The sequence below is a fragment of the Ceratotherium simum genome, chromosome 33, assembly GCF_057802395.1.
Source record: "Ceratotherium simum simum isolate JZ-2026a chromosome 33, ASM5780239v1, whole genome shotgun sequence".
Lineage (NCBI taxonomy): Eukaryota > Metazoa > Chordata > Mammalia > Perissodactyla > Rhinocerotidae > Ceratotherium > Ceratotherium simum.
In genome coordinates, this window is record NC_141932.1 from 18,349,710 (window position 1) to 18,421,798 (window position 72,089).

General features: G+C 40.2%; 1 protein-coding gene and 1 pseudogene across 1 annotated transcript; both read left to right on the top strand.

The window, feature by feature from the left end:
- Positions 1-3,326: 3,326 nt before the first annotated feature.
- LOC101401359 (seminal plasma protein pB1-like) lies at positions 3,327-32,070 on the top strand. The gene is made up of 2 exons (XM_087421930.1): positions 3,327-3,402; positions 31,928-32,070. Exons 1-2 carry the CDS (start codon positions 3,327-3,329, stop codon positions 32,068-32,070), a joined length of 219 nt encoding a protein of 72 aa, XP_087278056.1.
- A 31,579-nt stretch (positions 32,071-63,649) lies between these two features.
- On the top strand, positions 63,650-66,079 carry LOC101401096 (seminal plasma protein pB1-like; annotated as a pseudogene).
- Positions 66,080-72,089: the final 6,010 nt, after the last annotated feature.

The following is a 72,089-nucleotide window of genomic DNA, read 5'->3' on the forward strand; positions in this document are numbered from 1 at the left end:
AGGGATTCTCTAACTACAATAGAATGAGACATCCAAACACACAACACCAGCACAGATAAGATTGACAGCAGTATAGAAATAATCTACATTCATAGCCTGGGGGAGGAGGACTTGGAACACCCCACAGGGCCACCTGGGAGTTGCACTCAGGAGCAGAGTGAATAAGCAGGGGCCGTAGGAAGCAGGCTTTGTGGTAATAAGAGGAGGAGATGTCCCCTGGTTATCTTAGTTCAATGGAGAAATCCAATTGTGAAAATACATGCGGTTGATGCAGGGGAGTAATATGTGTATAGATTATTCCTTGGGGAAATGTCTAGGACTTTCTAATTAGCATCAAGAACATTCAAAAGCTGGAAGAGAAAACCTCAGTGTCCATCTCTCCTGGTTACTGAATAATGATCCAGGCTGTGGGACCCAGTGTAAGAACCCAAGAAACTTCCCTTCACTCTTGTTTTTAAAAAGAGCTTCACTGAAATATAAATTGCATACCATAAAGTCCACTTGTTTGAGGTGTACAAAAACCTTGTGGAGAGAAATTTAAGATCTAAATCAATGGAAAGACATCCCATGTTCATGGATGAGGAGACTTAATGTGGTTAAGTTGACAGTACTCTCCAAATGGGTCTTGTTATTGTCTCTGCCATTTCCTCTCCTCTCCTTCTGGTGCCCTCATTATGCATATGTTACTAGACCTGATGGCATCCATAGGGCTCTGAGGCTCTGTTCACTTTTCTTCATTCTTTTTCTTTGTGTTCTTCAGATTAGATAATTTCTATTGATCTATCATGAAATTTGCTGATTCTTTTGCTAGCTCAAATCTGCTGTAGAGCCCTTCTAGTGAGTTTTTTATTTTTGTTAGTATACTTTTAAATTCCATAATATCTATTTGGTCCTTTTGAAAAAAATAATTTCTAATTCTCTATTGTTATTCTCTATTTGATGGGTCAATGTCATCATACTTTCTTTTCCAGAATGGGTGAATCTGTGGATGGGTCCTTTAAGAGCAGGCTTTTCTATCTCTTATGCTTGATAGTTTTGTGGGCATTCCACCTTGCTTTTAATATCCAGCCAAACAAGGTATTATGGCACTCATCTCAGTTGGGCTGAATTCAAGGCTGCTTATTGTGGCATAGCTCTCCCGCTCAAATCCCTTACTCTTCCAAGAAAATGTTTGTACCTTAAGATTGCTCCAGGCTGTGAGGTGCCATGGTTAGAATGTGGTTTTTCCCTCAGCAGAAAGGTATTTCTGCCTCTACCACCACTGCCAGTGTTGTCCCTTGTTGTGGGGGGTCTTTTTATCCAGTTTCCAGTTCTCTCTCAGAGGAAATTGTCCCACATATAGTTGTAGATTTGTTGTGTCCATGGGAGGAGGTGAGTTCAGAGTCTTCTCATGCTGCCATCTTCCCAGAAATTCACATCATAATTTATTTTGATTCTATAACATGGCTTCTTTTCATTCTTTGGACATATTCATAATATATGTTTTAGAGTCTTTGTCTGGTAGGCCCACCATGTGTACCACTCAGAGACAGCTCCTACTGATTGTTTTTTTCCTGTGTAGAGAACCTTTTTTCCTGTTTCTTTGAATATCTAATAACTTTTTGTCAAACATAGGACATTTTAGATAATAGAGTGTCATCAATCTGGATTTTGATTTGCTCCCCAGCCAAGGGTTATTTACGTTGTTATTTCTTGGTTTAGTCACTTTCCTGGACAAATTCTATGGAGTCTAGTTGCCCTGCTGTGACTTCTGGTATCCCTGAGCAGTTTTATAAGTTCTTGTTTGTCTCTTATACCTGGCTTCTCAAGGGACATCTATGCTACAATGTAGCTTAGTGGTGAGCCAGTGATTGCTCAGAGATACTGTTTAAATATCTTGAATGAGTTCAGCTTCTACCATGTGCTGGATCACCATATGATTTGGATAACACATTTAAAGTTTCTGCAGTGGACAATTATACACTGGGTTTTACTTTTGTAGACACAAAACCTTACATTTAGCCAGAAAGAATTAGAAAACTTGGGTACTCTTTGCTCTGTGCAGCCCTGTACATGAGCACAGACTTCTAGATCCCCAAGGATATGAGGCAGCTTATCGAGTCCTATTTAGACTGTCTTGTTCCCTAGATCTCTGTGTTAAAACATGGCTAATCTGCTGCTCGATTTTTCCCCAACCAGCCCCATAGCCTTGTGTGATGTGGATCACTTTTAAAGTTTGACCCTGCAGATTGCTAGTGGTTTTGACAGTGTCCATGGGTATGTGATTTGTTATGGCTGAAGCAGCGAGGAAGATGAGTTGGTAAATGAGGTCATCTAGGAGAGGTGTGCTGACACTTAGGCCTAGAGAGTTACCTTCAAAAGGTGACATTTTTCAAGGTGAGAGTTGAGATAGTCTACTTTTCAGCACACAGTCTGTGGCTAAGTTTGAGGGGTAGAAGGAGGCATGGAGGACAGACAGAAGGACCCATGGATTCCCACCCATGGTGAGCTGGTGTTCACAGAGGAACCTACTGTATGTAGTCCCCACACCAGCTTACAGTTCTCAGTATACAGAACTCACATTGCACTGTAAGGAAGGGATTGTTATGTGCATTTTGCAAGTGAGAAAACTGAGGCTCAGAGCAAGGGAAGTATTTCATAATTAGTCAAGGAGAGCTCCAGGTCTTTCTACCCACATCTGGAATATGGGCTGTGTTTCCAGTGTTTCTTGAGTTTTGAGCCAGAATAGGGAAGCTGATTAGGGGAGATCAATATGGTTGAGAGTGGCACACGGCAGGAACCTTCCTATCTGAATATGTCCACTAGGCTAGGTGGGTCCAACTGTGGCTTTGCCCCAACTCCCCCTGTGTCCTAGAGGAGTTCTCCCAGCCTCAGTTTCATCCTCCTTCAAATGGAGACTTGCATGGCTGCCTTATCAGGTTGCTTTGAGGCTACAACAGGATGCTGGTTGGGCCTTGTGTTTATGTTGAGTCTGTGGTCAGGAAATGAGGTGGATGCTGTTGAGCACCCATGAGACCAAATGGTCTTTTTCATCTGCCCCTCATCCCCTTTTCTGGTCATGGAATACTGGAAGTGAAAAGGATTTTACAGACATTTTGCCCTCATTTTAAACTACTGAGGCTCAGACATTATACTACTAGCCATTGTCCTGTGCATGCTACTTGAGAGATAAACTTTAACTTCATGCTCTCAGGCTTAGAAATGCACAGGCACTTTTCTGGTGAGGTTGATTCTGATCAGGTTGGAGGGGTGGTGTAAAGTGTAAGCGGGTAGATAAAAAGACAACAGCTGTTGACCTTTTGTCAGTCTCAGGAAGGTGTGCTGTCATGCCACCACATTTGGGAATCTTTCTGATTTGGGCTGGCGCCTGTGTCTTTCTACAACTGGACCATGTGGATGGAGGTGAGGGAGGGAAGATGAGCTGGAATTGGTGTGGAAGAACCTGCACCAGAAATGAGTTGATGTGTAATAGAATAATAAGAAGAGTATTGATGAGAAATATATCTGCCAATTCTTGAGTATGTCTCAAGGACCAGACACTATTAAGGGCTTTACATTGTATTTGATTTTCAAACAAGCCTTTGAAATGTAAACCTAGTCAATCTTACTCGAAAGCCCACAGTGTTATTGGCTATCAATCCTCATGACAGCTGTATCATTCCTAAATATCCATTCCAATGTCCCAGACATGGGCAGCCTATATACAGGGTTAGTTATATTGTTCAAAGGAAGAGTTTCTGTTGTAAATAGGATTTAATGTTTGGAAGAAGAGGAAAAGTGTAGTCTCAGGCAACATCTCATGATTAGTGTGGTGTAATTCATGTGTGTCAGTATGATAGCAGTGTGAAAGGGTAAGATTCTTACTCATCTGTTATGTTTAGCCCTCTAGTATACACTTCCAGAGTGTATCTGTTTAGAACAAGCACGGCCATCAAAATGCGAAAAAAAAATACATTATTGCTAATCCTCATCACTATATTTTATAGTAGATTAATAGAATTTATGCTTAAAAATGTGTTAAGTGGGAAGAGCTCATACTAAGTGTTCTTACCACAATAAAAAAGTTGTAAAATTTTCATGTAAAAAAAAGAAAGAGATTCAGAGCAGTCTGACTGTAGAATGTATTCAGATTGCCTTACTTTTGTTTTCTCTCCTCCTCCCTCCATCTCCTCTGCTCCTCAATTTCTTCTAGTTTGGCAGCTGCTTGAGACCTGGCAGTGTCCTGCAAAGAAACCAGGAAACTGATTTGGAAAATAATGAACCAAAACAACAGTCAAATAAAAGAAACTAACATGTGTGGGGTGGTAAATGTGACTGGGATTCTTCTGGGATATTTTACATGCAGGAGCTAATTTTGCCATCTCAGTAATGGGAGGAGGCAGGTACATATACCCAGGCTCTCTGTGAAGAACAAGGGGCCCTTCCTAGAGGTGTTTACTCATCAAGGACAAGCATAGTGTAGATAGTGGGACAGGAATCTGAACCCAGGTCAGGCTTCAGGGCTGGTGCCATGTGCCAGCATAGATAGGGCCTCATTCCGAGGGATGGCATTCTAATAAGGGAGCCTGTGTAAGAGGCACCAGGTGTGATTGGGTGAGGAGATAGTATTCAAACAGAAATGTGCACATGAATTGCGGAGGGTTGATATTTGTGACCAGTAAATCCAGTGATGAGGCAGAGAGAATTCATCCAGGCCACAGATACCTTGGCCAGGTTCACGTAACCACAAACCCCTCTGGCTTCCTGTAATTTTCATCTTCAATCCATTAAAATGGCTAAGCCAGTGCACACTGAAACTATCTTAGATATGCTATGAATGTGGCACAGATAAAAATCAGGCTTCCATTTGATGTGTGGCAGAATATTAATGACAAGAACAAGAAATTGCCTGTGTTCACAGATATAAAATCTTTTTAAACTTTTGGTGTTGAATCTGGGAAAGCAGAAACTAAAGCTCTCTGCACAACAAGCTTATCCATTGCCTGAAGCTCCAATATCCATGGGAAATGCCTCTGGGTAAATAACATGTCACTGGAAGTTAAAGAGCCTTTCCTAGTCCCTGATGGTAGAGACCACATCATGTTGACCTTGACATCCATGATCCTTAGTAAAGGGCTCTGTACATGACAGACACTTGGTCATGATGAGTTAGCTGGAACAGAGATTTTTCCAGAGTTACTGCAGAGATAATGATAGCCTGAAGAGCTAATGAATAGAATGTCTTTGCTTTTTGCAGATAATAAATGTGTTTTTCCATTCACCTATGGAGGCAAATCATATTTTGATTGCACTAAGGTAGATTCCCTATACTATTGGTGTTCTCTAACTGAAAATTTTTCAGTAAGGTGGAAATATTGTGTTGAGGAAGGTGAGAATGCATCTTTTCCTCACACGAGGAGCAAGTGGCTTCCCAGTTGAAGGGGGTTCTTCCATAATTGCTCCCTATGTGGAAGCCTCAGGCATTACTTCATCTTCCCCAACGAGTTCCATTCATGTCCCTTTCTGTTGATAACATGAAGAAAAATTTTCTGTGAAGCACTTGCTCACCCATTCCTCAGACTCTAGACTATGCCCAGTGTGTCTTTCCCTCTATCTATTGTGGTCAAACAAATGGCAATTGCACAACTGCTGGGAGTGTGCTTGGGATGCTTTGGTGGTCAGTCACTCCTAACTATAAGGTGGATGGAGGTTGTAAATAGTGCTAGTAATAAAGGGTAAGTGTCTGGGGGAGATTGAGAAATGATGGGAGTGATTAGGGAAGATATAGAGCTGGATAAAGAGAGGGAGCAAGGTGGCAGAGAGGCATGAGGAGGCAAGAGGAGACAGGTGGAGGGATGGGATGAGGTAGAAAGGATGCAGGAGAAAGAGTGAGTAGCAGAGGTTTGGAGAGGAGAGACAGAAGAAAAGGGAAAAGGTCAGAAAGAGACCAATAGTCAAAAGGGAAAATGCAGAAGATAGTGAGAAGAGATTTAAGAAAGGAAGAGGAAAAAGAGTTTGCAGGGTAAAGAAATGGAAGGAGGAGGATCTGGAGAGTACTAGTGGGACGAGAAGGTAGGGGTGGAGAAAGTTAGAGAGGGGAAGAGAGAGTATAACATCGTCTTTTGAACAAGTGTGAGAGAGCAGGAGTAGAAATGGGCAAGAGCAGAGAGAGAGGCGAAAGAGGAGAAGAGAAACAGACCTTTGCACTCATGTGACTGTCTTGGAAAATAAATAGAACTCGCTAACATTGACATGAACACCGTGTTAAATTACTGTACAGTGCATCTACCCATGGCCATGGATGCAATCAAGCCTCTGAAACCTAAGTGAAGAAAATCAAGAAATCTCAAGCATGAAGGTGACGCTCTGCATGACAGAGGTGAAATCCTTTGCCTGCAACTCCACCATGTGCCTGCTGTGCATGGGTTCAATCAATAAACCACTTACCCTGCAGGTGTGATCTTGTTTTCCTTTCATGAACAGAACCATTTTTCCAATGGAAGGGTCTCAGCATGCCCAGTTGATCAGAGAGGATCTTCATGTGCTGGCTCTTTCCTCTTCCAGACCCTGGTGGAACATCAACACACATCAGAATTGTGGGCTTGGGGCCAGCCTGGTGGTGTAGTGGTTAAGTTCGTGTGCTCGACTTCTGCGGCCTGGGGTTCATGGGTTTGGATCCCTAGCAGGGATGACGCACCGCTTCTCAAGCCATGCTGTGGCAGCATCTGTATAAAGTAGAGGAAGATGAGCACAGATGTTAGCCCAGGGCCAATCTTCCTCATCAAAAAAGAGGAGGATTGGAAATGGATGTTAGCTCAGGGCTAATCTTCCTCATGCACACACACACACACACACACACACACACACACACAAAAGAATTCTGGGCTTGAGTGAATGGTAGTGTAGTGGTGAGGCCACTGGGGTAAGAGTGGGAGGAGGGTCCCAGACGGTATGGTGGGTTGGTCCCTGTCATAAAGGGTTTGTCTTTCCTGACTTAGGTGCAATTTTATCTCTTCCTGGAGATATTCTCTGACTCCCCAATATGAGAAGCCCTGATCATATCTTTCCAGTTCTTCCACTCTCTACTTGTAATTAAACTGTCCATCTTCCCTGGAGGACTGAAAGCTTTGGGAGGACAAGATGCACTGTGTTCTTTGCCCTGGCATCAACTACTAATTGCAGAACCTGTGCATCCTTGGTCCTCAGACATTTTTTAAAAGACATACTATCCATTTTTTTTTTTTACAAAAAGGAGGTATTATAGAAAAATAATATTTAAGTAAATAGCTGGGCTTGAATGAGACAAATTTAAATTCACATGTGCCAGAAATTAAAAAGGGCCTTGAAGTTAAAGCCTAAGCTTTCTAATGGTGCATGAGAAGTCCAGAGAGATATGTCATAGTGGCTGTAATAGTGGCTTAAAACCAGGTCAATGTAAGGACCAGCTGTCAAGGAGCCTAAAAAGTCTTCTCTTACGGTCCCAGAAACCAGAAACAAATTTCTATTTTTGTCCCTTTGAATGGATTATAGAGATGAATTTATTCAAGAAATATACTAAATATCAGTCATAACAACAAGAGTCTGTGGGACCTGAACTACCCTATGATCTCCACCCAGCCCACCACCCACTCACAGCTCTGTGTGATAAAACTACCATTATTGTAACCACCGGCCCTCTAGGACCATTTCAACTGACCCCGTCTTCTCAATAGAGTAATTAAGAGTTGTTTTCAGGATAAGAGAGTCCCTGCGTCTCCAGTTCAGTCCAGGTGAGACTGCTAACCCATCAACTGGGCCTGTGCAAATACTGATACATGATCCTTTTGATGTCAAAAGCCTGAAAACTCCACCCACACATCATACTAACACCACTATTTTGTGAACACGCATCTTATGAAGAGCTATGAAGCTTGACTATGCTTGCACACATCATCAATTATCTCACTCCTCCTTACCTCCAATCATCTATCTCCAAACTTCAGACCACTTTGCCCTTTTTCCCAAAAATTTTACCCCAAGTCCTGGATTGAGGAGACAGATCTGAGAGCCTATGCTTCCTGTGTCCTTGCAGATCAACGTTGCACTAAAGCTGTTTTCTTTTCACAAAAGCTGATGCCATAATAATTGGCTTTTTTATGCACCACTCTTTGGGTAGGAGAACACAATTGGATAGGAGAACCCAATCTTTGTGCAGGAACAGTATGAGTGAGTGTAGCCAAAACACAGATTCCATCTTCCTTCATCTCCCAGTCAAGGACGATAGTATTGCCAGCCTCTCTTCCCCCTCAGTTCCATGTTGCAGATGGTAATTTTAGTCCCATGTGATGGAGAGGTTAGAGACTCTCTACTCCACCAAGACATCACTCATAGATCCCAGGCTCTGCACAGCATGAGCAGGCTGAGAATAGTGGGATCTCTATCACCCTTGCCCCAGCTTGCTTGCCATGAAGATTTTCCATGCAGGGAGAAGCACGCCAAGAAGGTGAGAGGGTACTGCCCCTGCTCAGCAGTGTCCTGTTTGTAAGGCAAGAGTGACATTCTGAGAGAAGCCCTCCTCTGTCCTTGCCTCCAGCTCCCAAGCTGTGGCTTAGAAATACCAAGAAGCACAGAGAGCTTCAAAGTTCTTCCCACAGAAAATGACTTTATTTGGCACAGAATGGAGGGAAGTTCATGACTAAGGGCACTCTTGTAAACAATGGAGATTTTGGGGGTAAGCACTGAAAAGGAGATTAGTAGCTCCATGCGATCAACAAGCTAAACCCATTCTAGTGAATTAACTGGAGAGAACTAGGGAAAGAGACAGCTAAGAGGAGTCCTCCTGGGGTCAGAAGAAACCTCAAAGATTGGCCTCAGAAGCAATCTCTGCCTGAATTTAATAGGATCTAATTGTGAAGCAATTTATGTTCCAAAGCACTGTTGAAAACAATAGAATAATCAGTCGGCAAACTGGTGCAACCTAAAAGCTGGGTGAGAGAATAGTGGCAGAGAGTTTAACAGAGAGATTGGGGAAGACAGTCAGCCCTGCTAGAATCACTGTCTTTCCAGGGTTAGCGTGTGTATGCCCAAAGAGGTGCCCTGCAGAGGAAATAGACATCACTGAAATAGTCCAGCCAAGTCATTAAACAAGTGAACAAACAACAAGCCCTGGGAAGGTAGTAATCAGTGTCCAGAGTTGGGACGATATATTATATAAAATGTCCAGGTTTCAATTAAAAAAGTGAGGCAGAGCCAGCCCTGATGGCTTAGTGATTAAAGTACAGCGTGCTCTGCTTTGGCAGCCCAGATTCAGTTCCCAGGTGTAGAACCACACCACTTGTCTGTCAGTGGCCATGTTGTGGTGGTGGCTAACAGAAGAACTAGAAGGACCTACAACTAGAATATGAAGTCTGTACTGGGGTTTTGGGGAGAAAAAAAAAGAGAAAGGAAGATTGGCAACAGATGTTAGCCAAGGGTGAATCTTTCCCAGAAAAAAAAACAAACTTGTTTAAAAAAAAAAATGCAGCACATAAGGATATAAGAATGTGTGACTCATACACAAAATTGCAGGGTACAAAATAAATTGGAGAGTCAATTGTATTTGTATATACATCAATGAATAATCCAAAAACAAAATGATGAAAACTATTCCATTTACACTAATATTCAAAGTAATAAAATACCTAGGAAAATTTTCACCAAAGAAGCATAAAAGTTATAAAAATTACAAAATATTATTGAAAGAAATTAAGGAAGGCCTAAATAATAGAAAGATCCCATGTTCATGGATTGGAAGACAAAATATTGTTAAGATGGCAATACTCCTAAATTATCTACAGATGCAATTCAATCCTTATCAAAAATCCAGTTGTCTTCTGTGCAGAAATTGACAAGTTGATCCTAAAATTTGCATGGAAATTCAAGGGACCCTGAATAGCCTAAACAGTGTTAAAGTGAAAGAACCAAATTGCAGGACTCATACTTCCCAATTTCAAAGCTTAGTACAAAGCCAGAGTAATCAAGATGGTGTGGTTCTGACCTTCAGAAAGACCATGGAATAGAACTCAGAGAACAGGACTAAACCTTCATATTTATGGTCAGATGATTTTTGAACAAGTGTGTCAAGGCCATTCAACTAGAGAAAGAATAGACTTTTCAACAAATGGTGCTGGGACAACTGGCCATCCACATGCAAAATGATGAACTTAGGGCCCAGTATTAGATATCCTCAAGGAAGTCCTGCAAAGGGAAACAAAGAGACACTAGGCAGTAACTCAAAGCCATATGGGGAAATAAACATCTCATTATATATAAATACACTGGCAGTTATAAAAGATACTATTATTGTATCAATAATTTGTAACTGCACTCTTTGATTTATACATGATATAAGAGACTGATACATTTAAGGAAAAGAAAAACAATTATTGGTGTAAAAGCTAGTATTCCAGTAACTTTGGGTTGTAACTCCAAATCTTGTTTTCTACCTAATTTTAGAGACTAATTTATTTAAAATAATTATTCATTTTTTTGGCACACAATGTGTAAAGATGAAACTTTGTGACTTCAACAATCTAAAGAGGTGTGGATGGAGCTGCAAAGGAGCAGAGTTTTTGTATTTAAACTTCAATTTGTCATTGAAACAATTTGTTATTGAAGTTTACCTGTATAAATTCAAATTAGCGTCTTAAACCTTTACGATGTTAAATGTAACCCCCATGGTAACCACAAAGAGAATAGCTATAGAAAATATACTACAGGAAATGAAATAGGAATTGAAACATTTCACTACAAAAAAATCAGCTAAACACAATAGAAGACAGTAATACAGGAAACAAGGGACAAAACAACTGTAAGGCATATAGAAAACAAATACCACTATGATAGGTGTAAGTCCCTCCTTATCAGTAATTACTCTGAATGTAAATGGATTAAATTCTCCAATCAAAACACAGAGCAAGGTAGAATGGATAAAAACACAAGATTCAACTGTATGCTGTCTATAAGAGACTTAGTTGAGATCCAAAGACACAAATAGGTTGAAAGGGAAAGGATGGGAAAAGATATTCCATCTTCCATCTTGAGTACTGCAAATAGTACCCAAAAGAAAGCAGGGATGCCTAATAGCAGACAGAATAGATTTTAAATAAAAAAATGTAATAAGAGACAAAGAAGGACATTATTTATTAATAAGTATTTCAATACAGCAACAAGATAGAGCAATTATAAACATTTGTGGACCTAATGACTGACCATCAAAATATATGAAGCAAAATCTGACAGAATTGAAGGGACAGATAGAAAGTAATAGTTGGAGACTTCAATATCCCACTCATGATAATTAATAGAATAAGAAGATGGAAGATAAGTAAGGAAACAGAGGACTTACACAACACAATAAACCACCTACATCTAGGAGATTTATAACAGATCCAGAACACTCTACCCAACAACAACAGAATACACATTCTGTTCAAGTACACATGGGACATTTTCCAGGAAAGAACATATATTAGGTCACAAATGAAGTCTCAATACATTTAAAAAGATAGATATCATATAAAGTATCTTCTCTGATGACAACAGGATGAAGTTAGAAATCAGTAATTCCACCGCTGGGTATTTATCCAAAGAACTTGAAAACACCAGTGCATAAAGATACATGCACCCCTGTGTTCATTGCAGCGTTATGCACAATAGTCAAGACTTGGAAGCAACCTAAGTGCCCCTCAAGGGACGAATGGATAAAGAAGATGTGGTATATATACACAATGGAATGCTACTCAGCCATAAGAAGCATGAAATCCAGCCATTTGTGACAACATGGATGGACACTGAGGGTATTATGCAAAGTGAAATAAGTCAGAGGGAGAAGGTCAAATACCGTATGATTTCCTTCATTAAGTAGTAGATAATAACAACAATAAACAAACACATAGAGACAGAGATTGGATTTGTGGTTACCAGAGGGGATGGGGGGAGGGAGGAGGGAGAAAGGGATAATTCGGCACAGGTGTGTGGTGATGGGTTGTAATTAGTATTTGGGTGGTGAACATGATGTAATCTATGCAGAAATAGAGGTATAATGATGTAGACCTGAAATTTATACAATGTTATAAACAAATGTTACTGCAATAAACAAAAAATTTAAAAAAATAAAAAATAAAAATAAATAAACAAAACAAAACAAAACAAAAAGAAATCAGTAACAAAAGGAAAATTGGAAAATTCCAAAATATGGAAGTTAAACAGCACACTTTAAGACGAGCAACAGATCAAAGAAGAAATTGCAAGGGAAACTAGAAAATTGTTAGAGATGAATGAAAACAAAAACACTACATACCAAAATTTATGGAACACAGCAGACACAGTACTAAGGGGGAAATTTATAGCTGTAAATGCTTAGATTAAAAACAAGAAGAGGTGGCTGCCTGGTGGCGCAGCGGTTAAGTGCACGCACTCTGCTTCAGAGGTGCGGGGTTTGCAGGTTTGGATCCTGGGCATGCACCGACACACCGCTTGTCAAGCCATGCTGTGGCAGCGTCCCATATAAAGTAGAAGAAGATGGGCTCTGGTGTTAGCCTAGGGCCAGTCTTCCACAGCAAACAAGAGGAGGATTAGCATCAGATGTTTGCTCAGGACTAATCTTCCTCATAAAAAATAAAAACAAAATAAAAACAAGAAGAGGCACCGGCCCAGTGGCATAGTGGTTAAGTTCACATGCTCTGCATCAGCAGCCCAGCGTTCAAGAGTTCAGATCCTGGATGCAGCCCTGCACACCACAAATCAAGCCATGCTGTGACAGCATCCCACATACAAAACAGAGGACTTTAGTTCAGGGCCAATCTTCCTTACCAAAAAAAAAAAAAAAGTTAATATTATCAATCAACAATCTAACGTTGAAACTTACGGAACTACAGGAAGAATAACAGAGTAAACTCAAAGCTAACAGAAGGTTGGAAAGAATAAATATTAGATTAGAGATAAATGAAATAGAGAATAGAAAAACAACAGAAAAAATCAGTGACACCAAGTGTTGCTTCTTTGAAAAGATCAGCAAAACTGAGAAACCTTTACTATGTGGACTAAGAAGAAAAGAGAGAAGACTCAAATTACTAAAATCAGAAATGAAAATGGGGACATTATAACTGATTCTTCGGAAATAAAAAGGATTATAAGAGAGTATGTTGAGCAACTGGACACCAATAAATTGAATAATGTAGATGAAATGGACAAGTTCCTAGACACACAAAACCTACCTAGACTAAATCATCAAGAAATAGAAAATCTAAATAGAGCTATAGCTAGTAAGGAGCTTGAAGCAGTAATTAAAAATCTCCCAATAAAGAAAAGCCCTGAACATGATGGCTTCACTGGTGAATTCTATCACATGTTTAAAGAACCAAGACAAGCCCTTCTCAAACTTTTCAGAAACTTGAAGAGTGGAAATATATTTTGACTCATTTAATGAGGCCCAGATTCCCCTCAATACCAAGCCAGACAAAGACACCACAAGAAAAGAAAACTACACATCAATATCCCATATGAACTTTGATTCAAAACTCTTCAACAAAATGCTAGCAAACAGAATTCATCAGCATAATAAAAGGATTATACACCATAACCAACTGGGATCAATTCCTGCAACGCAAGGATGGTGCAACAAAAGGAAACTGATCCATGTAATATACAACATCAACAGAATGAAAGAGAAAAACCATATGATCATCTCAATTGATGCAAAAAAGCATTTGAGAAAATTCAACATTTCATGATTTCATTCAAAATTTGTTGTTAACAAACAACAACTAGAAATAGAAGGATACTACTGCAACATAATAAAAGCTGTATCTGAAAACCCACAGTGATCATCACAGTCACTGTTGAAAGACTGAAAACTTTTCCTCTAAGATCAGGAACAAGGCAAGGATGTCTACTTACACCACTTCTGTTCAATATTGTACAAGGGAAGTTGTAGTCAGACCAGTTAGGCAAGAAAAAGACATAAAAGGCATCCAAATTGGAAAGGAAGAATTAAAATTTTCTCTGTTTAAAGAGATTGGATTGGTGGTTACCAGAGGGGAAGGGGGGAAGGAGGAGGGCGAAAGGGATAATTCAGCACATGTGTGTGGTGATGGGTTGTAATTAGTATTTGGGTGGTAAACATGATGTAATCTATGCAGAAATAGAAGTATAATGATGTACACCTGAAATTTATACAATGTTATAAACCAAGGTTACTGCAATCAACAAAAAATAAACAAAAAATAAAAATCTCCATTTGATGATATGATCTTATATGTAGAAAATCCTCAAGATTCAAAAAAAAAATCTGTTAGAGCTAATAAATGAATTCATCAAAGTAGCAGGATACAAAGTCAATGCACGAAACTCGGTTGCATTTCTATAGATATTCAATGAGCAATCTGAACAGGAAGTTACAAAGCAATTCTCCTTACAATAGCATCAAAAAGAATAAAATACTTAGAAATTAACTTAACCAAGGAGGTGAAAGATCTGTACAATGAAAGCCACAGAACATTGTTGAAAGAAATGAAAGAATGCTCCTGGCATTCCTTGGCGTTCTTTGGATTGTTAGCTACATCACTCCAATCTCCACCTCCATCTTCACATGCCTTTCTTCTGTGTATTTTGTCTTTTTGTGTGCTCTCCTCTCCTTATAAAGAAACTAGTCATTGGATTTAGGGCCTGCTCTAATCCAATATGACCTTCTCTTAACTGATTATATCTGCAGAGACCCTATTTCCAAAGAAGGTCACATTTTGAAGTTCTGGGTGGACATGAATTTTGGGAGGACGCTATTCAACCCACTATAGCTACCTTGAGGAATTGTTGCAAATATTGTACTCATATATGAATCCCTCTAGAACTATAATTTGGACTATTTGAAAAGAAAAAGAGAATGGTTTTCACTGCTGGGGAGTGATATTTCATTATGCAATAAACTTTGGTGATCAGTTGTCTGAGAGGAAAATTTCTTTTTTCTGTTACCTAAGCACTACTGCCGCTCAAAACCTTCCCATTCTTCAAAGCTTGAGAGAGTGTTCATGTCTGACTTTGGTAATGGTGCAAATCACAGGACTTGATGGTGCTTGTTTCAAGGATACAGGGCAAGGTCTGTCGAGAAGCATTTCTCTGAGGCCTGACTGGTGTTAGACAGAAGAGTGGGTGTTTAGGGTTATGGTTGCATGGTGCCATTGCTGAGTGCCAGATCATGAGTGATAGAGGCACCAGTGTGCTCTTAAATCATTTTGTGTGTGTGTGTGTGGGTGTGTGGGTGTGTGTATGTGTGTGATGTGTGGGATACTCTCTAATGTGCCCTCTTGTTTAAGTCTTGCCCAAGAAAATTGTGAGTGTTATTCTAATTGAAAGAAACTACAGAGACATAATGATATGTAGTGCCTGGACCTAGATTATCTGTTAGTTAAAAAACAGAAAAGCTTTGAAAGATATTCTTAGAACAATTGGGGATGATTGAATAAGAACAGATATTCAATGATATTTTGGAAATATTAACGTTTTGTTATTTTAATTTGATGAGTATGATAATTTTGCCCTCTTATTTTTACAATGTTTATTGGAAATGTTTTCTATTACCAAGGGTAGAAAACTAATTGCAAGCAACAGCCCTGTTGTTTCTAAAGTAATGATAGTGAGACACTCGTTTTAATGAAACGTGTATATAGATATGTGAATTTCCAATGACTTTTTATTTTTTTTACTTTTTATTTTTTTTATTGATGTGTTAATAGTTTATAACATTGTGGAATTTTGGGTTGTACATTTTCGTTTGTCCATCACCGTATATCTGTCTCCCTTCACCCCTTTTGTCCGCCCATTACCCCCATTGCCCCTGGTAACCACAATACAGTTTTTTCTGTCCATGTGTTGGTTTGTATTCCACATATGAGTGAGATCATACAGTGTTTGTCTTCTCTTTCTGGCTTATTTCACTTAACATAATACCCTCCAGGCCCATCCATGTTGTTGCAAATGGGACGATTTTGTCTTTTTTATGGCTGATTAGTATTCCATTGTATATATATACCACATCTTCTTGATCCAATCATGAGTCAAGGGACTCTTAGGTTGCTTCCACTTCTTGGCTATAGGGAACAATGCTGCAATGAACATAGGGGTATATAAGCCTCGTTGGATTGTTGATTTCAGGTTTGTTGGATACATTCCCAGTAATGGGATAGCTGGATCATAGGGTATTTCTATTTTTAATTCTTTGAGGAATCTCCATACCGTTTTCCACAGAGGCTGCACCAGTTTGCATTCCCACCAGCTGTGTATGAGGGTTCCTCTTTCTCCACATCCTCTCCAATATTTTTGTCTTGGTGATTATAGCCATTCTAACGGATGTGAGGTGATATCTTAGTGTTGTTTTGATTTGCATTTCCCTGATGATTAGTGATGTTGAACATCTTTTCATGTGCCTATTGGCCATCTGTATATCTTCTTTGGAGAAGTGTCTGTTCATTTTCTCTGCCCATTTTTTGATTGAGTAGTTTGTTTTTTTGTTGTTCAGTTGTGTGAGTTCTTTATATATTATGGAGATTAGCCCCTTGTCAGACATATGTTTTGCAAATATTTTCTCCCAGCTGGTGGGTTGTCTATTCATCTTGATTCTAGTTTCATTTGTCTTGTAGAAGCTCTTTAATCTGATAAGTCCCACTTGCTTATTTTTTCTTTAGTTTCCCTAGTCTGGGTAGGCATGTCATCCAAAAAGATTCCTTTATGACCAATGTCAAAGAGTGTGTTGCCTATATTTTCTTCTATGAGTTTTATAGTTTCAGGTCTCACCTTCAGGTCTTTGATCCATTTTGAGATAATTTTTGTGAATGGTGATAGCAGATGGTCCATTTTAATTCTTTTGCATGTGGCTGCCCAGTTTTCCCAACACCACTTATTGAAGAGACTTTCCTTTCTCCACTGTGTGTTCTTAGCTCCTTTGTGGAAGATTAGCTTTCTGTATATGTGTGGTTTTATTTCTGGGCTTTCAATTCTGTTCCATTGATCTGTGTGTCTGTTTCTGTACCAGTACCATGCTGTTTTGATTACTATTGCTTTGTAGTATGTTTTGAAGTCAGAGATTGTGATGCCTCCAGCTTTGTTCTTTTTTCTTAGGATCGCTTTAGCTCTTCGGGGTCTTTTGTTGCCCCATATGAATTTTAGTATTCTTTTTTCTATTTCCTTGAAGAATGTCATTGGGATTCTGATTGGGATTGCATTGAATCTGTAGATTGTTTTAGGTAATATAGACATTTTAACTATGTTTATTCTTCCAAACCATGTGCATGGGATGTCTTTCCATTTCTTTATGTCATCAGTGATTTCTTTCAATAATGTCTTGTAGTTTTCATTGTGTAGGTCTTTCATCTCCTTGGTAAGATTTATTTGTAGATATTTTATTCGTTTTGATGCGATTGTAAGTGGTATTATCTTTTTGAGCTCTCTTTCTGTTAGTTCGTTATTAGCATACAGAAATGCAACTGATTTTTGTAGATTGATTTTGTACCCTGTGAGTTTGCTGTAGATGTTGATTATTTCTAATAGTTTTCCAATGGATTCTTTAGGGTTTTCTATATGTAAAACCATGTCATCTGCAAATAGTGAAAGTTTCACTTCTTCATTGACTATTTGGATTCCTTTTATTCCTTTTGTTTGCCTAATTGCTCTGGTCAAAACCTCCAGTACCATGTGGAATAACAGTGGTGAGAGTGGGCAGCCCTGCCTCGTTCCTGTTCTCAGAGGAATGGCTTTCAGTCTTTCCCTGTTGAGCATGATGTTGGCTGTGGGTTTGTCATAAATAGTCTTTATTATGTTGAGGTACTTCCCTTCTATATCCATTTTGTTGAGAGTTTTTTTTATCATAAATCGATGTTGTATCTTGTCAAATGCATTCTCTGCATCTATTGAGATGACCATGTGGTTTTTAGTCTTTGTTTTGTTGATGTGGTGTATCACGTTGATTGATTTGCGGATGTTGAACCATCCCTGCGTCCCTGGTATAAATCCCACTTGATCATGCTGTATGATGTTTTCAATGTATTGCTGTATTCGGTTTGTGAATATTTTGTTGAGGATTTTTGCATCTGTGTTCATCAATGATGTTGGCCTGTAATTTTCCTTTTTTGTATTGTCTTTGTCTGGCTTTGGTGTCAGGGTGGTGTTGGCCTCGTAGAATGAGTTAGGAAGTGTTCCATCTTCCTCTATTTTTGGAATAGTTTGAAAAGGATGGGTATTAAATCTTCTTTGAATGTTTGGTAAAATTCACCAGAGAAGCCACCTGGTCCTGGACTTTTATTTTTGGGGAGGTTTTTGATTACTCTTTCAATCTCTTTACTTGTGATTGGTCTATTCAGATTCTCCATTTCTTCTTGGTTCAGTTTTGGGATGTTGTATGAGTCAAAGAATTTATCCATTTCTTCTAGATTGTCCAACTTTTTGACATATAATTTCTCATAGTATTCTCTTATAATCCTTTGTATTTCAGTGGTATCCATTGTAATTTCTCCTCTTTCATTTCTAATTTTATTTACTTGAGGCTTTTCTCTTTTTTCTTAGTAGGTCTGGCTAAGGGTTTGTCAATTTTGTTTATCTTCTCAAAGAACCAACTCTTTGTTTCATTAATCCTTTCTACTGTTTTTTTGGTCTCAATTTCATTTATTTCTGCTCTGATTTTTGTTATTTCTCTCCTTCTGCTGACTTTGGGCTTTGTTTGTTCTTCTTTGTGTAGTTCTGTTAGGTGTAATTTAAGGTGGCTTATTTGGGCTTTTTCTTGTTTGTTAAGGTGGGCTTGTATCGCTATGAGTTTCCCTCTCAAGACTGCTTTTGCTGCATCCCATATGATTTGGTATGGTATATTTTCATTTTCGTTTTTTTCCAGATTTTTTAAATTTCTCCTTTAATTTCATCAACGATCCATTGGGTGTTCAGTAGCATGTTGTATAATCTCCATATTTTTGTCACTTTCCCAGTTTTTTTCCGTGGTTGATTTCCATTTTCATAGCATTGTGGTCTGAAAAGATGCTTGTTATGATTTCAATCTTCTTAAATTTATTGAGGCTTGCTTTGTTTCCCAGCATATGGTCTGTCCTTGAGAATGTTCCATGCGTGCTTGAGAAGAATGTGTAATAAGCTGTTTTTGGATGGAGTGCTCTGTGTATGTCTACTAGGTCCATCTCGTCCAGTTTTTCAAGTCCACTGTTTCTTTATTGACTTTCTGTCTGGATGATCTATCCATTGATGTAAGTGGGGTATTAAGACCCCCTACTATTATTGTTTTATTGTTAATGTCTCCTTTTAGGTTTGTTAATAGTTTCTTTATGTCCTTTGGTTCTCCTATGTTGGGTGCATATATATTTATAATTGATATGCCTTCTTGGTGGAGTGTCCTTTTTATCATTGTATATTTCCCTTCTTTGTCTTTCTTAACCTGTTTTATCTTGAAGTCTACTTTGTTTGATATGAGTATGGCAACACCTGCTTTCTTTTGTTTGCCATTAGCTTGGAGTATTGTCTTCCATCCTTTCACTCTGAGCCTGTGCTTGTCTTTAGAGCTGAGATGTGTTTCCTGGAGGCAGCATATTTTTGGGTCTTGCTTTTTAATCCATCCTGCCACTCTGTATCTTTTGATTGGAAAGTTCAATCCATTTACATTTAGGGTAATTATTGATATATGAGGGCTTAATGTTGCTGTTTTGTCACTTATTTTCCAGTTCTTTTGCATTTCCTTTGTTTCTTGTCCCATTTGTTTTGGACTGCCAATTCAGTTTGGTCGTTCTGTCTTATGACTCTTCTAGTTTTCTCTTTGTTACTCATATGTGATTTTGTTTTGATTATTTGTTTAGTGGTTACCTTGAGGTTTGGGCAAAAAATCTTGTGTATGAGATAGTCCATTATCTGATGGCCTCTTATTTCCTTATACCAAGTCAATTCAATCACTTTCCTCTTCCCCTTCTAGGTCGTTCTTGTTATACCTTATTCTATCTTGTGTTGTGGGTGTGTGTTTACAGTGATGAGGTTATATTTATTTTTGGTGAATTCCTTCCTTTGATCTTTGATTTTGGTATTTAAGTGGTTGCTAACCAATTCCGGTAAAGATCTACTATTTTTCTGACTTTGTCTACCTATTTTTCTCCTTGCTCCAAGCTTTGTATTCCCTTTCTCTTCTTTTTTTCAGGCCTGAGGGTCTTCTTGAGTATTTCTTGTAGTGAGGGTCTCATGGCCATGTACTTCCTTAGCTTTTGTTTATCTGGGAAAGTTACTATTTCTCCATCATATTTGAAGGATACTTTTGCTGGATAGAGTATTCTTGGCTGAAAGTTTTTGTCTTTCAGTATTTTGAATATATCATTCCAGTCTCTCCTAGCCTGTAAAGTTTCTGTTGAGAAATCTGCTGAGAGCCTGATGGGAGTTCCTTTGTACGTTATTTTTTGTTTTTGTCTAGCTGCCCTTAATATTGTTTCTTTGTCATTGACTTTAGCCAGCCTTACCACTATGTGTCGTGGAGTGGGCCTTTGCCTGTTGACGTATTTAGGTGATCTGTTGGTTTTGCTTACTGGTATTTCCTGCTCCTTCCCCAGGTTTGGGAAGTTCTCAGCTATTATTTCCCTGAATAGGCTCTCTGTTCCTCTTTCCCTCTCTTCTCCCTCAGGAATACCTATAATTCTTATGTTACATTTCCTAGTAGAGTCAGATATTTCTCAGAGAATTTCTTCATTTCTTTTTAGTCTTAGTTCTCTCTCCTCTTCCATCTGGAGCATATCTGTATTCCTATCCTCTATAATGCTAATTCTTTCCTCCATATTGTCAGCTCTGTTCTTTAAAGATTCCAGATTCTCCCTTATCTCCTCCATTGTGTTCTTCATATCCATCAGTACTTATTGGTTTTTCTTTATGATTTCAATCTCTTTTGTGAAGAAACTCCTAATCTCGTTGAATTGTTTATCTGTGTTGTCACGTATTTCGTTGAGTGTTTTTATGATAGCTATTTTGAAATCTCTGTCATTTAGGTTATGGATTTCTGTGTCTTCAGGGTTGGTTTCTGGATGCTTGTCATTTTCCTTCTGGTCTGGTGATTTCATGTACCTTTGCATTGTGGTTCCTGTGTTGGCTTTGTTTTTCCTCATCCTGGAAATATCTGGTTGCAATTTCCACCTGCTGCCACCATGTGGGGGTTAAGGGCTGTGTAATCTGAGCCCCCTGCACTCTGCCCCAGCTGCTCGCTGAGATCGGCTGGCCGCTTGGTCTGGTCTGGTCAGCCAAGCTTCAGAGTCTGACATGTGGGGAGGGGGTGCTCTCTCTTTTGCCTGCTATGTCCCTGGCCTGGGGTGCTTCTTGCTCACCCCTCATTATCCGCTCCCCTGGGGTGCTCAGATGTTGATGGTACCCCTGTAGCAGTTCTGAGTCCTCTGTGTGGGAGTTTCCCACTGGCTGAGAGAGCCCAAATAGCTACAGTTTCCCTGCAGAGGGCCACTCCTACCCCCTTTCTGGGATCTGTGCAGACGGCATCGCTGATCTGATGGGGAGGGAGAGGAGTTCTCCTTACCTCTCCCCACTTCCTCCGGGGGCCCCAGCACGTTCCACTCTCAGATGTGTGGTAGTGTGGATCTTTTCAATCATCTTTTTGCTGTCTAGGCATCTATTGCTGGTCTGTGACTGTTCCTTTTGTTGTATCTTATCAGGGGAAGAGTTTAGAGAAAGGCTCACTCCGCCATGACACTGACGTCACTATGACTTTTTATTTTTAACATGTGATAATTGTGTTACTACCCAATGTGTGGCCTTCTACTCACCGCAAGACATGCCAATAGTCAAGAGGCAAGGTGGTAGGAGAAAATGGATTTTTAATTACTTTTCTTGCTAGCAAGAGGGAAGATGGCCCACTCATGTCCAAAAGAACCATCTTAAGGGGTCATGAAATCTTACAGCAGTTATATAGGCCATTGGGTTATTGGGGAGGGGGTTAGGAATGCTGACCTTCTGGTGTTATAGACTGGGAGTGCCACACCAGATCTTTCAGTTTTCACTGATGATGGCTATCAGCATAGATTCTCTGTTCAGGGGTCATCACATTCCTAAGGAACTCAAAAGAGAAGTTATCTTATCGCAGCTGGGAGGTACATGAACAAGCGGGTGTTGTAAAATCTACAGAGCAGTTAGATCTCCTGGAGGGTGCATATTCAGCTGGTCTAGTTTGTCAGAGGTCATTCAAAGTTACAATAGAGTTTTTCTTTTCTACAATATGGCTTCCCTTATGTCAACCTTGTCTTGAGCCGGTATCAATTGTATTGTGGTTACCTAGAAGGTTGTGCTTATTCTTGGAAGAAGCATGTTGAAATGTTTAGCTGTGAAAATTCATGATGTCTGAAACTTACTTTCAAAAGGTTTGACAACAACACAAATGGTGAGGAGGACCTGAGAGGAAGCAAATATGGCAAAGAGTTAACAATTGTTGGATCTGGGTGGAGAGTGTGTGGTTATGTGATGTTCTATTCGTTAAATTTTCAATGTGTATAAAAATTTTCTAATATAAATTTTGGTGAAAGGGCAATATAAAGGAGGTCATTAAAATTTAAGGGGATGGATACATGTCATTATACATTCGTCCAAATCCATAGAAGGTACAACAGCAGGAGTGAGCTCTTATGTAAACTATGGACTTTGGGTGATAATGATGTGTCAATGTAGACTCATCTGTTGTAAGAAATGTTTCACTCTGGTGCAAGATGTTGTTAATGGGGGAGGCTATGCGTGTGGTGGGCGGGGTGTAATCTCTGCACTTTCCCCCCATTTTGCTGTGAACCTGACAGTTCTCTAAAAAATAAAGCCTATTAAAATATTTAGCAGGGAAAAGAGCAAATGATTTAGAACTCTTGAGGTCTTGATGGATTCTCAGAGAGTGAGCAGAGTTTTGATTGGAGTGACAAATCACTGTTTTGGAGATGAGCACATGTGGGAACCATACACTTTCTGATTGTATGTCATGGTGATTGATGCCTTCCTGGCCTGTGGATGGGGTTTGGGATCACAACCATCCCTCACACATTGTGTGGTTATAGAAAAGAAAAACCTTGACAATTTAAACGTTTGTTCTTTTAGAATTTGTCAAAACGTCTCATACCTAGGAGAATAGTGTTTGTTGCCTCCCCAGCACCCAAAAATATAGCACTCATCCATTTGTTTACTAGGCATAAATTTCCCAGTGTGAAAGTTAATAAAAGGTAAGCTCATTCAAAATGAAGTCAGGAGGCCAGAAACGGAGCTCCCATGCAGTACCACTGGAGGTCACGTACAGGGAAGATAGTCAACTACAGACCCCAACAGAAAGAAGTCCTCAAGAGGAAAGAATGTCAATTACAGGAAGAAATGTACCTTGCACCCCAAATGGAAATCATTACCCTGGCAACTCAGCCAGTGAGAAACCATCAGAACCCTGAACTCTTGCTTTTGTCCGATGGACTTTTGTTGAAAACAACCTCTCCCAATTTTCTCCTTTTTCTGTATAAAACAACATTCATCTCCTTTGGTTGTTGGATTTGCCTATAGTCTGCCATAGTATGCACATCTGGAATTGCAATTCTTTGGCTATTCCCAAATAAACTTTTTTGGCTGCTTTTGCTGGGAAAATAACCGACTGCTTTATTTTTAAGGTTAACACATGCTACTGAGCCCTGAATACCCAGATAGCAATCCAGCACTCTTTCTCCCCAGGAGCTCATAACCAACTAGCAAAAACAAGACAGGTAAGTATATTAAAGATATACTTAAAGCGGATTAAAGATAGAAGTTAGAAGGAAAAAGAAATCTAGTGATTATGAAGTCACTCCTCTTAACATAACATTATGTTACCATTAACATAATGTTAAAAGCTAAAAACTCAACTAACAAAAAGTGTCTTTAATATTTTACCTTCCTTTTGAATGTTTATGTACTGTGCTTCTTTATTCTGTCCTAGTGACTTATGCCAAAGTTCCGAAAGGTGGTCCCCTTGTTTTGGAGCTTTTGTGGATTTTTGCTTTAATAATAATATCTCTTGTGTTTTACGATTAATTATGATGTTGGATGTTGATTTGGAAAAGATATTAAGAAAGGTATATCTTTCTTAGCAAGTTAAAGAAATATTTTCTTTCTTCTTTAAGGGTCTTTATTAATAATGGGGAAATATTTAAAATTTATCAAATAGCATTCATACGAGAAAAAATTTACCAAACATATTTTAACAACCATTGAGATGATTATTTGTGATATATATATTTCTTCATTCAGCAGTATTTATTAAATGCTTTCTAGAGCCAGGTGTTCTGAGCACTGGGGCGTGGCATAGCTGTTTGACAGAGGAACTTTTAAGAGAGGAATTCAAGATGTGTTTATTAATTATAATTATAAGTGTTTTCTCACTCCCTTAAGGGCCATCACACACGGTGCTGCTGTATTTTATATTGAGCATTTTGACATAGATTCTAGGTTTTTTTTAAGGGTTCTACTGCTAAAAAACCAAAACAAAAATGAAATCTTGGGTTTCATTCTGAGCTCACTTACTTCTTCACTGTGTGACTTTGGGCAAGTTACAGGAACTGTCTGAGGCTTCATTTCCTTCTATGTCAAAAAGTTTATAAATAATACCTGGCTCAAGGATAGCATGGCAATTAAAGGTTGTGAGTATTAAATGGAGAATGCCTCCAAAACTCTTAGCCTACGCTTACCTCATGGCAAGTGTTCTGTAAATGTTAGCTATTATTGATATCAATTTGGTCCATGAGTCAGCAATTCCAAATTCAAAGTTCCCCAGGCTGGTGGAAGGGGAACTTGAATCACATTATCCCATGCTACCAATTTTGTGTGATATTTGTATTTAATGTATTGCTATAATTGTTAGATTTTCTAATTCTGAGCCTGCATTGCTGTGCCTAGAAAAATTCAACTTGGATATGGTCTATTAACCTTCTAATATATTGTGGCATTCTCTTTTTTGTGATGAGATAATATTTATGCAGAAAATCCAATAGGTTTTTTTTTTTTTAAAGAAAGAAAGTAATGTGAGAGAATTTGTGAAGGTGGCTTTTCTCCGCTCTGTAAACAAAGAAAGTGTGCTTTGTCCACCTCTCATATCTCAATCTAGATATTTCTCTGCCTTTTGCTTCTTGGTTCACTGTCTTTCTCTACATGAAAGGCTTTTCACTAACTTAGATGTAGATATCTTGAAATGCTTCTAGCTTCCTCCTCTGCATATTCTCATTTCTGCCCCTTTGTTTTTCTTTTTTTATTTATTTATTTATTTTTAATTTTTTTTCCCCCAAAGCCCCAGTAGATAGTTGTATGTCATAGATGCACATTCTTCTAGTTGCTGTATGTGGGACACGGCCTCAGCATGGCTGGAGAAGTGGTACGTCGCTGCGAACCCGGGATCCGAATCCGGGCTGCCAGCAGTGGAGCGCGTGCACTTAACCGCTAAGCCACGGGGCTGGCCCTGCCCCTTTGTTTTTCTATTAGCTGTTATTCCTTGATTTCAAAATCATGTTTTACCTTTAATCTGGTTAGAATTCTATGAACCAGAAGAAATAATCTTGGAAATGTCTCTTTTCTTTTCCTTACTTCAGGTCGCTGTCCTCTGACTTGATGATCCACAACTCGCTCTCCCTGACCCATCCCAAGCCTGCTTGAGCTCACGTGTACCCAAATCAATACCACTGGAGGAGAGAGGGTTTGTTTATTGAGCACTTGACTATGTACTACCTTCTGGGACATGAACTCATAGAATCCCCACCAAAATCTTGCAAGCAAAGTTGACTGTTACCATATATAGACGGGAAAACTGAGACTCGTAAAGGATAATTTTATTGGCAAGATTGAATTTGGATCAAATGGTCTTAGGACTACATCACTTTATCCCTTCAGTGTTTGGCCTCTACTTGTTTTAAAACCATCCTGAAGGTTGCACAGGACTTGGAGTCTGCTACTCCTGGGTCTGATTTTCAGCCCCACATTTTGTTGGCTGTTACATCCTGGGCAAATTATTTAACTTTCTTGAGCTTTTTCTATCTTATACATAAAATGGTGATTTTTTAGTCCTTCCACTGGGACTGAGGTGAGACTCTATGAGGTAAAGTTCTTACCCCAGTGTTGGGCACATAGTTCATATTACAGCTTGTCTCTTTCTCTCCCCAGTTCCCTTCCTGTTCCTCCAGCCTTGTCTCCACTTCCTCTTCAGACTGTTCTCCATCTCCCCACCTTCCATGCTCTCACCTCCTCTTTCCCTTCCATCTCCTCACCTCTCTTTCTTCCCAACACCCACCCCATCACCACCTCGTCTTCTCTCATTCCTCATCACTCACCCCCTTGTCACCTCTTTTATTTTATGATGCCGCTAGTTTCGTTGACTAGGAGAAATAGCTAAGAGTTGTCTTCTTGGGAGAATTAAGTGTGGTTGACATTGAGTAGAAAGGAGTAATGGTGGTGCAAAGAAAGACCATGATAAGCTGAAACAGATACCACATCTGCTGAAAGTATCTGTGACATAATTGACTCAAGACAAGGTGAGCAACAAGGTTAGCTCATTTCTTGCATTAGGGTGGGGGTGATAATTAATAAACAAACATGGTTCTTCCTTGAAGGCAGGAATGTGTCAGGGCCACAAGGGAAAATGGCAAAAAGCAAGCAGGAGTAGCAGTCTTCTTTAATCTTCTACCTTTATCACTCTCTCTCCAGCAGTAGCTTTTTACTCCTATAATAAGAGTAACTGATGTGGAAAGCCCACAATAAACACAGTAAATTTTGATAATTCAATTTTGAAACTCCCATACAACACAAGATTTCTATGCCCCACTAAAACATTCCTACTATATTCCCCTCCAAAAAAATGAATAGGTAGAAACTCCGTTAAGCCAAGACTCCCAGTGAATCTTTTCCTAGCATCTTCGAGTGTTGCTAATAACCTCCTGTATTTTGTGGAATCATGAAGTCACTGAGAAATTTGCATCAGGTCTGAGAGATAGAAATTGATAGAGAGAAGGATGGAGATGGAGGGAGGACAGGGAGGACAGAGAGAGAAAACAGTTTTTTTCTTTTTTCCTTTTTTTCAGTGTGGGACATGAGAAGAGAAACAATGAGAGTCATAGCAGATTCCCCATAGTAGGAGAAGGATGGGTGTCTGAAGGTTACCAAAGAAGTGGACCATTGCTTCTACTCCTTCGCTTTGATGGTACTGGTAGGATCATGAGGGAAATAGCCATCTTGTTCTGATCACCTCGTATTGACTCCATCGGTGAGGGAGGGATACCTCACCTTAAATAGAATGAGATGACTGAACACATAACATCTGCAGAGAGGAGATTGACAGCAGTATAGAAGTCACACATTTTCACAACCTGCAGGAGGAGGACATCAGACACTCCCCAGGAACACATGGTTGTGGCACTCAGGAGCAGAATGAATAAGCAGAGGATGTAGGAGACAGACTTTGTGGTAATAAGAGGAGGAGGTGTCCCCTGGTTCTTTAAGTTTGATGGAAAAATCGTATCATGAATATTCATGAGGTTGGTGCAGGGGGTTAATATGTGTATAGATCAAAACATGGGGAGATGCCTAGGACTTTCTGATGAGTATCAGGAACACTCAATTCCTGGAAGAGAAAAACTCAGTGTCCATCCCTCCTGCTGACTGAATAATGATCCAGGCCATGGGACCCAGTATAAGCATCCAAGAAACTTTCCTTTACTCTTGTTTTTAATAAGAGTTTCCTGAAATATAAATTGCATACCATGAAATCCACCTGTTTGAAGTGTACAAAACATTGTAGAGTGAAGTTTAAGAAGACCTAAATCAATGGAAAGAAATCCCATGTTCATAGACGAGTAGACTTAACATTGTTAAGATGGCAATTTTCCCCAAATGGATCTTATTATTGTCTCTGGCCTTTCCTGTCTTCTCCTTTGTGTGCTCCCATTATGCATACGTTGCTATTCCTCTTGGTGTACCATAGGGCTCTGAGGCTCTCTTCCTTACTCTTTTCTTTCTTTTCTTCAGATTGGATAATCTCTATTTATCTATCATCAAGTTCACTGATTCTTTTGCTCGCTCAAATCTGCTGTGATGCTCCTCTAGTGAGTTTTTAATTTTTGTTGTTATACTTCCACATTCCAGAATTTCCATTTGGTCCTTTTTGAAAAACTAATTTCTAATTCTCCATTGGTATTCTCTACACAATGGGTCAATGTAATCCTATTTTGTTTTACTTCTATAAGATGGTCTCTTTTCCTTCTTTGAATATATACATAATATATGCTTTGGAGTGTTTGTCTGTGTAAGTCCACCATCTGCACTGCTCAGAGATACCTCCGACTGATTGCTTTTTTTCCTGTGTAGAGGACATTTTTTCTGTTTTTTTGCATATCTCATAATTTTTTGTCAAAAATGGGGCATTTTAGATGATAGATTGTCACCACTCTGGATTGTGATTCACTCCCTAACCTGGGATTATTTATATTGCTCTTTATTTGTTGGGGTAACCCCTTGAATGGACTAATTCTGTGGAGTCTGCTTACCCTTCCACGACTGCTGATATCCCTGCTCCGTTGCTCTTTTATAAGTTATTGTTTGTCTCTTTAAACATGGCTTCTCAGGAGACACCTCTGTTTCAGCATAGCTTAGTGGGGAGCCAGTGATTGGTCAGAGGTAGTGTTGAAATATCTTGAGTCAGTTCAGCTTCCACCATGTTCTGGTGGTTCTTTGCATGAACTGGGACACACATTTAAGTTTTGGGCAGTGGACAATTATACACCAGGTTTTACTTTTGGAGACACAAAGCCTTACATTTAGCCAGGAAGAAGTAGACAGCTAGAGTGAGTGCTCTTTGCTCTCATGCAGCCCTGCACATGAGCACAGACTTCTAGATCCCCAAGGATATGAGGCAGCATAGCAAGTCCTATTGGGACCATCTTGTTCCCTAGATCTCTCTGTTAAAACGTGCCTAGTCTGCTGCTCTGTTTTTTGCCCAACCAGCCCTACAACCTTGTTGTGATGTGGATCCCTCTTAAAGTTTGCCCCTGGAGGTTGCTATTGTTTTTGACAATGTCCATGGCCATGTGGTTTTTTGACGGCAGGGAAACTTTAACTCTGAAAATGTCCACTAGGCTGGGGAGGTCCAATAGTGGCCTTGCCCCAATACACCTTGTGTCCTTGAGCAGTTCTCTGAGCCTTAGTTTCCCCATCCTTCAAATGGAGACTTGCATGGCTGCCTAATCAGGTTGCTTTGAGGCTCCAACAGGATGCTGGTTGACCTTGTGTCTGATGCTGCGTCTGTGACCAGGAAATGAGATGGATGCTGTTGAACACCTGTGAGAGAAAATGGTCTTCTTTATCACTCCCTCATCCCTTTGCCTGGTATAGAACACTGGAACTGAAAAGATTTTACAAACATTTTTGCCTCATTTTTAACTATTGAGGCTCAGTGACATTATACTTCTGGCCAATGTCCTGTGAATGCTACCTGAGAGATGAACTTGAACTTAATGCTCTCAGGCTTAGGAATGCACAAACACTCTTCTGGTGAGGTTGATTCTTATCAGGTTGAGGGGGAGTGGTGTAAGGTGTAAGGGGGTAGATAAAAAGGCAGTGGCAGTTGATGTTTGTCAGACCCAGGAAGGCAAGCTGTCATGGCTCTGCATTTGGGAATCTTTCTGATTTGGGCTGGTGCCTGTGTCTTTCTACAACTGGACCATGTGGATGGAGGTGAGGGAGAGGAGATGGGCTGGAATTGGTGTGGAAGAACCTGTACCAGAAATGGGTTGATGTGTAATAGAGTAGTAGTAATAGTGGTAAGAAGTATATCTGCCAACACTTGAGTATGTCCCAAGGACTAGACACTATTAAGGGCTTTACATTGTATTTAATTTTCAAACAATTCTTTGAAATGTAAACCTAACAATATTACTCAAAAGCCCATGGTGTTGTTGGCTATCAATGCTCATGACAGCTGCCTCATTCCTAAATGTCCGTTTCAATGTCCCAGACATGGGCACCCTATATACAGGGTTAGTTATATTGTTCAAAGGAAGAGTGTTTGATGTAAATAGGGTTTAATGATTGGAATAAGAGAAAAGGTGTAGTCTCAGGTAACATCTTATGATTACTGTGGTGTAATTTACGTGTGTCAGTATGATAGCAGTGAGAAAGTGTAAGATTCTTACTCATCTGTTATGTTTAGCCCTCTAGTACACACATCCAGAGTGTATCTGTTTAAAACAAACATGGATGTCAAAATGTGAAAAAAAATACAGTATTGCAAATTCTCATCACTACATTGTATAGTAGATTACTAGATCCTATACTTAGAAATGTGTTTAGTAGGAAAACCTTGTGTAAAGTGTTCTTACCACAATAAAAAATTATAAAATTTTAGTGTGGAAAAAAGCAAGTTAGAGATGCAGAGTGGGTCCTACTATAGAATGTATTCAGATTGCCTTAAGTTTGTTCTTTCTCCTCCTCCGTCCATCTTCTCTACTGAATTTCTTCCAGTTCAAGAGAAGACTGAGACCGGCCATTTTGCTGAAATGATACCAGGTAATCGATTCAGAAAATAATGAAACAAAACAACAACCAAATAAAACTAACATGTGTGGGGTGGTAACAGTGATTGATATTCTTCTGAGATATTTTACATGCAAGAGCTAATTTTACCCTCTCAGAAATGGGACAAGGCAGTTGGCACATCCCCAGGCTATATGTGGGGAACAAGGGGCCGTTCGTAAAGGTGTTTACTCATCAAGGACAAGCAGCCTGTAGATAGTGGGACAGGAATCTGAACCCAGGTCAGGGCTTCAGGGCTGGTGTCATATGCCAAGGTGTAGATAGGGCCTCATTCCAAGGGATGGTGTTCTAGTACAGGAGCTGTCCAAGAGGCATCAGGAAGGAGTGGGTGGGGAGATAGTACTCAAACAGAAATATACACGTGAGTTGTGGGGGGTTGATATTTGTGACCAGTAAATCCAGTGATGAGGCAGAGAGAATTCATCCAGGCTACAGATGCCTTGGCCAGGTCCACATAACCACAAAGCCCTCTGGCTTCCTGTAATTTTCATCTTCAGTCCACTAAAATGGCTAAGTCAGTGCACACTGAAACTATCTTAGATATGCCATGAATGTGGCACAGATAAAAATCAGGCTTCCATATGGTGTGTGGCAGAATACTAATGACAAGAACAAGAAATTGCCTGTGTTCACAGGTATAAAATCTCTTTAAACTTTTGGTATTGAATCTGGGAAAGCAGAATCTGTAGCTCTATACACAACAGAATAACAGGTGATAAAATTGATGATCCTAAATCAGGATGCTTTGTGGTCTAGCAAGCTTGTCCATTACCTGGAGCTCCAATATCCATGGGAAATGTCTCCGGGTAAGTAACATGTCACTGGAAGTTAAAGAGCCCTTCCTAGTCCCTGAGGGTAGAGACCACATCATGTTGACATTGGCATCCCTGATACTTAGTAAAGGACTTTGTAAATGGCAGGCCCTTGGTGACGATGAGCTAGCTGGAACAGAATCTTTGCCAGAGTTAATGCAGAAATAATGATACCCTAAAAAGCTAATGAAGAGAATGTCTTTGCATTTTACAGATAATAAGTGTGTTTTCCCATTCATTTATGGAGACAACCAGTATTTTGATTGCACTAAGGAGAATTCCCTATGGGCTTGGTGTTCTCTGACTGAAATTTATTCTGGGATATGGAGATATTGTGTTGATGAAGGTGAGTATGCAGCTTTTCCTCACATGAGGAATACACGGCTTTCCAGTTGAAGTGGAAACTTCCTTAGTTGCTCCCTAGATGGAAGCCTCAGACATTACCTCATCCTATCCATTTCCCTTTCATATCCCCTTCTCTTGATAACATGAGGAAAATTTTTCTACTAAGCACTTTCTCACCAATTCCTTGTACTTTTCAGATTACGCCCCATGTGTCTTTCCCTTTATCTATCGTGGCAAAACATATAACAATTGCACAACTGCTGGGAGTTTGTTTTGGAATTATTGGTGCTCAATCACTCCTAACTATGACCAACATAAAGCTTGGAGGTATTGCCCGTAATAAAGGGTAAGTGGCTAGGGGAGGATGAGAAAAGGTGGAAGTGATCAGGGAAGAGATAGAGCTGGATAAACAGATGGAGCAAGGTGACAGAGAGGAGTGAGAAGGCAAGAGGAGACAGGTGAAAGGATGGTTCAAGGTAGAAAGGATGCAGGAGAAAGAGTGAGGAGCAGAGTTTGTAGAGAAGAGAGAGGAGAAAGGGGAGAAAAGTCAGAAAGAGAGTAAGAGACAAAAGGCAAAATGCAAAAGATAGAGAGACGAGAGTTAGGAAAGGAAGAAGAAAGGGAGTTTGCAGGGTAATAAATGGAAGTAGGAGGATATAGGGAGGATTAGTAGCATGACAAGGTAGGCGGAGAGAAGCTTGGAGAGGGGAAGAGAGAGTACAACATAGTCTTTTGAGTAAGTGTGGGAGAGCAGGAGTAGAAATGGGGAAGAGCAGAGAGAGAGAGAAGAAAGAGGAGAAGAGAAACAGACCATTGCACTTACGTGAATGTCTAGAAAAATAAATAGAATTCATTAACATTGACGTCAATACCATGTTAAATTACTGTAGAGTGCGTCCACCCATGTCCATGGATGCAATCAAGGCTTTGAAATCTAAGTGAAGAAAATCAAGAAACCTCAAGTATGAAGGTCATGCTCTGTGCGATAGAGGTGAAATCTTTTCCCTCCAACACCACCATGTTCCCACTGTGCATGGGTTCAATCAATAAAACACTTTCTCTGCAGGTGTGATCTTGTTTTCCTTTCATGAAAGGAACCATCTTTCCAATGGGTGGTTGTCAGGGTACCCAGGTTGATCACACGGGATCTTCATGTCCTGGCCCTCTTCTCCTCCAGACACTGATGGAATATCAACACACATGAGAATTGTCTTTTCTGTGGGCTTGATTGAAGGTGAAAGTGTAGTGGTGAGGTCTTTGGGGTGAAGGTGGGAGGAGGGTCTAAGAGGGTGTGGAGGACTGGTCCCTGTCATAGATGATTTGTCTTTCCTTATTTAGCTGACATGTTATTTCTTCCTGGAGATATCCTCTGACTCCAAGGAGTCCTGATCATATCCTTCCAGTTCATCCACTCTCTATTTGCAATTAAACTGTCCATCATCCCTGGGGGACTTGAATTATTGGGAGGACCAGATGGACTGTGTTGTTTGCCCTGGCATCAAGTATTAAGTGCAGAACCTGGCACCTCCTTGGCTCTCTGACAGTTTTCCAAAGGCCTACTACCATTTTTTTTTAAAAAAAAAACAAGGAGATATTCTAGAAAAATAATATTTAAATCAATAGCTGAGCTTGAATGACATAAAGTAAACTTCATAGGTATCAGAAACAAAGAAGAGCCTTAAAGCCAGAGCCTAAGCTTTATTCTGGTACATGAGCAGCCCAGAGAGTCATGGAATAGTGGCTGTGGGATGTGGGGATGACCTTTTAGTGACCATTCAGGGATGTCACCATTCATGGCCTCTCTGATGTTGGAGTTAGTAATTGAGACTAGAACTTAAAACCAAGGCCGTGTAAGGTCTATCCAGTTAAGGATCCTACGACATCTTCTCTTATGGTCCCAGAGAAGCAAGAAATAAATTTCTATTTTTTGTCAATGTGAATGGATAATAAAAACATATTTCTTCAAGAAAATAAACCTAATATCAGTCAAAACAAGAGTCTGTGGGATCTGAACTACCCTATGATCCCCACCCAGCCGACCACCTGCCCCAGCTCTGCGTGTTGAAAGTAGCATTATTGTAACCATGCGCCCTCTAGGACCAGTTCAACTGACCCCATCTTATCAATAGAGTAACTAAGAGCTGTTTTGCAGGATCTGAGAGTCTCCTCTTGTCCAGTCCAGGGCAGTTGAGAACACCAACCCATCAACTGGGCCTCTGCAAATGCCCGAAATGTGACCCTTTTGATGTCAAAGGGCTGAAAACTCCACCCACAGATCATACTAATGCCACTATTTTGTGAACATGCATCCTATGAAGAGCCATGAAGCTTGACTATGGTTGCACAGATCGTCAATTACCTTGCTTCTCCTTACCTCCAATCATCTATCTCCAAACTTCAGACCACTCTGCCCTTCATTCCATAAATTTGCCCCATGTCCTGGATTGTGGAGAAAGATCTGAGAGCATATGCCTCCTGTCTCCTTGCAGATTGATGTTGCAATAAAGCTGTTTTCTTTACCCAAAAGCTGATTCTGCGATAATTGGCTTTCTTATGTGCACCAGGTAGGAGAATCCCATCTTTGTGTGGTAACATTATGAGTGGGTGTAGCCAAAAAGACAGATTCCCTCTTCCTTCATCTCCCCTCAAGGACTATAGCATCATCACCAGTGGGGAAGGCTGCCAGCCTAACTCTTTCCCCTCAACTCCATGTTGCAGAGGGTAAATTCAGTTCCATGTGGTGGAGAGGTTAGGGACTCTGTACTCCACCAAGACATCACTCATAGAACCCAGGCTCTGCCCAGTGAGAGCAGTTTGAGAATACTGGGATCTCCATCACCCTTGCCCCAGCTTACTTGCCATGAAGATTTTCCATGCTGGGAGAAGGAAGACAAAAAGGCCAGAGGCTGCCACCCCTGCCCAGCAGTGCCCTGTTTGTAAGGCAGGAGTGACATTCTGAGAGAAGCACTCTGCTGTCCTTGCCTCCAGCTCCCAAGCTGTGGCTCAGAGATACTGATAAGCACAGAGAGCTTCAAAGTTCTTTGCCAAGAAAGTGACATTATTTTTCACGGAACGGGAGGGGGGAAGTTTGTGAGTAACAGCTGTCTTGTAAACAACAGAGATTTGAGGAGTAAGCAATGAAAAGGAAATTAGTAGCTCCATGCCATCAACAGGCTAAACCCTAGGCTAGTGAATTAACAAGAGAGAACTAGGGAAAGAGACAGCTAAGAGGAGTCCTCCTGGGGTCAGAAGAAACCTCAAAGCTTGGCCTCGGATGCAACCTCTGCCTGAATTTAATAGAATCTGATTGTGAAGCAATTTATGTTCAAGGGCACTGTTTACAACAATAGAATAATCAGCCAGCAAATTAGTGGAACCTAACAGCTGGATGTGATAACAACAGAGGCAGGCAGCTTAACAGAGAGATCAGGAGAAGAGACACTCAGACAGCCCTGTTAGAACCACTGTCTTTCCAGTGTGACTGTGTATGCCCAAGGAGGCACCCTGGAGAGAAAATAAACATCATGAAAATGTTCCAGCCAATTCACTAATCAAACAAAGGAACAACAACAACAATCCCTGGGTAGGTAGTAATCAGTGTCCAGAGTTTGGGACAATATATTATATTAAATGTACAGGTTTCCATAAAAAAAATTGAGGCATATAATGATATAAAAAAGTTTGACTCATACACAGAGTTGCAGGGTACAAAATAAATTTAAAAACCAATCATATTTCTGTACACTGGCAATGAATAATCCAAAAAAAATTAAGAAAACGATTCCATTGACAATAATATCTAAAATAATAAAATAGGAATAATTTAACCAAAGAAGCATAAAAGTTATACTCATAAAAGTTACAAAATATTATTCAAAGAAATTAAGGAAGACCTAAATTATGGAAAGATCCCATGTTCATGGATTGGAAGACTTAATATTGTTAAGATGGCAATACTAAAAAGGAAGTTACAAAGCAATTCTCCTCACAATAGCATCAAAAAGAGTAAAATACTTAGAAATTAACTTAATCAAGGAGGATAAAGATCTGTACAATGAAAGCTACAGAACATTGTTGAAAGAAATGAAAGAATGCTCCTGGCATTCCTTGGCGTTCCTTGGCTTGTAGCTGCATCACTCCAATCTCCACCTCCATCTTCACCTGGCTTTCTTCTGTGTGTGCCTCTGTGTGTCCTCTCCTATAAAGACATTAGTCATTAGATTTAGGGCCCACACCAATCCAATATCACCTTATATTAAGTGATTACATCTGCAAAGCCCTCTTGCCAAATAAAGTCAAATTTTGAAGTTCTTGGTGGACGTGAATTTTTGGGGGACACTAGTCAATCCACTACCTTGGGCCACTGTTGCAAATATTGGACTCATTTACGAATCCCCCCAGAACAATAATTTGGATTATTAAAAAAGAGAGAGAGAATGGTTTTCACTGCTGGGAAATAATATTTCATCATGCAATAACCTTTGGTGGTCTTTTGTCTGAGAGGAAAATTTCTCTTTTCTGTTACCTAAGTGCTTCTGCCGCTAAAACCTTCCCATTCTTCAAAGCTTGACAGAGTGCTCATGTCTGACTTTGGTAATGGTGTGACTCACAGGACTTTATGGTGCTTGTTTCAAGGACACAGGGCAAGGGCTATGGAGGAGCATTTCTCTGAGGCCTGGCTGGTGTTTGACACGAGAGTGGATGTTTAGGGTTATGGTTGCATAGTGCCATTGCTGAGTGCCAGATCATGAGTCATAAGGGCACCAGTGTGCTCCCAAATAATTTGTGTGTGGGACACTCTAAAATGTGACCTCTTGTCTAAGGCTTGCCCAAGAAAATTGTGAGCGTTATTCTAAATGAAAGAAGCTAAAGAGAGAGAACAACCAAATGCAGTGCATGGACCTAGATTACCTTTTAGTCATAAAACAAAAAAGCTTTGAATGACAATCTTAGAACAACTGAGGATGTGTGAATATGAATAGATATTCAGTGATATTACGGAATTTTTTTTTTTTTTTTTTTTTTTTTTGTTGACGATCTCACTTTAATTGCATAATTTTTCTGACAGCTTTACTTTTTTTTTTTTTTTTTTTTTTGAAGAATAAATCTGTGTTTTATTTTTTGTTTATTGCAGTAACATTGGTTTATAACATTGTAAAAATTTCAGGTGTACATCATTGTACTTCTATTTCTGCATGGACTACATCATGTTCACCACCAAAATACTAATTACAACCCATCACCACACACATGTACCGAATTATCCCTTTCACCCTCCTCCCTCCCCCCTTCCCCTCTGGTAACCACCAATCCAATCTCTGTCCCTATGTGTTTGTTTATTGTTGTTATTATCTACTACTTAATGAAGGAAATCATACGGTATTTGACCTTGTCCCTCTGACTTATTTCACTTTGCATTATACCCTCAATGTCCATCCATGTTGTCACAAATGGCTGGATTTCGTCGTTTCTTATGGCTGAGTAGTATTCCATTGTGTATATATACCACAGCTTCTTTATCCATTCGTCCCTTGATGGGCACTTAGGTTGCTTCCAAGTCTTGGCTATCGTGAATAAGGCTGCAATGAACACAGGGGTGCATGTACCTTTGCAAATTGGTGTTTTCAAGTTCTTTGGATAAATACCCAACAGTGGAATAGCTGGATCATATGGTAGTTCTATCGTTGATTTTTTGAGGAATCTCCATACTGTTTTCCATAGTGGCTGCACCAGTTTGCACTCCCACCAGCAGTGTATGAGAGTTCCCTTCTCTCCACAACCTCTCCAACACATGTTGTTTCCTGTCTTGTTAATTATAGCCATTCTGACAGGCGTGAGGTGATATCTCATTGTAGTTTTGATTTGCATTTCCCTGATAGTTAGTGATTTTGAACATCTTTTCATGTGTCTGTTGGCCATCTGTATATCTTCTTTGGAGAAATGTCTGTTCAGGTCTTTTGCCCATTTTTTAATTGGGTTGGTAGTTTTTTTGTTGTTGAGATGCATGAGTTCTTTATATATTTTGGAGATTAAGCCCTTATCAGATGTATGGTTTGCAAATATCTTCTCCCAATTGTTAGGTTGTCTTTTCGTTTTGTTGATGGTTTCCTTTGCTGTGCAGAAGCTTTTTAGTTTGATGTAGTCCCATTTGTTTATTTTTTCTATTGTTTCTCTTGCCTGGTCAGATGTGGTGTTTGAAAAGATGTTGCTAAGACTGATGTGGAAGAGCGTACTGCCTATGTTTTCTTCTAGAAGTTTCACAGTTTCAGGTCTTACATTCAAGTCTTTAATCCATTTGGAGTTAATTTTTGTGTATGGTGTAAGGTAAGGGTCTACTTTCATTTTTTTGCATGTGGCTATCCAGTTTTCCCAACACCATTTGTTGAAGAGACTTTCTTTTCCCCATTGTATGTTCTTGGCTCCTTTGTCGAAGATTAGCTGTCCATAGATGTGTGGGTTTATTTCTGGGCTTTCGATTCTATTCCATTGATCTGTGTGTCTGTTTTTGTGCCAGTACCATGCTGTTTTGGTTACTATAGCTTTGTAGTATATTTTGAAATCAGGGAGTGTGATACCTCCAGCTTTGTTCTTTTTTCTCAGGATTCCTTTAGCTATTCGGGGTCTTTTGTTGTTCCATATAAATTTTAGGATTCTTTGTTCTATTTCTGTGAAAAATGTTGTTGGAACTTTGATAGGGATTGCATTGAATCTATAGATGGCTTTAGGAAGTATGGACATCTTAACTATGTTAATTCTTCCAATCCAAGAGCACGGAATATCTTTCCATTTCTTTGTGCCCTCTTCAATTTCTTTCAGCAATGTTTTATAGTTTTCGGTGTACAGATCTTTCACCTCTTTGGTTAAGTTTATTCCTAGGTATTTTATTCTTTTTGTTGCAATTGTAAATGGGATGGTATTCTTAATTTCTCTTTCTGCTACTTCGTTGTTAGTGTACAGAAATGCAACTGATTTTTGTATGTTGATTTTGTATCCTGCAACTTTACCATAGTCGTTTATTACTTCTAAAAATTTTCTGGTGGATTCTTTAGGGTTTTCTATATATAAAATCATGTCATCTGCAAATAGTGACAGTTTCACTTCTTCCTTTCCAATTTGGATCCCTTTTATTTCTTTCTCTTGCCTGATTGCTCTGGCTAGGACTTCCAATACTATGTTAAATAGGAGTGGTGACAGTGGGCATCCTTGTCTGGTTCCTGTTCTTAGAGGGATAGCTTTCAGTTTTTCACCATTGAGGATGATATTAGCTGTGGGTTTCTCATATATGGTCTTTATTATGTTGAGGTACTTTCCTTCTATACCCATTTTATTCAGAGTTTTTATCATAAATGGATGCTGTATCTTGTCAAATGCTTTCTCTGCATCTATTGAGATGATCATGTGATTTTTATTCTTCATTTTATTAATGTGGTGTATTACGTTGATTGATTTGCGAATGTTAAACCATCCCTGCATACCTGGAATAAATCCCACTTGATCATGGTGTATAATCTTTTAACGTATTGTTGTATGCGATTTGCTAGTATTTTGTTGAGGATTTTCGCATCGATGTTCATCAGTGATATTGGCCTGTAATTTTCTTTTTTGTGTTGTCCTTGTCTGGTTTTGGTATCAGGGTAATGTCAGCTTCGTAGAATGAGTTAGGAGCTTCCCCCTCCTCAATTGTTTGGAAGAGTTTGAGAAGGATAGGTATTAACTCTTCTTTGAATGTTTGGTAGAATTCACCAGGAAGCCATCTGGTCCTGGACTTTTATTTTTGGGGAGGTTTTTGATTACTGTTTCGATCTCCTTACTGGTGATTGGTCTATTCAAATTCTCTACTTCTTCTTGATCCAGTTTTGGAAGGTTGTATGATTCTAAGAATTTATCCATTTCTTCCAGATTGTCGAATTGGTTGGCATATAGTTTTTCATAGTATTCTCTTATAATCTTTTGTATTTCTGAGGTGTCTGTTGTAACCTCTCCTCTTTCATTTCTGATTTTACTTATTTGTGCCTTCTCTCTTTTTTCTTGGTGAGTCTAGCTAAAGGTTTGTCAATTTTGTTTATCTTTTCAAAGAACCAGCTCTTGGTTTTATTAATTTTTCTATTGTTTTTGGTCTCTATTTCATTTATTTCTGCTCTGATTTTTATTATTTCCCTTCTTCTACTGATTTTGGGCTTTGTTTGTTCTTCTTTTTCCAGTTCCTTTAGGTGCATTGTTAGATTGTTTATTTGAGATTTTTCTTGTTTGTTGAGATAGGCCTGTATTGCTATAAACTTCCCTCTTAGAACTGCTTTTGCTGTATCCCATAAATTCTGGCATGTCGTATTTTCATTTTCATTTGTCTCCAGGTATTTTTGATTTCTTCTTTGATTTCTTCGTTAACCCAATCGTTGTTCAGTAGCATTTTGTTTAATCTCCATGTATTTGTGGCTTTTCTGATTTTCTTCCTATAGCTGATTTCTAGTTTCATACCGTTGTGGTCAGAAAAGATGGTTGGTATTATTTCAATCTTCTTAAATTTATGGAGACTTGTTTTGTGGCCTAATATGTGATCAATCCTGGAGAATGTTCCATGTGCATTTGAAAAGAACGTGTATTCTTCGGTTTTTGGATGGAATGCTCTGTATATATCTACTAGGTCCATCTGTTCTAGTGTGTCGTTTAAGGCCAATGTTTCCTTATTGATCTTCTGTTTGGATGATCTATCCGTTGGTGTAAGTGGAGTGTTAAAGTCCCCTACTATTATTGTGTTACTGTCTATTTCTGTTTTTATGTCTGTTAATAATTGCTTTATATATTTAGGTGCACCTACATTGGGTGCGTAGATATTTACAAGTGTTATATCCTCTTGTTGGATTGTTCCCTTGATCATTATGTAATGCCCTTCTTTGTCTCGTTTTACAGTTTTTGTTTTAAAGTCTATTTTGTCTGATATGAGTACTGCTACCCCTGCTTTCTTTTCATTGCCATTTGCGTGGAGTATCTTTTTCCATCCCTTCACTTTCAGTTTGTGAGTGTCTTTAGGTCTGAAGTGTGTCTCTTGTATGCAGCATATACATGGGTGGTGTTTTTATCCAGTCAACCACCCTATGCCTTTTAATTGGAGCATTTAGTCCATTGACGTTTAAAGTAGCTATTGATAAGTATGTACTTACTGCCATTTTTTAACTTTTTTTTTTTTTCCCTCAGTGTTTTAGTAGTCCTTCTCTGTTCCTTACTTCTTCTATACAGAATTGATGGTCACTTTAGTTTGACCTCTGTCTGAAAGCTGTACTCTTTAACTACCCTCCTCCCTCCTTTTATGTTTTTGATATCATATCCAACTTCTTTTTGTGCATTTGTATCCATTACGTTCTAATCGTGGAAATAGATAATTTTTCCTATTTGTGGTCTTCTCTTTTCCCCTTAAATCAGTCCCTTTAACATTTCTTGTAACACTGGTTTCTTGGTGACAAACTCCTTTAATTTTTGCTTGTCTGGGAAATTTTTGATCTCTCCTTCCATTTTGAACGATAACCTTGCTGGGTAGAGTATTCTTGGCTGTAAGTTTTTTCCTTTTAGCACTTTAAATATATCGTGCCATTCTCTTCTAGCCTGTAAGGTTTCTGCTGAGAAGTCAGCTGATAGCCTTATGGGGTTTCCTTTGTATGTAACTTGACATTCTCTTGTGGCTTTTAGGATTCTCTCTTTATCTTTAATTCTGGACATTTTGATTATGATGTGTCTTGGTGTGGGCCTCTTTGGGTTTATCTTGTTTGGGGCTCTCTGTGCCTCCTGTACCTGGATGTCTGTTTCCTTCCTTAGGTTAGGGAAGTTTTCATCTATTATTTCTTGAAATAGATTCTCTGCCCCCTTGTCTCGCTCTTCTCCTTCCGGGACACCTATAACACGGATGTTAGTGCGCTTGATGTTGTCCCAGAGGTCCCTTAGACTGTCCTCACTCTTTTTAATTCTTTTCTCTTTTACCTGTTCACCTTGGGTAATTTCTTCTAGTCTTTCTTCCAGCTCACAGATCCGTTCTTCTGTATCCTCTACTCTGCTTTTGAGTCCCTCTAATGAATTTTTCATTTCCAGTATTGTATTCTTCATTTCTGATTGCTTCTTGTTTATATCTTCCATTTCTTTGTTGACATTCTCACTGAGTTCATCTATTCTTCTCCCCAGATCAGTTAGCATCCTTAACACTCTTAGTTTGAACTCTCTGTCGGGTAGGTTGCTCATTTCTGTTTCACTTAGTTCCTTTTCTGGGGTTTTGTCCTGTTCCCTTACTTGGAATGTATTCTTTTGCCTCCTCATTTTGCCTCTTTCCCTGTGCTTGTGTCTATGTATTAGGTAGGTCAGCTACGTCTCCTGCTCTTGGATAGGTGACCTTATGTAAGTGATGGCTTAGGAGGCTTCCAGTGTGCTTCCCTCAGTTCTCAATGTTCCAGGGGTGGCCCCTATGTGGGCTACGTGTGTGCTTCTATTGTGGCCTGTTAGCTCTCCCTATAGGTGCCCAGGAGGCTGAGTTATGCTCCTGGCCAGCTGTTGTAATGCTCAGCTGCTTGTAGTTGTTGTGGGCCCTTCAGTCTCTTTATCAGGTGTGAGGAGCCCCAGCACAGTTGGCTGCAAGTTCTAATACCACATCTGTGTTGCAGTATTTCTTTTAAGTGAGTAGGCCCCCAGCGTGGCAGGTTGTTAGGCTCAGGGCCTTAGAATTGCTGTAAACCTCTAGCCTATTAGGTCTCTTGTCAGCTCTCTGAGGATTGCAGCTGGGTGGGGCTGGCCTCAGGCACAGGAGCACCCAATTGTTTCAGGCTTTGGAAGGTGGGGCAAACCTCCTATGTGGGTCTTTGAGAAGCACAAGTCTTCTGCAGCTGACAAGCCCTGCCGCCCACAGGTCCACACACACAGTCAACACAGTCCTGCCCCGTGTGAGCGCGCCGACCTCCCAAGCGGACCCAGTCTCTCCACGGCGGGAGCCCCACACACTCCGCCACCACCCCACACTCTCCACCCGCTCCTTGTGCACACCCTGCCCCGCTCAAGTCAGCTCAGTTGCCAGGCTGCAGAAAATCCAGTCACCAATCTATGCAGGCCCACACGTTGCCTGAGGGCTTGTTGTTGGGTGGGGCCAGTCTCTAGGGTGGGCTGCCTGCCCTGGCTGAGCTGGATTAAATCGGTGCTCTAGCGGGTGGAGCAGACCCTGGGCTAGCAGGTCTCAGGGAAAACTCCAATGGCGTCTGTGTCAGCACGCTCACACCAGGCCACAACAATGGCCGCCGCCAATGTCCCAGTCCCTGGAGAGGTCTCACCCCTCACCGAGATGCACTCAGGGCCTATTAGGTGAGTCTCTTGTCACCAAAGCAGTGTGCACCTTTCTTTCTGGTGATTTTAGGATGCTTTCTGGAACGGGTGAGTTTGTGCGTGGGCCCTTTAAGAGCCAGTTTTAGTTTCTTTGTGAGCCGGGTTTTCTGGGGATGCTACCCAATGCTTTAGTAGCAGCAAAGTCAGATATTATGCCGCTGGTCTCGATTGTGCTGGGTCCACACAATGCCCACAGCGAGGCGCTCGGCTCAGGGCCCCGCGCCTCCAGGGAGGCTGCGTACCTGTGAGCTGCTCCCGGCGGCCGTGAAGCTGGCGGCTTGTGAAGGCGGCGTTTTTCCTCTCCGGAAGGGAGTCTCTGCCTCTTCCACCCCAGTTAGGATTGTCCGTTGTTGCAGGAGTTCCTCTTATCCAGTTTTCAGCTCTGTCTCAGGGGTAATTTTTCCACGAGTAGTTGTAAATTGGCTGTGTCCACGGGAGGAGGTGAGTTCAGAGTCTGCCTACGCCGCCATCTTGACTCCCTCTCCCGATATTACGGAATTATTGTTAACTTTTTGTTATTCTAATTTGATTAATCTGATAATTTTGCCCTCTCTTGCCATTTTTATTTTTACAATGTGTATTGAAAATGATTTCTGTTACCAAAGGTAGAAATCTAATTGCAAGTAACAACCATATTGTTTCTAAAGTAATGAAAGTGAGACACTCATTTTAATGAAACATGTATATACATACTTGAATTTCCAGAAGCTTTAATTTTCTTATAAGTGATAGTTATATTGTGGCTATCTAGAAAACTCCTTATTCTTGGAAGATGCATGTTGAAATGTTTATGGGTGAAATGTCATGATGTCTGAAACTTACTTTCAAAGGTTCAACAACAACACAAGTAATGGGGAAACAGAGAGAGGAAGCAAATACGGCAAATAATTAATTGTTGGATCTGGGTGGAGAGATGTGTTGTTCTATTCATTAACCTGTTACAACCTTAGCCAGACTTGGCCTGAGGGAAGCCGTCTTGTAACTCTCTGTAACCTTTGTTTCACACCCCACCCCCAGAGCACATTTAAAGCTGCACATAGTTCAGCTGATTAAGGACCACTCTCTGGGAAACATGCATGTCCTGTAGGTTTTATGACTCCTGATTACCTATATGCCTCCCAGCTTCAGGAAGGGGATAACTTTGTTCTTTTGCATTCCTGAGGAATCTAATGACCTTTGGACAAATATTCTATACTGGTATCGATCATCAACAAGAGGTGAAGTTTGGTGTCACGACTCCCAGTCTGCACTGCCAGATGGTCAACATTCCTGACCCCCTCCTCTATAGCCCAGTGGCCCTATATAACTGCTTCAAGATTCTGTACCCTTTTAAGACATTTTTTAGGATGCTAGTCCACCACCTTCCCATCAGCTATCTCATCATCCAGTAAAGTCCTTTCTCTGTCGCCATCTTGCTTCTTGACTAATTGGCTTTGTCTTGTAGTGAGCAGATTGAGTTCTTTGTGTGGTAATAAAATTGGTGACCACGAAGGGACCCATGAGTCTGCCCATGGCTAGCTGACCTTGAGGGAATTGTTGGGAAAGTCCCTAGCAGTGCCGAGGCTCTTTTTGTCTCAGGGATGCTCCCTGTCAGTTTCCCTCCACTCTCAGCTGCCTCCAATGCTCGCTGTGGGGGAAAGAGAAATGACTATTTCTGGTGAGTCAATGGACTCATATCTGGAATAGTGTAAATCACCTCCATGTGCCTAACTGAGAACTCCCTTTCCTTCCATTTGGTGTCCTCCTTCTTTGAGATTTAGGACCATCTGTTTGATAGGGTCCCCTGCTGGCATGGGAATAGTTGTAGGACTTTTACCCAGAATCTGGGAACTGATTCAGTTCTGTCTGGTCTTTCTGTGTCTGTGTGTGTGTTTGTCCATCTCTGTGTGTCAGACTGGGAAACAAGCCACCTGTCCCTAAGCAGAGCCCATTGGGGCTGATTCAGAATAGATAGTCTGATTATAGTTATGAGACTATGCCTAAGACAGTGATGATTTTCTACTGTAATACTGCATGGCCACAATATTCTTTGGGATCCAGTGAGCGCTGGTCATTTAATGGCTCACTGAATTATTACACTTACAGTTAGAATTGTTTTGTAAAACAGCTGGAAAAAATGACACAGTCCCCTATGTACAAGCTTCTGTGTTGTTGTACCAAGATGAGAAAAAAGAACGGAAGGATTTCCTCACTGTACATAGAGCAGAGAAGGAACAAAGGGGATCTATTATACAGGATGTTAAAGAGGATGATGATGATGTAGTGGTATTACAAACCCTTAATCCTCCCACAGTTGCACAGGCATGAGCCTCTGCAGCCATCTCCCCCAATGCCTCCCCAGTGCCTCCAGAGGTGTCCTCGGTAACTGAGGCAGGTGCTCTGCCCTCCTATGAGAGGAAGGCTGAAATGGACCCAGGAACAGTGGGCTGGATTTCACCCTCCTGCACTAGACAGGGAACCCAATTTGGTCAAGGTGCTCTCCCCAGGGGGTAATTGGCTCTCAGATTCCCATTATGGCAATACCCCACAGGGTTGAATGTGCAAGTACAGCCTGCTGGAATCAGATGGATGCATAATGCCTCCTTCACCTCTGATCTACTTAACTGGAAAAATAATCTGCCCTACTGGGAGTATCCCCTGTGGATGACAGAATTGTTCTCTTTGATCTTTCCTACCTATCATCTATTGTGGGCAGATATTCATATTTTAATGAATATGCTCCTAATGGGAGATGAAAAAAGATTGATAAACAAAACCAGAAAGAAAGCTCACCAGCTCCATCTAGCAGATCCTTCCAGCACTCTTGAGGCTAACACAGCAGTCCCAATAGCTGAACCAGCCTGGGACCCTAACGATGCTGCAGGGAGAATCAGCCTTGAACATTACAAGAGATGTATCTTAACAGGCCTGAGAACCGGGGTCCCTAAGCACAAGAGCCTGAACAACATCCAGGAGATTCAACAAAAACCAGGTGAAGACCTCTCTGAACTCCTGGAAAGTATTTACCAAGTCTATGGGCACTATATGGATGCAGCTGTGGGCGCCCCTGAAAACCTTAAAACGGTTAACGTGAACTTTATAGGACAAAGTGGTCCAGATATTTGGAAGAAATTACAAAAATGAGATGGGGCATTAAGAATGAATCCTTTTCAGCTTGTAGATATTGCCTTTAAGGTATAAAAGAACAGGGGCATTGAACGATGCAGGAAGAGACCAAGAGGAATGCTGCTTTCTTGGCTGCTGTTCTGGGTGGGCAGAACTCGAGCCATCTGAGAGGAAAGCCAGGCCAACCAAAGGGAAGTAAGCATCCCCTGGACAAAAAGCAATGTGCTTTTTGCAAGGAAGAAGGGAAGTGAAAAAGGGAATGCCTTAAGAAAGAAAAAGAAGGTGCAGATGGAAAGAGGGAGGAAACTACTCTGATGGTCAAGAGGGGCAAATGTGCTGATGAGGACCAAAAGGGGCCCATGGGCTCCTTTGAACTTAAAACACCCCATCCAGATGTCCCCACAGGAACTCTGGGTACAATTGACAGTGGGGAACAAACTGACTGACTTTTTAGTTGATACTGGTGCTACCTATTCTGTTCTAAACACCAAGTTAACAAAAAAAGTCAAGATGGATCCCAATTATGGAAGTCTCTGGTGAAATCCAAGATCGTTCATTTCTACAACCCTTAGAGTGTCAGGTGGGGGACCTGACCCTGAAACACAGTTTCCTATACATGCCAAAATGCCCCATCCCAATTCTGGGTCGAGACCTTCTCTGTAAATTAAATGTGCAAGTAACTTTTGTGCCACGACAACTCGATATACGAGTTCCTCCAGAACAGTCCCTAAGTTTGCAGATGGCCTTCCTGGGGATCCCAGAGTCAGAGCTGGAACTGTCACCACCTGAAATCTGTGAGGAGGAAAGCCCCGATGTATGGGCAAGCGGGACCCCAGGGAAGGCAAAGAATGCCCAACCAGTAAAAATACCCTTAAAAGAGGAAAAAATAAAGCCTAATCTAAAACAGTATTTGCTAAAACAAGAAGATCAGAGAGGAATACAGCCTACTTTTAAAAAATTCTTAGAGGCAGGATTCATTAGACCCTGTCAGCCTCCATACAACACCACTACCCCTATCCTCCTGGTGAAGAAGTGAAATTCTAATGAATATCACTTTGTTCAAGATCTGCAGGCCATAAATGAGGTGGCTCAAGAATTGCACCCTGTGGTGCCCAGCCCTACACCATATTAACAAATATAGGAGGAGAATATGGTTGCTTCTCATGGTTGGACCTAAAGGATGCATTTTTCTGCGTATAATTGGCTGAGGATGCCCAACAGCTGTTTGCCTTTGAATGGCGTGATCTGGACTCTCAGACGACACAACACAACGTTGTTGGGCTTTCCTTCCCCAAGGGCTTAAGAACTCTATCACCTCATTTGGGGAAGCACTGGCCAGAGATTTAAGTCATCTAAGACTACGGGAAGGACTGTTATTGCAATATGTGGACGACTTGCTAATAGCTAGCCCCGCTTATAAACAATGTCCTACCAACACAATTGAGACTTTAAATTACTTGGCAGATACAAGGTGTTTCAAAAGTAAGCTTAGATTTGTAAGCAAAAGGTCACATATTGGGATTTGCCACAGCCAAGGGACAAAGAGAATTATTGCCCAATCAAAAAAAAGGCAATAGCCTGCTTAAGTCTTCCCCAAACTCACGAACAACTGCAAGATTTATTAGGAATGGGAGGTTTCTGTTGAATCTGGATTCCTAGTTATAGGCTTATAGTAAAGCCCCTGTGGGGGAAGAGGGAGAATCCCCCTCTGCCCTTTCTCTTAAGGTTCTTATGGCTGGCCAAATAATTAACAAGACAGGTTAGTAGGAGAAAATAATAACAAGTTTAATAACATGTATACATGGAGGTTTCCCTTATAAATGTAAATGTTTGTCTGGCAACTCCTCGCAGGGCCATCCAGAGAATGTGGCCAGGGAGACAGAACTTCCGATAAGTTGGGCCTGTTGGTGCCTCTCCTATTGTAACATCTATTTTACATTGTATTACAGCCATCAGATAGAAGATCTGTTCCAGGAAGGAGTTACTATGTCAAATTCTTTAGGCAGTTAGTGAGGGAAGTCAAATGTCCATCAGAGAAAACAACCAAGGTAAAGAGATATATTTCAGGGTGGCCAAATCTTGATCTCCCACACCCCTGTATGAGGCTCTGAAGGGCCTAGACTCAGAACCTTTGGACTGGACTAAAGAATGCCAGCTAACATCTGACACTGTTAAGGCCAAGCTGACCTCAGCTCTGGCCTTAGGATTGCCAAACCTGGACAAACCCTTCAGTCTCTATGTGTATGAGAGACAAGGCATAAATCTAGGAGTATCAACCCAAAAGTTGGGAACAACCTCTAGGCCTGTGGTCTGTTTCTCTAAACAATTGGATCAAATGGTTAAGGGATGGCTCCCTTGCCTCCAGGCAGTAGCAGCCACATGTGACATTCTTCAAGAGGGTGAAAAAGTTACTCTAGGCCAACCTACCACGGTATATGTGCCCCACCATGTCTTCACATTACTGGAACAGAAAAGGGGATACTGACTCACCTCAGGAAGGATGGGCAAATATCAAGCCATCCTTTTGGACAATACAAACGTCAGGTTACAAGTTGCCTCAACTCTAAACCTGGCCACCTTGTTCCCCAGTGGGACCTCACAAGCTTTAGAACATGACTGTTTACAGATGGTAGAAATGGTTTATTCCAGCTAGCCAGATCTAAAGGACCAGTCATTAGAAGAACCCAAACGGGGGCTTTTCATAGATGGTAGTAGCTTCATGGACCAAGATAAGAGGCACGCTGGGTCTTCAGTTGTAACCTGAATAAAGACCCATAAAGGCCAAGTCATTACCCCCAGGGATTTCAGGCCAGAAGGCTGAGATCATCACCTTGACCAGAGCTTTACTCTTATCATGAGGGAAAAGGGTGAAGATCTATACAGATTCCTGGTATGCATTTTCAATGGTCCATGCCTGTGGAGGTATCTGGAAGGAAAGAGGGCTTCTAGCCACCAACAAGAAAGAAATTAAACATGCTCCAGATATATCACAATTATTGGAGGCAATCCATGAGCCCTCTCAGGTGGCCAAATGCATTGCTTTGGCCAGCAAAAGTGTAAAACCCCTATAACTAAGGGAAATTGATTGGCTGACAAAACAGCGAAAAGGGCAGCAAAGACAGAGACCCTTGTTATGATGGGCTCTTTGCTACCTCGGGTAGATTTATCTGGATACCAGCCAGCATACTCAGAAAAAGACCTAAATTGGGCAAAAGAATGGGGTTTCATCTCTAAGCATTTAACAGGCTGGAAAAGTAATGTCTGGGCAATAATTTTAATTCCTGGGCTCTTCACCCAATTTTAAAATGCTTACTTGAAAGTGCCCACTGTGGAAGAGATGCCACCTTACAACGGGTCCAGAAGTACATAATGGGAGCTAATTTACAGAAAACCGTACAACAAGTAAGTAAAAATTCCATGACTTGTGCCAGAAACAACACTAAGGCAGCTCCAGGACTCCCTTGCATGGGTATCCAACATAAAGGGGACTGGCCTACTGAAGACTGGCAAATAGACTTTACTCAAATGCCACAAATAGTTGCAAACTTCTGATATTGGCTGGTGTTTGTGGACACTTTATCTGGGTGGGTGGAGGCCTTTTGCACCCGAACTGAAAAAGCATCTGAGGTAGTTTGTCTTTTATTAAAATAAATTATTCCTAGATTTAGCCTGCCTAACACTCTACAGAGTGACAATGGACCTGCCTTTATTTCTCAAGTCACACAACAGGTATCCAAGGCACTGAACATCAAATGGATGTTACATTTGACATGGAGACCCCAGTCAACCAGAAAATAGAAAAGATGGAGCACACTTTAAAGAGAAGCATTGCAAAGATGTGTCAGAAAGCGCAATTAACGTGGGATAAGGTACTATCCATTGCCCTACTATGGATTAGGGTGGCTTCCTGAAGTATACTTAAGCCCCTTTGAAATTCTATAAAGCATGCCATTTCAGACTTCTTTTGCTGGAGGATCCCTTGAGACCCTAAAAGACATTACGATCACAACTTATGTTAAATCTTTGAGTTCTACACTAACCTCTATTCATGAGTTTGATTCCAGCAGGTCAATTTACGTGTCTGATGTGTCCTTGCACCTTTACTGTCCTAGTGACAGAGTCCTGCTAAAGACCTGGAGAGAACAAGGACCTGAAAATCAACTGGCAACCAAGTGGAACGGGTCCTTTTGATGTGCTACTGACCACCCACTCATCCGTCAAACTCACTGGAGTTAAGCTGTGGATACATCATACTCGAATAAAGCAAGCTCCACTGAAAGAAGTGCCAGATCTGCCCCAAACCCCAACATGGACATGCGAGCCCATAAAGGATCTAAGTTATGTATTTCGTAAGTCTACTTAACCTGTACACACTGGTCTTTGTACCTGCCGCTATAGAATGGGAGATAACTCTTTGGTGTAGATTTCCCAAGCTATAGCTTCTTCCACCAAGGTAACTGACTGCTGGATCTGTCACCCAAGGCCCTATTCAGTACATGATCACAGTGACCCTATAGTAATGCCAGTAGTCAATTTCTCAAGTATACCTAATTTTACTGTGACCTATGATATAAAACCTTCAGATGTAACCTATAGGGTCAGGTTAATCCACAGAGGATCTGCTGTCCCATTTTTCTTTATGCCACCTGCCACAAAGCAACCCAGAATGGTTGTCAGGAAAAAATGTAAAGATAAACCATCCTATTACCGTAAGAAACAGACATTTGCTGATGAATGGACTAAACTTACCTATTTGCTCAATGGCATTTACTTCTCACTTCCTGTCTCTTACTCTCTGGTCAGAGAAAAGTGCATGAAACTTATAGTCTTCAAACTATAGGTCCACCTAATTATGTCAAGATTTTAATGAAAAGCACCTAGTGTACCTTCAAGAAACACTCACCTCTTTGCCAATTTGTTGGTTAAATTTTCCCTCCTGGATACTGCTTTATACTGACCCCTGGCTTGACTGGATCCTGGACAAAATTCCTAAACATGAAGGCCTAAGTTTTAACAACATGACTGATAGTCTATGTGCCCCCTTAGGATATGTCTTTGTCTGTGGATCTGATCACCAACCATGGGCCTGTAATTGCCTTGATAACTGGCACATATGACGTACTTGTCTATTAGGGGATCTAATCACTTCTTTCTCTGTACATGACCCAAGCAAAACCAAACATTTGATGAGTTGCATTAAATTATTTTCCTGGGTAAGCCAAGACATTCTGGGAGGAATATCTGATGGAGATACCTATTTCTTTGGTGATGCCCTGCTTCTATGGTGGAGAGTAGTGGCCCATCAGCATGTGCTGTGAAATTTATCCCATACTCTTATGATTATAGCCAATGAGACTGCCATAACCCCGGAAATTTACAGAAGTCCCTTGACTGCTTGGTTAAAGTAGTTCTAGACAATAGAATTGCCCTAGATTATATATGAGCAGAACAGGGGAGAGTCTGTGTAGTGGCTAATACCTCCTGCTGTTCTTACATCAATACCTCCTCACAAGTAGAAACTAGTATTAACAAAATTAGGTGACAGCTAAGATCATTCTCAATGGAGAAAAACTGAAAGCCAACCTTATAAGAACTGGACCCAGACAAGGATGCCAACTTTCATCACTCTTATTTAACATAGTATGAGTGGAAGTCCTAGCCAGAGCAATAAGGCAAGAAAAGAAATAAAAGAGATCCAAATTGGAAAGGAAGACTTGAAACTGTCACTATTTGCAGATGACATGATTTTATATAGAGAAAACCCTAAAGAATTCACACAAAAAAAATAGAAATAATAAATGAATATGGTAAGGTTACAGGATACAAAATCAACATACAAAAGTGAGTTGTGTTTCTATACACTAACAACGAAGTAGCGGAAAGAGAAATTAACAATACAATCCCATTTACTATTGCAACAAAAAGAATAAAGTACCTTGGAATGAACTTAGCCAAAGAGGTGAAAGAACTGTACACTGAAAACTGTAAAACATTGTTGAACAACATAGAAGATGACACAAAGAAATGGAAATATATTCCATGCTCTTGGATTGGAAGATTTAAAATAGTTAAAATGTCCATACTTCCTAAAGCAATCTACAGATTCAGTGCACAGACCCCAAATAGCCAAGGGAGGCTGAGAAAAAAGAACAAAGCTGGAAGTATCACACTTCTTGATTTCAAAATATACTACAAAGCTCTGGTAATCAAACAGCATGGTACTGTACACAAAAACAGACACACAGATCAATGGAACAGAACTTAGAACCCTGAAATAAACCCACACATCTATGGACAGCTAACTTTTGACAAGGGAGCCTAGAATGTACAATGGAAAAAGGAAAGTCTCTTCAATAAATGGTGTTGGGAAAACTTGACAGTCAAATGAAAAACAATGAAAGTAGAACATTATCTTACACCATACACAAAAATTAACTCAAAATGGATTAGAGACTTGAATGTAAGAACTGAAACCATGAAACTTCTAGAAGAAAACACGGGCAGTATGCACTTTGACATCGGTCTTAGCAGCATATTTTCAAGTACCATGTCTGAACAGGCAAGGGAGACAATAGAAAAAATAAATAAATGGGACTACATCAAACTAAAAAGCTTCTGCACAGCGAAGGAAACCATCAACAAAACGAAAAGACAATCTAACAATTGGGATAATGTATTTGCAAACCATATATCTGATAAGGGGTTAATATCCAAAACATATAAAGAATTCATACAGCTCAACAACAAAAAAACTAACAACCCAATTAAAAAATGGGCAAAAGATCTGAACAGACATTTCTCCAAAGAAGATATACAGATGGCCAACAGGCACATGAAAGCATGTTCGACATCACTAATTATCAGGGAAATGCAAATCAAAACCACAATGAGATATCACCTTACCCCCATCAGAATGGCTAGAATTAACAACACAGAAAATAACAAGTGTTGGAGAGCATGTGGAGAGAAGGGAAGTCTCATACACTGCTGGTGGGAGTGCAAACTGGTGCAGCCACTATGGAAAACAGTATGGAGATTCCTCAAAAAATTAAGACTAGAACTACCATATGATCCAGCTATTCCACTGCTGGCTGCCTCTCCAAAGAACATGAAAACATGAATGAGTAAAGATATATGCACATCTCCTTAATTGCAGCATTATTCACCATAGCCAAGACTTGGAAGCAACCTAGGTTCCTATCAAGGTACGAATGGATAAAGAAGATGTGATATATATTCATAATGGAATACTACTCAGCCATAAGAAAGGATGAAATATGGCCATTTGTGATGATATGGATGGACCTTGAGGGTATTATTCTAAGAGAAATAAGTCAGAGGGAGAAAGTCAAATACCATATGATGTCACTCATAAATAGAAGATAAAAACAACAAACAAACACATAGAGACAGAGATTGGATTGGTGGTTACCAGAGGGGAAGTGGGGAGGGAGGAGAGCGAAAGAGGTGATTAGGCACATGTGCACGGTGATGGATTGTAGTTAGTTTTTGGTGGGGAACATGATGTAATCTACATAGAAATCAAAATATAATGACGCACACTTGAAATTTATATAATGTTATAAGCCAATGTTACCACAACTAAAAACAAACAGTGAACATGCTACGTGGCTCCAACACACTGTAGAACATGATAGCTCCCATTTCAGCCTTGACGCAGATTGATTTTCTGGTCTCTTTTCCTGGACACCTTCAGGCATTCAATATTTCTTAGGCTGTCTATTCAGGCTGGGGTTAACCATGTTTCTACTCTTTCTAGGGACATATTTTCCCCTAAAGTTAATACTTTGCTGTATCAAAAAAGGCTGCTCACTCATAAGCAAAACTACAAAAAAAAAAAAAACAACAAAACAAAACAATTGCTGATGTCCCAATCTCACTTAAAGAAAAGGGAGGAAAAAGATCTTTTTCATGAATGCGTCAAGTTATTCCATGTGATCATACCTCTTCACTGCCCCAATACAGCTGGAAGTAGCCAGATGTGATATGTCACCTTGATTCCCTAAGATTGTGGAATAGACAACTGACAGTGGGGAATTGTTACAGGCCAAACCAGACTTGGCCTAACGGAAGCCATCTTGTAACTCTCTGTAACTGTTATTTCACACCCCCAGACACATTTAAGGTTGACATAGTCTAGCTGATTAATGACCACTCTCCAGGAAATATGCATGCTCTGTAGGTTTTATGACCTCTACTTATGTATATGCCTCCCAGCTGCAAAAAGGAGATAACTTTGTTCTTTTGAGTTCCTTATGAATGTAACCACCTTTGGACGAATATTCTATATTGGTATCCATCATCAATAACAAGTGAAAGGTCTGGTGTCATGACTCTCAGCCTGCAACATCAGATGATCAACATTCCTAACCCCCTCCTCTATAGCCCACTGACCCTATATAACTGCTTCAATGTTCTGTACCCTCTTAAGATGTTTTTTTAGGACACTAATCCACCATCTTCTGATCTGCTAGCTCATCATCTAATATAGTCCTTTTTCTACTACTGTCTTGCCTCTCCACTAATTGGCTTGGACTTGCAGGGAGCTAACTGAGCCCTTTGCACAGTAACAAAACTTTTCTATGTGTATGAAAATTTTTTAATACAAATTTTGGCAAAAAGGAACATAAAGGAGAAAGGCCATTAAAATTTAAGGGGATGGATACATGTCATTATGCATTTGTCCAAACCCATAGAATATACAACACCAGGAGAGAATCCTAATGTAAACTATGGACTCTGAGTGATAATGGTGTGTCAATGTAGGTTCATCAGTTGTAAAAAATGTTCCACTCTTGTGCAGTATGTTGTAAATGGGGGATGCTATGTGTTTGGGGGCATGGGGTAGATGGTAAATCTTTGCTCCCCTCAATTTTGCTGTGAACCTAACATTTCTCTCAAAAATAAGGTCTACTAAAAAAATTTAGGGGAAAAATAGCAAATAGTTTAGAACCATTGAAGGCTTGATAGATTCTTGGAGAATGAGCATAGTTTTTATTGGAGTGATCATCATTTCTGAGATGAGCTCAAGTGGGAAAAATACACCCCCTGATTGCATGCAATGGTGACTGATGTCCCCCAAGCTTGAGAACGGGGGTTGAGGTGAGAACCATCCCTCAGACATTGTTTAGTTACAGAATTAAAAACCTTGAGAATTTAAAGGTTTGTGCTTTTAGAATTTGTCAAAATGTCTCGTACCTATGAGAATGGTGTTTGTTGCCTCCCCAGCACCCCAAAATATAGCACTCATCCATTTGTTTATTAGGCATATATTTCCCGTGTGAAAATTAAGAAAAGGTTACCTCACTTAAAATGGAGTCAGGAGGCCAGAAGGGGGAGCTCCCATGCAGTACTACTGGAGGTCAATTATAGACACCAACAGAAAGAAGTCATCAGCAAGAAAGAATGACAATTACAGGAAGAAATGTACATTGCATCCCAAACACAAATCCACTACCAGCAACTCAGCCAGTAAGAAACCACGACCACCTTGAACTCTTGCTTTTCTCCAATTGGACTTTTGTTTAAAATAACCCCTCCCAATTTCCTCCTTTTTCCCTACGTAATAACATTCCTCTCTTTTGCTTGTTAGGTTTGCCTATGGTCTGCCGTAGCAGGCATATCCAAAATAGCAAATCTTTGGTTTTCCTGAATGAACTTGTTTTGCTGGTAAAACAACTGGCTGTTTTATTTTTAAGGTTGATACGTGCTACTGAGCCCTGAATACTCAGATAGCAATCCAACATTCTTTGCTCCCCAGGAGCTGATAGCCAACTAGCAAATACAAGATAGGTAGTTTTATTAAAGATATACCTAAAATAGATTAAAAATAGAAGTTACAAGGAAAAAGATATATAGTGATGATGAAATCACTCCCCTGTGAACAGAACATTATGTTAATGTTAACACAATGTTAAAAGCTAAATACTCAACTAACACAACGTATCCTTAATATTTTACCTTCCTTTTGAATGTTTATGTGTTAATGCTTCTTTTTTTTGTCCTAGTGAATTATACCAAATTTCCTAAAGGTGGTGTCCTGGTTTTAGGAGCTTAATCTTTTGTTGATTTTTGCTTTAGTAATAATATCTCGTGTTTCACCATTAATTATGATGTTGGTTATTGATTTGGAAAAGATATTAGGAAAGATATAACTGTCCTAGCAAGTTAAAGAAATATTTTGTTTGTGCACTGAGTCTTTATTAATAATGGGGAGTTACTTAAAATTTATAAAATAACATTGATAGAAGAAAAAAATTATCAAATATATTTTAACGACCATTGATATGATTATTTGTGATATATGTATTTCTTCACTGAGCAATATTTATCAAATTCTTTCTGGAGCCAGGTATTGTGCTGAGCCCTGGGGCACAGCATACCTGTTTAATAGAGGTACTTTTAGTAGAGGAATTCAAGATATGTTTCTTAATTGTAATTGTCAGTGTTTTCTCACTGTCTTAAGGGCCATAATAACCAGTGCTGCTTTATTTTATATAGAGGATTTTGACATAAATTCTAGCTTTTTTTTAAGGGTTCTACTGCTAAAAAAAAAAAAAAAACAATAGTCAAAGATTGCATTTCATTTCTAGTTCACCTAATTCTTCACTTTGTGACCTTAGGTAAGTTACATGAACTCTCTGAAGCTTCATTTCCTTCTATGTCAAAAAGTTAATAAATAATATCTTGCTCAAAGGATAGCATGGGAATTAAAGTTTGTGAGTATTAAATGGATAATGTCTATAAAGCTCTTAAGCCTATGCTTGCCTCATGGTAAGTGTTCCATAAATGTTAGCTATTTTCAACATCACTTTTCGGTCCATGAGTCAGCAATTCCAAATTCAAAGTTCCCCAGGCTAGTGGAAAGGGAAACTGAATCACGTTCTCCCATGGTACCGATTTTGTGTGATATTCCTATTTAATCCATAGCTATAATCGTTAGGTTTTCTAATTCTGAGCCCACATTGCTTTGCCTAGAAAAATTCAACTTGGATATGGTATATGAATCTTTTAATGTATTCTGGCATTCTCTTTTTGGTGATAAGATACATATTTATGCAGAAAATCCAATAGAGTGTTGTTTTTTTAAAAAAGAAAGTAGAATGAGAGAATTTGTGAGGGTAGCCTTTCTCTGTCCTGGAAACAAAGGAAGTGATCTTTGTCCAGCTCTCATATCTCAATTTGGATATTTCTCTGCATTTTGTTCCTTGTTTCACTGTTGTTCTCCACATGAAAGGCTTTTCATTAACAGAATCAGGTATCTTAAAATGCTCATTGCTTCCTTCTCTGCATATTCTCTTTGTGCCTCTTTGTTCTTTTATTAGCTGGTATATCTTGATTTCAAAAGCATGTCTTTATCTTTAATCTGGTTAGAATTCTCTGAAACAGAAGAAATCATCTTGGAAATATCACTTTTCTTTTCCTTACTTCAGGTTGCTGTCCTCTGACTTGGAGATCCACAACTCGTCTCTGCCACCCGTCCCAAGCCTGCTTGACCTCAGGTGTACCCTAATCAATACCACTGGAGAAGAAACGGTTTATTTATTGAGCACCTGACTGTTTACTACATTCTGGGACAGGAACTCATAGAATCTCCACAAAAATCTTGCAAGGGAAGTTCACTGTTATATATAGAGGGGAAAACCAAGACTCATAAAGGATACTTTTATTGGCTAGATGGAGTTTGGAACAAATATTCTTATGAATAAATCACATTATCTCTTCAGTGTTTGGCATCTACATGTCTTCAATCCATCCTGAAGGTTTGCACAGTAAGTATACATTCAGGATTTGGTACTCCTGGGTCTGGTTTTCATCTCCACATTTTATTAGCTGTTACATCCTGGGAAAATTATTTAACTTTTTCTGACCTTTTGCTATCTTATAGATAAAATGCTAATATATTTAGTCCTTTCACTAGGACTTAGGTGAGATTCTATTAGGTAAAGTTCTTACTGCAGTATTGGGCACACAGTTAATATTACAGATCTTCTTTCTCTGTTCTGTTCCCTTCCTCTTCCCCCAGCCTCCCTCTCCTCTTCTTTCCACTTATCTCTATCTCCCCACCTTCTTTGCTCTCACCTCCTCTTTCCCTTCCATCACTCTCCTCTCTATCATTCCCAACACCCTCCTCATCACCTCTTCTTCTCTCATTTTTCATCACTAACCCTCTTTTCATTTCTTTTATTTTTTGTAGCTGCTACCTTCCACAACTAAGAGAAGTAGCTCAGAGATACGTTCCTGGGGGTACTAGGTGTGATTAACATTGAGTAGAAAGAAATAATGGTGGTGTAAGAAGAGGTCATGATGAGCTGAAAGAGATACCACATCCACAGACAGTATCAATGACATAATTGACAAGTCAAGGTGAGCAACAAGGATAGCTCATCTCTTGTGTTAGGATTGGGTGATAATTAATAAACAACATGGCTCTTCCTTAAAGACAGGAACGTGTCAGGTCCAGAAGGGAAAATGACAAAAAGCAAGTGGGAGTAACAGTCTTCTTGCATCTTCTATCTTTATCACTCTCCTCCAGGAGTAGCCTTTTACTTCTACAATAGGAGTAACTAATGTGGAAAGCCCACAATAAACACAGTGATCTTTGATAATTCAGTTTTGAAACTCACATGCAACCCATAATATTTTTATGTCCCACTAAAAAGTTCCTACTATATTCTCCTCCTAAAAAAAAATAAATAGGTAGAAACCCCATTAAGCCAAGATTCCCAGTGAATCTTTTCTTAGCATCTTTGAGTGTTACAAATAACCTTCTGTATTTTGTGGAATCTTGAACTCACTGAGAAATGTGTGTCAGATCAGATATACAGAAGTAGATACTTAGAGAAACAGAGATGGAGACATGAGGAGCAGAGAGAGAAAGAAGAGAGAAGTCTCTTTCTTTATTCTTTTTTCAGTGTGGGATATGAGAACAGAAACAGTGAGAGTCATAGCAGATTCCCAACACTAGGAGGAGGATGGAGGTCTGCAGGTTACCAGAGAGGGGGACCATTGGTTCCACTCCTTACACTTCAATAGGACTGGTAGGATCATGAGGGAAATGGCCATGTTGTTCTGATCACCTGGTATTCACTCCATTGGTGAGGGAGGGATACTCTAACCTAAACAGAATAAGATGGGCAAACACACAACACCTGCATTGATGAGACTGATGACAGTATAGAAGTCACATATATTCACAGCGTGGGGGAGGAGGATTTTGCACAGTCCACAGGGCCACCTGGGAGTTGCACTCAGGAGAAGAGTGAGTAAGCAGCGGCTGTAGGAGGCAGGTTTTGTGGTAATAAGAGGAGGAGGTGTCCCCTGGTTCTCTTAGTTCAATGGAAAAATCAAATCATGAAAATAATAAGGTGGATGTGGAGGATTAATATGTGTATAGACTAATCCTTGGCGAGATGTCTAGGACATTCTGATTAGTATCAAGAACATTCAGTCACTGGAAGAGAAAAACTCAGTGTACATTTCTCCTGCTGACTGAGTAATGATCCAGGCCACGGGATCTGGTGTAAGCATCCAAGAAACTTTCCTTTACTTTTGTTTTTACAAAAGATTTTCACTTATGGCTGAGTAGTATTCTATTGTGTATATATACACATCTTCTTCCTCCATTCATCCCTCGATGGGCACTTAGGTTGCTTCCAAGTCTTGGCTATTGTGAATAATGTTGCAAAGAACACAGGGGTTCATGTATCTTTACACATTGGTGTTTTCATGTTCTTTGGATAAATACCCAGCAGTGGAATAGCTGGATCATATGGGAGTTCTATTCTTAACTTTTTGAGGGCTCTCCATACTGTTTTCCATAGTGGCTGCACCAGTTTGCACTCCCACCAGCAGTGTATGAGAGTTCCCTTCTCTCCACATCCTCTCCAACACTTGTTGTTTCCTGTCTTGTTAATTATAGACATTCTGATGGGCATGAGTTGATATCTCATTGTAGTTTTGATTTGCATTTCCCTGATAGTTAATTTGTGACAACATAGATGGACATTGAGGGTATTATGCTAAGTGAAACAAGTCAGAGGGAGAAGGTCAAATACTGTATGATCTCACTCATAAGTAGTAGATAATAACAACAACAAACAAACACATAGAGACAGAGATTGGATTGGTGGTTACCAGAGGGGAAGGGGGGAGAAAGGATGGTGAAAGGGATAATTCGGCACATGTGTGTGGTGATGGATTGTAATTAGTATTTGGGTGATGAACATGAGAACATTATGTAATCTATGCAAAAATAGAAGTATAATGACGTACACCTTAAATTTATACAATGTTATAAACCAATGTTACTTCAATAAAAAAAAAGATTTTCACTGAAATATAAATTGCATACCGTAAAATCCACTTATTCAAAGTGTACAAAACATTGTAGAGAGAAATTTAAGATCTAAATCAGTGGAAAGACATTCCATGTTCATGAATGGGGAGATTTAACAGGGTTAAGTTGGCAGTACTCCCCAAATTGATCTTATTATTTTCCCTGCCCTTTCCTCTCCTCTCCTTCTTGTACCCCCATTATGCATATGTTGTTATACCTAATGGTGTCCCATACGGCTCTGAGGCTCTGTTCATTTTTCTTCATTATTTTACTTTCTTTTCTTCAGATTGGATGATCTCTATTGATTTATTATCAAGTTTGCTGATTCTTTTCTAGCTCAAATATGCTGTGGAACCTCTCTAGTGAGTTTTTTTTATTTTTGTTAAAATACTTTTAAACTCCAGAGTTTCCACTTGGTCCTTTTGAAAAAAATAATTTCTAACTCTCTATTGGTATTCTCTGTTTGATGGGTCAATGTCATCATACTTTCTTTTCCAGAATGGGTGAATCTGTGGGTGGGCCCTTTAAGAGCGGACTTTTTTCTTTTTTTTTGTGAGGAAGATCAGCCCTGAGCTAACATCCATGCCAATTCTCCTCTTTTTGTTGAGGAAGACTAGCCCTGAGCTAACATCCGTGCCCATCTTCCTCTACTTTATGTGGGACACCGCCACAGCATGGCCTGACAAGCGGTGCATCGGTGTGCACCTGGGATCCAAACCTGGGCGGCCAGCAGCGAAGTGCGTGCAATTAACCACTCCACCACGGGGCCGGCCCCGAGCAGACTTTTCTATCTCTTATGCTAGTTTGTCTGGTGGTATTCCCCCTTGCTTTTAATATCCAGCAAAGACCAGTATTATGGCACTCATCTTGGTTGTGCTGTATTCAAATGCTGCTTATTATGGCATAGTTCTCCTGCTCAGATCCCACGCTTTTCCAGGAAAAGCTTCAACCTTAAGATTTCTCTGGGCTGTGAGGTGCCATGGCTAAATGTGGTTTTTTCCTCAGCAGAAAGGTATTTCTGCCTCTTCCACCCCTGCCAGTGTTTTCCCTTGTTGTGGGGGTTCTTTTTATCCAGTTCCCAGTTCTCTCTCAGAGGAAATTTTTCCATTTGTATTTGTAGATTTGTTGTGTCCATGGGTGGAGGTGAGTTCAGAGTCTTCCCATGCTGCCATCTTCCCAGCAATTCACATCATACTTTTTTTTAACTCTATATCATGGCTTCTTTTCATTCTTTGAACATATTTATAATATATGCTTTGGAGTCTTTGCCGGGTAAGTCCACCATCTGCACTGCTCAGAGACAGCTCCTACTGATTTTTTTTGCCTGCATAGATGCATTTTTTTCTGTTTCTTTAAATATTTCATAGCTTTATGTCAAACATAGGACATCTTACACAATAGATCGTCTTCACTCTGGATTCAGGTTCACTCTCCAACCCGGGGTTATGTATGTTGCTGTTTACGTGTGGGTTTAGTCACTTTCTTGGACTAGTTCTGTAGAGTCTGCTTACCCTGACTTGAATGCTGATATCCCTGCTCAGTTGTTCTTTTATAAGTTCTTGTTTTTCTCTTTAAATGAGGATTCTCAGGGGTCACTTCCATTTCAGTGTAGCTTAGTGGGGAGCCAGTGATGGGTCAGAAGATGTGTTGAAATATCTTGAGTCAGTTCAGCTTCCACCATGTGCTGGATCTTTGTATGATTTGGGGAATATATTTAAAGTTTGGGGAGTGGACAATTATACTCCAGGTTTTACTTTTGTGGACACAAGGCCTTACACTTAGCCAGGAAGAAGTAGACAACTAGGGAGCTCTTTGATCTCACGCAACACTGCACATGAACACAGACTTCTAGATCCCCACGGATATGTGGCAGCTTATCAAGTCCTCTTTGGGCCGTCTTTTTCCTCAGATCTCCCTGTTAAAACGTGGCTAGTCTGCTGCTCTGTTTTTTGCCCAACCAGCCCCACAATCTTGCGTGATGTGGATCCCTCTTAAGATTTGCCCTGGAGGTTGCTATTGTTTTTCACAATGTTCATGAGTATGTGTTTTGTGATGGCTGAAGCAGTGAGGAAGATAAGTTGGCAACTGAAGTCATCTAGGAGAGGTGTGCTGACACTAAGTCTTGAAGAGTTACCTTCAAAAGGGTGACACTTTTCAAGGTGAGAGTTGAGATAGTCTACTTTTCAGTACACAGTATGTGGTTAAGTTGGAGGGCTAGAAGGAGGCATGGAGGGTAGACAGAAGGACCCATGGATTCCCGCACATGGTGAGCTGGTGTTCACAGAGCACTTACTATGTATGTAGTATGCACACCAGCTTAAGGTTTTCAATATACAAAACTCACATTGCACTGTAGGGAAGGGATCGTTATGTGCATTTTGCAAGTGAGAAAACTGAGGCTCAGTGCAAGGGAAGCATTTGATAATGAGTAAAGGAGAGATCCTGGCATTTCTGCTCTCATCTGGAAAATGAGCTGTGTTACAATGTTTCTTGAGCTTTGAGCCAGGATGGGAAAGCCATTTGTGGGAGATAATCTTGCCAAGTGTGGCACATGGCAAGGAAACTTCCACTCTGAAAATGTCCACTAGGCTAGGCAGGTCCAACAGCAGCTATTCCCCAAGTCACTCTGTCTCCTTGAGGAATTCTCTGAGTCTTGGTTTCCTTCTCCTTCAAATTAAGACTTGCATGCCTGCCTTATTAGGCTGCTTTGAGGCTCCAACAGGATGCTGGTTTGGCCTTGTGCTGAAGTTGAGTATGTGGTCAGGAAATGAGATGGACGCTGTTGAACACTCACGAGAGAAAATGGTCCTTTTCATCTGCCCCTCATCCCCTTGCCTGGTCATGGAATCTTGGAACTGAAAAGGATTTCACAAACATCTTTGCAACATTTTAAACTATTGAGGCTCATGGATATTATCCTGGTAGCCAATGTCATGTGCACACTACCTGAGAGATGAACTTGAACGTCATGCTCTCAGGCTTAGGAATGCACAGGCACTCTCCTGGTGAGGTTGATTCTTATCAGGTTCGGGGTGGGGGGGTGTAAGGTGTAAGGGGGTAGATAAAAAGGAAGTGGCAGTTGTCAGACCCAGGAAGGCAAGCTGCCATGGCTCCGCATTTGGGAATCTTTCTTGATTTGGGCTGGTGCCTGTGTCTTTCTACAACTGGACCATGTGGATGGAGGTGAGGGAGGCGAGATGAGCTGGAATTGGTGTGGAAGAACCTACACCAGAAATGGGTTGATGTGTAATAGAATAATAATAATAGTGGTGAGAAATACATCTGCCAATTCTTCAGTATATCCCAAGGACAAGACACTATTAAGGGCTTTATATTTTATTTAATTTTCAAACAAGCCTTTGAAATGTACATCTAAGTCACTCTTACTCAAAAGCCCATGGTGTTATTGGCTATCAACCCTCATGACAGTTGCCTCATTCCTGTATACCTTTCCCAATGTCCCAGACATGGGCAGCCTATTTACAGGGTTAGCTATATTGCTCCAAGGAATATTTTTTTATGTAAATTGGATTTAATGTTTGGAATAACAGGAAAAGTGTAGTCTCAGGTTACTTCTTATGAATAGTGTGGTGTAATTCATATGTGTCAGTATGATATCACTGATAAAGTTTGAGATTCTTACTCATCTGTTATAGCCCTCTACTATACACATCCAGAGTGTATCTGTTTAGAACAAACACGGGTGCCAAAATGTGAAAAAAATACAGTAAAGCTAATTCTCATCAATACATCGTATAGCAGATTACTAGAACTTACACTTAACAATGTGTTTAGTGGGAGGATCTTGGGTTAAGTGTTCTTACCACAATAAAAAATTATAAAATTTTAGTGCGAAAGAAAAGAAAGTTAGAGCTGCAGAGTGGTCCTACTATAGAATGAATTTAGATTGACTTAATTTTGTTCTCTCCTTCTCCATCCCTCTACTATCCTCCTGAATATCTTCCAGTTATGCAGCTGATGGAGACTAGTTATTTTACTGAAAAGAAACTAGGTAACTGATTCTGAAAATAATGAAACAAAACAACAATTAGATAAAACAAACTACCATGTGGGGTGGTAACTGAGATTAAAATTCTTCTGAGACATTTTACATGCAAAAGGTAATTTTACCATCTCAATAATGGGAAGACGAAGGTGCATACATCCCCAGGCTGTATGTGAAGAACAAGGAGCCCTTCATAGAGGTGTTTACTCATCAAGGACAAGGAGCTTGTAGATAGTGGGAGAGGAATCTGAACCCAGGTCAGGACTTCAGGGCTGGTGCCATATGCCGAGGTGTAGATAGGGCCTCGTTCCAAGGGATGGTGTTCTAATACAGGAGCCTGTCCAAGAGACATCAGGCAGGATTGGATGGGGAGATAGTATTCAAACAGAAATGTGCATGTGAGTTGGGGGGGGTTGATATTTGTGGCCAGTAAATCCAGTGATGAGGCAGAGAGAATTCATCCAGGCCACAGATGCCTTGGCCAGGTCCACACAACCACAAAGCCCTCTGGCTTCCTGTAATTTTCATCTTCAGTCCATTAAAATGGCTAAGTCAGTGCACACTGAAACTATCTTAGATATGCTATGAATGTGGCACAGATAAAAATCAGGCTTCCATATGGTGTGTGGCAGAATATTAATGACAAGAACAAGAAATTGCCTGTGTTCACAGATATAAAATCTCTAAACTTTTGGTATTGAATCTGGGAAAGCAGAATCTGTAGCTCTAGACAAAACAGAATAACAGGTGATAAAAATGATGATCCCAAATTGGGCTGCTTCTTTATCTAGCAAGCTTGTCTGCTGACTGGAGCTCCAATATCCATGGGAAATACCTCTGGGAAAATAACATTTCACTGGAAGTTAAAGAGCCTTTCCTAGTCCCTGAGGGTAGAGACCACATCATGTTGACCTTGACATCCCTGATGCTTAGTAAAGGGCTTTGTACACGGCAGGCCAGTGGTGATGATGAGCTAGCTGGAATAGAAACTTTTCCAGAGTTACTGCTGAGATAATGATACCCTGAAGAGCTGATAAAGAGAATGTCTTTACTTTTTGCAGATAATAAATGTTTTCCCATTCACCTATGGAGGCAACAAGTATTTTGATTGCACTAAGGCGCATTCCCTATCCTATTGGTGTTCTCTAACTGAAAATTATTCGGGGAGATGGAGATATTGTGATATTGAAGGTGAGTATGCAGCTTTTCTTCACATGAGGAACATGTGGTTTCCCAGATGAAAGGGAAACTTCCATAATTGCTCCCTATACGGAAGGCTCAGGCATTACCTAATCTTGCCCAACATATTCTGTTCACGTCCCTTTCTCTTGATAACATGAAAAAAAATTTTCTGCGAAGCACTTTCTCACCCATTCCTTGTACTTTTCAGACTTCACCCCATGTGTCTTTCCGTTTATCTATCATGGCAAAACGTATGACGAATGTATCACTATTGGGAATACACTTCAGAATTCTTGGTGCTCACTCACTCCTAACTATGACCAAGATGGAGCTTGGAGGTATTGCTAGTAATAAAGGGTAAGTGTCTAGAGGAAGATGAGCAAAGGTGGGAGTGACCAGGGAAGAGATAGAGCTGGATAAAGAGATGGAGTAAGGTGACAGAGAGGAGTGAGAAGGCAAGAGGAGACAGGTGGAGGGATGGGATGAGGTAGAAAGGATGCAGGAGGAAGAGTGAGGAGCTGAGGTTTGGAGAGGAGAGAGAGGAGAAAGGGGAGAAAAGTTGGAAAGAGAGTAAGAGAGAAAAGGCAAAATGCAAAAGATAGAGAGATGAGAGTTAGGAAAGGAAGAAGAAAGAGAGTTTGCGGGGTAATAAATGGAAGGAGGAGGATCTGGGGAGGATTCGTGGCAAGACAAGGTAGGGGGAGAGAAGTTTAGAAAGGAGAAGAGAGAGTACAATACAATCTTTTGAGTAAATGTGACAGAGCATGAGTAGAAATGGGGAAGAGTAGAGAGAGAGGAGAAAGAGGAGAAGAGAAACAGACCTTTGCACTTATGTGACTGTCTGGAAAAATAAATAGAACTCGTTAACATTGACACCAACCCCATGTTAAATTACTGTACAGTATATCTACCCACGGCCATGGATGCAATCAAGCCTTTGAAACCTAAGTGAAGAAAGTCAAGAAATCTCAAGCATGAAGGTGATGCTCTGTGAGACAGATTGAAATCTTTTCCCTACAACTCCACCATGTTCGTGCCATGCATGGGTTCAATCAATAAAGCACTTTCCCTGCATATGTGATCTTGTTTTCCTTTCATGAAAGGAACCATCTTTCCAATGGGAGGGTCTCAGGGTGCCCTAGTTGATCACACAGGATCTTCAAGTCCTGGCCCTCTCCTTCTCCAGACCCTGAAGGAACATCAACACACATCGGAATTCTCTTTTTGGTGGGCTTGATTGCATGGTGAATGTGTATTGGTGAAGCCATTGGGGTGTGGGTGGGAGGAGGGTCCCGGAGGGTATGGAGGGCTGGTCGTTATCATAAATGATTTCTCTTTCTTGATTTAGCTGAAATGCTATTTCTTCCTGGATATTCTCTGACTCCAAGGAGTCCTGATCATGTCCTGCAGTTCATCCACTCTCTACTTGCAATTAAACTGTCCATCTTCCCTAGGGGACTGGAATCTTTAGGAGGACCAAATGGACTGTGTTGTTTGCCTTGGCATCAAGTAATAAGTGGGGAACCTGGAACCTCCTTGGCTCCCTGAAATTTCTCAAAAGGCCTACAACCTTTAAAAAAAAATGGACGACAAGGAGATATTCTAGAAAAATAATATTTCAGTCAATAGCTAGGCTTGAATGAAACCAAGTAAAATTCACAAGTGCCAGAAATAAAGAGAGCCACAAAGCCAGAGCCTAAGATTTATTCTGGTGTATAAAGCCCAGAGAGATATGGAATAGTGGCTGTGGGACACTATTAGTCCCATTCAAGGAGGTCACCATTCATGGCCTCTGTGATGTTGGAGCATGTAATTGAGACTAGAACTTAAAACTAAGTCAATATACCGGCTATCCAGTTAAGGAGGCTAGAACATCTTCTCTTATGGTCCCAGAGAAGCAAGAAGGAAATTTCTATTTTTGTCACTATGAATGAATTACAGAAACTCATTTATTCAAGAAAATATATTAAATATCAGTCAGAAAAAGAGTCTGTGGGATCTGAACTACCCTATGATCATCACCCAGCCCACCACCCACCCCCAGCTCGGTGTGATGAAAGTAGCATTATTGTAACCACGGGCCATCTAGGACCAGTTCAACTGACTCCATCTTATCAATAGAGTAATTAAGAGTTGTTTTTCAGGATCTGAGAGTCCCCCCTTGTCCAGTTCACCAACCCATCGACTAGGCCTCTGCAAATGCCCAAAATTTGATCCTTTTGATGTCAAAAGACTGAAAACTCCACCCACAGATCATACTAATGCCACTATTTTGTGAACATGCATCCTATGAAGAGCTGTGAAGCTTGACTATGCTTGCACAGATCATCAATTACCTTGCTTCTCCTTACCTCCAATCATCTATCTCCAAACTTCAGACCACTCTGCCCTTCATCCCATAAATTTTGCCCAATGTACTGGATCGGGGAGACAGAAGTGACACCATATGCCTCCTGTCTCCTTGCAGATTGATGTTGCGATGAAGCTGTTTTCTTTTCCTGAAAGCTGATTCTGTGATAATTGGCTTTCTTATGTGCACCAGGTAGGAGAATCCCATCTTTGTGTGGTAACATTATGAGTGGGTGTAGCCAAAAAGATAAATTCCCTCTTCCTTCATCCACATGCAAGGACTATAGCATCACCACCAGTGGGGCAGGCTGCCAGCCTAACTCTTCCCCCTCAACTGCATGTTGCAGAGGATAATTTTAGTTCCATGTGACGGAGAGGTTAGGGACTCTCTACTCCACCCAGACTCATAGAACCCAGGCTCTGCCCAGTGAGAGCAGGCTGAGAATACTGAGATCTCCATCACCCTTGCCCCAGCTTGCTTGCCATGAAGATTTTCCATGCAGGGAGAAGCAAGCCAAGAAGGCTAGAGGGTATTGCCCCTGCCCAGTGCTGTCCTGTTTGTAAGGCAGGAGTGACATTCTGAGAGAAGCCCTCCTCTGTCCTTGCCTCCAGCTCCCAAGCTGTGGCTCAGAGATACTGATAAGCACAGAGAGCTTCAAAGTTCTTCCTACAGAAAATGACTTTATTTGGCACAGAATGGGGGCAAAGATAATGACTAAGGGCACTCTTGTAAACAATGGAGATTTTGGAGGTAAGCACTGAAAAGGAGATCAGTAGCTCCATGCCATCAACAAGCTAAATGCTAAGCTAGTGATTTAACTAGAGAGAACCAGAGAAAGAGACAGCTAAGAGAAGTCCTCCTGCAGTCCGAAGAAACCTCAAGGCTTGGCCTCAGAAGCAACCCCTGCCTGAATTTAATAGGATCTGATTGTGAAACTATTTATGTTCCACGGCGCTGTCAAAAACAATAGTATAATCAGGTAGCAAATTAGTGGAACCTAACAGCTGGGTGAGATAACAACAGAGGCAGACAGCTTAATAGAGAGATCAGGGAAGACAGGCAGCCCTCCTAGAACCACTCTCTTTCCAGGTTGAGCGTGTGTATGCCCAAGGTGGTGCCCTTCAGAGAAAATAGGCATCACTGAAATAGTCCAGCCATGTCATTAAACAAATGAACAAACAACAACAACAACAGGCCCTAGGTAGGTAGTAATCAGTGTCCAGAGTTGGAACGAGATATTATATGAAAGGTCCAGGTTTCAATAAAAAATAATGTGGCAGAGCCAGCCCTGATGGCCCAGTGGTTAAAGTTCAGTGTGCTCTGCTTTGGTGGCCCACGTTCGGTTCCTGGGTGTGGAACCACATCACTCATGTATCAGTAGCCATGCTATGGTGGTAGCTCACAAAAAAGAATTAGAAGGATCTATAACTAGAATATACAACAATGTACTTTGGCTTTGGGGACCAGAAAAAAAAAAAAGAGGAAGATTGGCAACAGATGTTAGCCTAGGGCGAATCTTTGCCAGCCAAAAAAAAAAAAAAAAAAAAACACCTTTAAGCTAAAAGGAGGCATATAAGAAAGTGTGACTCATACACAAAGTTGCAGAGTACAAAATAAATTGAAAAATCCATTGTATTTTTGTATGCTGGCAATGAATAATCCAAAAACAAAATGATGAAAACTATTCCATTTACAATAATATCTAAAATAATAAAATACTTATGAATAATTTAACCAAAGAAGCATAAAATTTATACTCAGAGTAATTACAAAATATTATTGAAAGAAATTAAGGGAGGCCTAAATAATATAAAGATCCCATGTTCATGGATTGGAAGACTTAATATGTTGGCAATACTCCTAAACTGATCTCCAGAAGCAGTTCAATCCTTATTAAAACTCCAGCTGTCTTCTGTGCAGAAATTGACAGGCTGATCCTACAATTTGTATGGGATTTCAAGGGACCCAGCATAGCCTAAACAGTCTTGAAGTGAAAGAACAAAATTGGAGCACTCACACTTCCCAATTTCCAAGCTTAGTGCAAATCTAGAGTAATTGACAGTAGGGTTCTGACCTTCAGAGAGACCATGGAGTAGAACTGAGAGACCAGAAATAAACCTTCATATTTATGGTCAAATGATTTTTGACAAGTGTGTCAAGACCATTCAAGGGGAGAAAGAATAGACTTTTCAACAAAAGTGCTGGGACACCTGGCTATCCACATGCAAAACAATGAACTTAAAGCCCTGTATTAGATATCCTCAAGGGAGTCCTGCAAGGGGAAACAAAAAACAATAGCCAGTAACCCAAGCCATATGGGGAAATAAAGATCTCAATATATGTAAATACATGGGCAATTATAAAAAAGGTAGGATTATTGTAACAATGATTTGTAACTGCACTCTTTGTTTTCTATATGATTTAAGAGACTAATACATTTATTCCTCATTCTGTTAAGCTGGTGTATCACGTTGATTGATTTGAGAATGTTGAGTCATCCCCATGTCCCTGGTATAAATCCCACTTGATCATGGTGTATGATCCTTTTGATGTATTGTTGTATTTGGTTTGCCAATATTTTGTTGAGGATTTTTGCATCGATGTTCATCAGCGATATTGGCCTGTAGTTTTCCTTCTTTGTGTTGTTCTTGTCTGGCTTTGGCATCAGGGTGATGTTGGCCTCATAAAGTGTGTTAGGAAGTGTTCCATCTCCTTCAATTTTTTGGAATAGTTTGAGGAGGATAGGTACTAAATCTCCTTTGAATGTTTGGTAGAATTCTTCAGAGAAGCCATGTGGTCCTGTACTTTTATTTTTTGGGAGGATTTTATCACTGTTTCAATCTCTTCATTTGTGATTGGTCTATTCATATTCTCTATTTCTTCTTGGTTCAGGTTTGGGAGGTTGCATGAATCTAAGAATTTATCCATTTCTTCTAGATTGTCCAATTTGTTGGCATATAGTTTTTCATGGTATTCTCTTATAATTCCTTGTATTTCTGTAGTATCCATTATAATTTCACCTCTTTTATTTCTAATTTTATTTATATGAGCCTTCTCTCTTTTTTTCTTAGTGGGTCTGGCTAAGGGTTTATCAATTATGTATATCTTCTCAAAGAACCATCTCTTAGTTTCATTGATCCTTTCTACTGTTTCTTTTGTTTCAATTTGATTTATTTCTGCTCTAATTTTTATTATATCCCTCCTTCTGCTGACTTTGAGCTTTGTTTATTCTTCTTTTTCTAGCTCAGTTGGCTGTAGTTGAAGATTGCTTATTCAAGATTTTTCTTGTTTGTTAATGTGGGCCTGTATTGCTATGAATTTCCCTCTTAGGACAGCTTTTGCTGCATCCCATATGAGTTGGTATGGTGTATTTTCATTTTCATTTGTCTCCAGATATTCTTTGATTTCTCCTTTAATTTCTTCAGTGATCCATTGGTTGTTCAGTAGCATGTTGTTTAGTCTCCACATGTTTGTCAGTTTCCCAGCTTTTTTCTTGTTGTTGATTTCTAGTTTCATAGCATTATGGTCAGAAAAGATGCTTGATATGATTTTCATCTTCTTAAATTTATTGAGGCTTGTCTTGTTTACCAACATGTGGCTTAGCTTTGAGAATATTCCATGTGCACTTGAGAAGAATGTGTATTCTGCTGATTTTGGATGGAGTGTTCTATATATATCTATTAAGTCCATCTGGTCTAGATTTAGTTTAGTTCCACTATTTCCTTGTTGACTTTCTGTCTGGTTGATCTATCGATTGATGACAGTGGGGTGTTAAGGTCCCCTACTATTATTGTGTTGCTGTTAATGTCTCCTTTTAGATCACTTGATCGTTGCTTTATGTATTTTGGTGCTCCTGAGTTAGGTGCATATATATTTATAAGTGTTATGTCCTCTTGGTGGGGTGTCCCTTTTATCATTATAAAGTGCCCCTCTTTGCCTCTCATTGTCTTTTTTATCTTGAAATCTACTTTGTCTGATATAAGTATGGCAACAACATCTGCTTTCTTT

Bases quoted from the DNA above. Each gene is read 5' to 3' on its own strand.
- LOC101401359 (XM_087421930.1), top strand. From the start codon at position 3,327: ATGCCACCACATTTGGGAATCTTTCTGATTTGGGCTGGCGCCTGTGTC. The intron at 3,403-31,927 runs GTGAGGGAGGGA...TGTACTTTTCAG, and splicing joins ACTGGACCATGTGGATGGAG to ATTACGCCCCATGTGTCTTT.